Source organism: Lynx rufus, unplaced genomic scaffold (assembly GCF_022079265.1).
Source record: "Lynx rufus isolate CCGP_SWC_20201006 ecotype Redwood Valley unplaced genomic scaffold, mLynRuf1.p SCAF_11, whole genome shotgun sequence".
NCBI lineage: Eukaryota > Metazoa > Chordata > Mammalia > Carnivora > Felidae > Lynx > Lynx rufus.
Genome location: NW_025814825.1, coordinates 29,679,632 through 29,751,188, shown reverse-complemented (window position 1 = coordinate 29,751,188; position 71,557 = coordinate 29,679,632). Strand labels below are relative to the sequence as shown.

The window sequence follows — 71,557 nt, the reverse complement described above, 5'->3', positions numbered from 1 at the left end:
GAAGGCACATCCAAGCTCCTTAAGAGGCAAGGTCATCCGGGTCCTTTACAAGTTTGAGATTCCTTGATTCTATTGGTCTGTTGTTGTGAGTCCAAGAGCGAGGTGAGCCTGCCTGGGGACGTAGATGCGAACAGTAGTTTCCTTCAGGCTAGTAAAATCACAAAACACAGAGGCTTAATTTCTAAAAGTTCCCTCAGAGGTAGCATTGCCTTCATGAAAATGGTAAAGGATACATGAATAAACAGACAGTACTAGTTTTGTCAGAAGGGATTCCGTAGTTTGTTTGCATGTCTAGCCTCTAGGGTTTGACATAATTAAGGAGCTTGCCTTTTCCTTGAGTGTGCACACACATGTGCACATGCACAACATACATGTGTACACACACAACACTCTGGGTACTGTGCTAAGCTACCTCTGGCCCCGCATTAGCCACATTCTTTCCTACAGCACCATACCCTCCTCTCTCTGGGCTGATTGTCTTTTATGATTAATGAACATTTTAAATACCTGCAAATTCTGCCGACCGGCTTTGAAAAGCACTAAACAATCTCCCAGCTGTCGTCAGGACGGGCTTTGGAGTCCGCGATGAGAAAGTACCCAGGGGCATCTGTGGGGGAGGGGCCGGGTGCTGGACACAGGCTACTGGGGTCCAAGCCGTCCAACTTCCTAGCTGTGGGACCCGAAGCAGGTGCCTTATCCTCTCTGAACCGCAGTTTCTCCATTTGTAGCCGGAAATACCATAGCATCTGCTTCTGAGAGTTGATGTGGGGATTAAATAGTTAGCCCAGAACACTGTTTAGAATAGCACCTTTGGTGTCATAAGGCAGGAACTCCAGATTCCTTCTGTGGGCTCAGACACCCAGGATCTGCAAACTGTCGGGAGGTTTGGAGCTTTGTGCCCACAGCAGCCACACACCAGATTGAGTCTGGGGACTCTAGTGGTCTGAGCCTTTAGTTTCTGGGCCCCTGGGTGCTGGTTCCTTTTTCAATTTCTCGAGTGAAAGTAACCTGTTGGGCCTGTGAACCTTGCTCTTGGACCCTGGCTTGTCTGGCTCAGCATTGACTCCAAATCTGCCCAGTTCAGGGGTCTGTCTCATTCCCACCCTTGTTCGGGAGCTGTTTCCACCATACAGATCCTTCCAGAATTGCATTGTTACCATCTCCCAGACTAAGAGCGCCAACCCTGTTCAGAAGCTCCTGCAGCCCCAAGATGAGAAGCAGGAAGTCAGAGGAATGGTTCAAAGACTAAGCAAAGTACACCATTTGAACTCCACTGGACAGAGTTTCAGAAACAGTGGCCCCTGGAGAATGGCAAATTCTCATTGGGCCGAACGCAGGGAAATGATCCCGCCCGCCCCACAGGCATCCTGCATGTGGTCCATTTGAATGTGTTGAGATGCACAGTAACCTTGACAAAGATGCGGGAGCGTAATGGCCCAGGGGGATGTGCTCTGACTAGCGTTGCCACCCGCGGTCACTGGTGATGACTGCCCTTTGATTGCTGCCCTGGAAGTCCTGAGGGAGTCTTCCTGACCTCCACTCCCCAGGCTCTCCCATGGTGGAAAAAGCCCCCAGATCCCCTATATTAAATCTCTCTGCTTCCCTACATAACTCTGAGCAAAGCCCCTCAGTGACAGCTCTCAGGGTCCAAGGCACCGCCAGCTGGAAAGACCATCCACACTCCTTCCCACATACCCTCTGCAGGAGAATTCTTGCTCACACCAGGTCTCTCCCTGATGCCAAGCCCTTTCTACCTGCAGGCTGGGAGCTCATTTCTCCAGGAAGTCTTTCTTGACCCAAGGACCCAGTTAGGTCTCCCTTCTTCATGCTTGCTACACCGTATGCATCGAACATCCTGCTCGATGTCAAGCTCCGTGAACAAGCAATTATGTCTGTTTTGCACCCCATTGTACCAGCACAGGGCCTATATACATAGACTTTGTATTCATGAATAAAATAGATGAAAAATGTCGAAAGGCTTTGAGATCATGATGCCTGGGATAGGGAAAGAGAATATATGCAGCTCAAATCCCTGAAGTCTGATAAGGAATGCATATTGGCACAGACTCTGAGCTGGGTGGGCTCCACGAGGTACAAAGGTGAGCCCACTAGGAGACCACATCCAGGAGGTGTGAACATGTATAAGCGTCTGGTGGTCTCTATGCAGCTGCATTCTGTTAAGGTTTCTGGTGACTTCTGCCTCCCTTTGTCCCTCTAGGAGCCATATTTGTGCCTGGAGGAAAAGCAGTGCCAGGAAGGAGACCATTCCCAGATGTCAGGAAAGCCACCTCTGCACTCCGTGGATGGCTTATTTTAGTTCCCGAACTTTCTTTTTCTTTCTTTTTTTTTTTAATGTTTATTTATTTCTGAGACAGAGAGAGACAGAGCATGAGTGGGGGAGGGGCAGAGAGAGAGGGAGACACAGAATCTGAAGCAGGCTCCAGGCTCTGAGCTGTCAGCACGGAGCCCGACAAGGGGCTCGAACTCACGGACTGTGAGATCATGACCTGAGCCGAAGTCGGTCACTCAACCGACTGAGCCATCCAGGCGCCCCTAGTTCCAGAACTTTCAACAAGAGGAACCAGTTGGTATCAGTTCCTTGAACAGCGTACTTAAAGGATGAGTTTACCTCGTTTAACCATATTTATATATTTCATTAAGGTCTAGGAAAGAAATTTTTTTTTTTTTTTTTTTTTTTTTTTTTTTTTTTTTTTTTTTTACTCAACAGAGTAACAGTCCTACCTGTTGTCACCATGAGTGGGGAGAGGGCGAGCTGGAACACCACTGGACGGCCAAGCCCTGTTGAAGCTGTGACCAGGTTTTAGCTTGTGAAAGTTCTGCAAACGTGCTTTTAAAACCCTACACGATTTTGTATAGACTGCACTGGAGAGCGGCAGAGTCCAGCTTTTCCACACCATGTGTCATCTGCGGCTGGCTTACTACCGCTGCCCCTCGGCCCCCCTGGCCCAGGGCTCCTCACCCTCTGCCCCCAGGGTACGTCTGGGGCTACATCTCACCCACCTTCCGAGAAGCAGAGCTGTGGGCAACAAAGCTTAAAGCGGAGAAATCACCAGGAGTATACACACAAAAGCAAGAGACAGGAGAGGAGCCAAGAACAAGGATCAAGTGGAAGAAGGCATAGGGAGGAAAAAAAAAAAAAAAAAGTCACCAGGTCTATCAGAACAATACTGGACCTCTGCCGCCCTCTAGCAGACGCTGGCCGCACCACCTCCTCTGCCGTGGGAGCCCAGGAACAGACAGCAGGCTCAGAAGCTGGGTTCCACCTCAGACACCGCCACTTTCTAGCAGGTGACGTGGGGAAGTTATTGAAAACAGCTGGGCAGTTATCTCATTTGTAAGGAGGGGTAATACTAGTCTTCACCTCCTGTAAGACTGTTAGGAGGTTTAAATGGCCAAGATGGGGAAACAGGGACCAGATTTAACCTCCCCCAGCAAGAACCCCTGGGAGGTGGGGGGCAGGTCTGACCAAATAGCTGAAATAACAGCTTTCAACACACAGCAGATCAGACACGAAGTACGGGGATCCCTGAGAGAGAGGAAACAAATGATCTCTCTCATTGCGCATCTCACTGACCAGTTTCCACGGCCCAGGGAGGGGACCCGGGCATGGCTTGCCGACTCCATGAGTTGAGGAGACAAAGCTGAGAGTCTGAAGAAACCAAGGTAGATACTGAGGAACTGGAGCAAGAGAAAGCTGCAAAGAGACACAACCCTAGAGCACTCCAGTGCTCGCTCGGGCAGCACAGATACTCACACTGGAACGACACAGAGAAGTAACATTAGCATGGCCCCTGCACAACGAAACGTGCAAATTTGTGAAACTCCAGAGAACTCCAGAGAAAGGGTCCCCTTTAAGTATGTAGCAGAGTACCGATCGGCACACGCATGTGCAGAAACTACCCGAGCCCAGGAGAGGACCACCTGACTCACTGCAGGGCAGGGTACCCAGCACTCACACAGGACGAATAGTGTCTCTCCCCTCAAGGCAGACCGAAAACTTCACAAACCACGAGGCATTTACCTGGAGTCTTGCTTGAGGACTAGGGAATGATTACCCCCAGAGTAAACACAGTTTCAGCCCCCCTAAGAAACTTAAAGGCATGACCCGAAAGGGTCAAACTCTTTCTAAGTAACTTAACGGTATCCCAGGACTAAGCTCCAAAAAACATGCAGTAAAACAAAAATATCCAGCACACAACATAAAAAGTAACAATGTGCAGCATTCCATAAAAAAATAAAATAAAATAAAATGGCCACACACGCAAAGGGGCAGGGAACATAACCCATAATGAGAAGAAAACTCCATCAATGGACTGAGTACCAAAACAGGGCACATCAAAACTGGTGGGAGAGGAATCAAGCAACACGTTGAGGGGAATTCACAGCAGCAAACCAGGTTTGGAAGCAAGAAAACTTTCAAATCCCTGTTTATCAGCTTCCATCTTTAAAAAAAAAAAATAGAAAAGAAGACCAAGTTATACTGAATGTAAGCGGGAGAAAGGAAATAATAAAGCTCAGGGCATACATAATGGAACAGAAAATAGAAGAACAAGAGAGAAAAATCAGTGACATTAAAAGCTAGAAGGTTTTTTTTTTTTTTTAACATTTTATTTATTTTTGAGACAGAGAGAGACAGAGCATGAACAGGGGAGGGGTAGAGAGAGATGGAGACACAGAATCGGAAGCAGGCTCCAGGCTCTGAGCCATCAGCCCAGAGCCCGACGCGGGGCTCAAACTCACGGACTGCAAGATCGTGACCTGAGCCAAAGTCGGACGCTCAACCGACTGAGCCACCCAGGCGCCCCAGGTTTTTTTTTTTTTAAGAAGACCAATAAAATTGATAAACCCCTAGTCAGATTGATCACAAAATAAGAGAAAAGATTCAAACTACTAATGTCAGGAATGGTAGTTGTGATATAATTATAGGTTCTACAGCTGTTATAAAGAAATAAAGGAGAATATTGTGAAAAACTTGAGGCCAACATATTCAAGAAATAAAATGAAACAGACAAATTCCCAGAGAGCCGTTATCAATGCTCGCTAAACAGTAACAGATAACCAGACAGTGCCCTGTATCTATTTTTAAAAGTCAATGTATACCTTAAAAATCTTCTCACAAAGAAAAGTTCCAGGTTTCATTACCTAACATTAAGGAAGAACTAATACCAATTCTACATAACTCTTCCAGAAAATTGTATAGGAGGAAGTATTTCTCAAGCCATTCTAGGAGGCAAGTATTGCCCTGATACCAAAACCAGACAGACTTTATAAGAAAACTACCGACCAATATCCTTAAGAAAATGAATACCAAAAAAAAAAAAAAGCTAAATTTTAGCAAATTAAATCCAATGATATAAAAAGATAATACATCATGACCAAGTGAGATATATTCCCAGAATGCAAGGTCAATTTATGATTTGAAAATCAATCAGTGTTATTCACCGTATTTATCAATTAAAAAAGAAAAACCATATAGGCATCTCAACAAACCCAGTAAAAACATTTTCAAAAACTCCAACCTTCAGGGCACCTGCGTGACTCAGTCTTTAAGTGTCTGACTTCAGCTCAGGTCATGATCTTATGGTTCGTGGGTTTGAGCCCCATGTCAGGCTCTGTGCTGACAGCTCAGAGCCTGGAGCCTGCTTCAGATTCTGTGTCACTCTCTCTCTGCCCCTCCCCTGCTCATGCTCTCTCTGGAATCCAACCCCTTCTCACGATACTGCTGCTAGCCTGGCCCCAACATCTGATCTCCTAGCTTCCACCCTACCCTTCAATGAACTGTCTCCAGAGCAAACAGAATATCCATTCCATGTCAAATCTCACATCTCTCTTTTCTTTGCTCACAGCATTGGCCAGAACCCCAAACACCACATCAAACAAACAGTGATAGCAGGCATCCTGATCTGGTTCCTTAAATTGGAAGAATAGGAGTCTAATGTTTCTCCATTAAATATTAGGTTTCTGGGGGATTTTTGAATATAACTTTGGCCAAGTTAAGAAAAATTTCTCCCATTCCTAGTTTGATATTTTTTAACCATAAAAGTTGAACTTTGTAAAATACTTTCCTACGTTAATTTAAATTGTTCTGTGATTTTTTTCTCTAGAAAGTTAATACAGTTAACATTTTTTTACCAAAAGTTTTATGATAACTTCAGATGATGGGCTACCTTTGTAGGTTACACCCTATGTGAGCATGATATATTTTTTAACATGTTATTTCATTCACTTAGCTAAGATTTGAGATTTTCCTTCTACAGTAATAAGTGAAATTGGAGTACTGTTTTCTTTACCTTTATTGTTCTTATCTGAATTTTGAATTAAACATTACATTAGACTCACAAAACAAGCCAGAAACCTTTCTCTTTTTCTATTGATGGAATCACTTATAAAAATTAGGGATTAACGATTCCTTGAACGTATTCTAAAACTCACCTAAAACTCATCTGGACTTGGGGCTTTGAAGATAGGAAATCTTTAAATACCACTTTAATTTTCCTTAATAACTATTGGTTTAGGTAACTTTTATAATTTCTTCATGAACTAATTTTGGCCCTTATTCTTCTTAAACTTCATTCTTTGCATTTGTTTTTTTTTTTTAAGTTATTAGCACAATTACGCATAATTTAATGTTCAGGCTATGCTGAGTTCACTTACCAACCTGTAATTATATGTACAGGCCAGTCTTCTTCCCAGTTGGAAAGAGAGAATTGGGGCCCCTGGGTAGCTCAGTCGGTTAAGCATCTGACTTCTGCTCAGGTCATGATGTCGCGGTTAATGGTTTCGAGCCCCGCGTCAGGCTCTGTGCTGACAGCTCAGATCCTGGAGCCTGCTTTCGATTCTGTGTCTCCCTCTCTCTCTCTGCCCCTCGTCTGCTGACGCTCTCTCTCTCTCTCTCTCTCTCAAAAATAAATAAACATTTAAAAAATTAAGTATAAAAAAAACAGAGATCATTTTCTTTGATAATGTTCATACGTATCTCTAGAACTGTGCACAACGGATCATGTCTCCAGGAGATTGTGCGCCCCATGTCCTCCTCGGAGAGTCTGGGCTGTTTTAATAGCCATTTCAAGAAGCTCTGTCCTGCCTGGGTTCTTTCTACAATAAAATATAGATGGATCCTTCACACTCTTCTTCCTTGCCTTGCAGTTTCGTGCCACCAGGGACTGCTACTGTGTCTTCCACATTCTTAAGATTTATCTCTTCCCATTCAGTGCCCAGTGCATTGCCCAAATAACCATGTCGATGGACTGATTACAATTGGAAGTGTTCTCTCTGCTGCATTACAATAAATCCAGGATTAACCAGAGAATCATTACCTAGAACTTCCAGTTGTTGGAAATATCTCTCTAGTATACCTTCACTTTTAGAAGTAACCAGCTAAGGAGTGCCTGGGTGGCTCAGCCAGCTAAGCCTCTCACTTTGGCTCAGATCATGCGTTCATGAGTTCGAGCTCGGTATCATTGGGCTCTGTGCTGACAGCTCAGAGCCTAGAGCCTTCTTTGGATTCTGTGTCTCCTTCTTTCTCTGCCCCTCCCCTGCACGCTCGCTCTCTCTCTCAAAAACTGAATAAATATTTTTTAAAAACTTTTTAAGTGACCAGCTAAAATAATAACTACCACTCATTCAATGCCTACTATAAACCTGACATAAATCAGCACTTTGGGTATGCTAGAAGCTTTATTAAAGCCGCAGAAGGAAAAAGTAACTTTCTTTCACTTATTGGGAAAACATGCCTTACTTGTGTTAAGTGACTTGCCTGAAGTCATTTAGTGAGTAAATAACAATGGGGATTCAAATTGAGATCCATCTGGTTTTAAACTGCTAACTGAAAGCTGGAATTTTTCTCAATAAAGAAGCTTCCAAGGAATGACCCAAATCAAATGGTTTCTGCCAAATCAGGTATACCTACAAAATTTTAAGCTCCTGGCTAATATTTTAATTCCTGGATAGCTATTAAGTTTCATGCTTGTACTAACTCCTGCCTACTGGAAGTAACTGCAGTCTTATACTGAGGAAGACTGTGCAACTGAGTTTGCGCTAAGAGACGAAGATTGCAAAGAATGAATCTAATGTTTGTATTAGTCAAGATTGTCCAGAGAAATAGAGCCAGTGGGATGGATAGATTAAGAGAGAAGAGGAGAAAGAAAGAGAAAGAGAGAGGCAGGCGGGGGGTGGCTGGTTGGCAGACAGGAAATTCTAGCAGGAGTTGATGTTGGGGTCTTGAGTGCAAGGCAATTTAAAGGCAGAATTTCTTCCTCCCCAGTGGACCTCAGTCTTTTCTCTTAAGCCCTTCAACTGATTGGATGAGGACCACCCATATTATGAAGGGTACTCTCTTTACCCAAAGTCTACTGATTTAAATCTAAAAACTACCTTCACAACAACATCTAAACATGTGTTTGACCAATCAACTCAGTACCATGGCCTAGGATAGTTGACACATAAAATTAACCATCACACAGTCACAGACCAGGAAGAGCATATTCTGGACAATAATGGATCTCAAATTTTAGCATGTATGGGAATCCCCTGGAAGGCTTATGAAAACACAGGTGTGGAGCCCCAGCCTCTGACTTTCCGATTCAGTAGAGGGGGGCTGTCTTATAATAAGTGCCTTGATGCTGATGATGCTGGCCCAGGGACCACACTGCGAACTCCTGCTGCATAGTGGCTACTTTGCTCTAAGTGATGACATTGAACCATCATGAACCATCATCACAGAAATGTATGCTTCTGATCTGTATTGTATAACAACAATTTCGAGTTTTTCCAACACTGAAAGTTTTCAACAAGAAGGACTTCCTTAACCCCCAGAAAAATGTCCATCCAGCCCTGAGCCCCCTCATACGATTATATAAAGAAAGTTAGGTGACTACTCATGTACCAGTAATCAGTTAATTCATAATTTAATTAACTTAAATTTAATTTATTGCGAAGCAATAGAGACACAACCCTGCGGGTCAGCCTGGACGTGGCTGACGTGCGTTGGAAGGGTACCACGAGTCAGGACACCTGGGTTGGGCAAGATCACGAGGCTCACAGTTCGTACCACTGCTCAAAGCCAGAACTCCCAGTTCCTAGTGCTTCCCTCCCTCAGGCCTCGGTTTTCACATCCATGAAATGAGTGGGTTGGCTCAGGTCTCTCCAGACCTAATTAGTCTTCCACCCAGGTCTTAACACATCTTGATTCAGTTCAATATAGACACTCAGAGAGTTCGTGGTGGCCAAGGGGGATGGGCTGCTCTGTAAGGTAGGTAGGAGGTTCCTGTGAGTGGAGGAATCCAAGAGGGAGGATACTTGGTGGGAACTTCATAGAGAGAATTCAGAGGGCAGACTGGACACGTCTGTCTCCTCTCACACTGTAAAGTTCTACGAATCCCTGAATTCCAGCCCAAATTCCTGGGATGGAGCTTAAAAGGAAGAAACAAACCTTAAAGAAATACAGGAAGGTGCCATTGTTGCTAGAATCATGACGGATGCCCATTATAAAAATATTCACGGTACTCATGCATCTTATGTGCAGAAATCCAAAATCATGTTGTTAAAGCGGTTTCGGGGTTTCAGAAAATAAATAAGTAAATAAATAAGTGTCGGGTCTCTACACCTCCAGGAAAACTGTTCTGACTTGGATTAATCTGGAACTGAATGTCACATTTAATCCTGCCAAGGCTTGGCAGGGCCTCGGGCAGGGAATGGTTTGCATTCCATCCGGAAAAGCGGCTTGGGTGCTGAGGAACCAGTCGTCTGGGCAGGGCCCCATCAGGGTGGCCAGACCACAGTGTTCCTCTGGGCAGACTCATGCAGCACAAGTAAACTGAGGGTCACCCAGTCTGAATCCCGAAGGCAGTTCCCCACCCCCACTCTCAACCTGGCCCCGCTCATCCCTCTGCCAGTGTTACTGCTGGAAACACCACCGTGCAGTAAAAAAGCTACATTTATTCCCGCTGGAAGCTGTGATTCCCACCGAACCACACACAATGCTAAGACTCAGCGCCTGCGTTCTAAGACTCAATGGACACAGCCTCAAACTTGGAGCCAGAAGACCTCCAGAACACCAGGCTCCACCCTTCAAGGGCCCTGTGATTTAGACAAGTCAAATCATCCCTCTGAACTTTGGTTTCCTCGTAGGTAACCAGGGGTTATTAAGACGTTTGACCAGGGGCACCTAGGTGCCTCAGTTGGTTAAGCATGTGACTTTGGCTCATAATCTCATGGTTCAAGGTTTCGAACCCCACGACAGGCTCTATGCTGAGCTCAGAGCCTGGAGCCTGCTTCAGATTCTGTGTCTCCCTCTCTGTCTGCCCCTCCCCCACTTGTGCGCGCGCTGTGTCTCTCTCAAAAATAAATAAACATTAAAAAATAAAAAATAAAATAAAAAAAGATGTCTGACCAATCAACTCAATACCATGGCTTAAAGTTGACACATAATGCTGGATCTTCCCACCTACACGAGAAAAAGATAAAGTCTGACATCAGAGCCTGTGCTGTGGTCATGTCTGCATGGCGACATGGTCCCATATGGACATCAATGTACGTTTATCTTTACACATAGATATACACACGCATACATTTCAGTTAAGTAGATACAGCCCCATCTTGCTAGAGAGAGTGATTTTTGTCTCGTATAAGCTCCACTCTCCCAGTATGCAGGAACTATCGGTAAATGTCAATCAATGCATAGAATGGCACTGAGAAGAATGGTGGGCTTCTCCTGTGTTCCTGGAGTGTGAGATGAGGGGCTCCTGGATGGCTCAGTCGGTGAAACAGTGGACTTCGGCTCAGGTCATGATCTCACGCTTTGTGAGCTCCAACCCTGCTTCGGGCTCTGTGCTGACAGCTCAGAGCCTGGAGCCTGCTTCAGATTCTGCATCTCCCTCTCTTTCTGTCCTTTCCCTGCTCTCACTCTGTCTCTCTCTCTCTCTCAAAAGTAAATAAAGATTAAAGAAAAAAATTTAGACTGTGAGATGAAACCAAAAGCCATCATCAGATTAGCTGTTATCTTCACAATGAGGTGGATGAGTTGGGGGAGGGACAGGGACCAGTGTTGCAGAAAACCAGACCTTTTATCCAGCTTTGCAGACAAGACCTGATCCCACCCCGGTCCTCCGGGTCTGGGCCTCGATGACTGGACTCTGGCCACACCTGCCTCCCCACTCCCCAGGGAATGAAGATCCTCTCATTACTTGGCCCTATTTTCCATCCCCAAACACACGTACTGATGATGTTCCCACATTCCAGCCCCACGCCAACCCAATTTGTCTAGAAATTGCCCTTTGGTTTCTTCGTATGACTTGAGGAAGAGCAACAGCAGGAACCAGTGTTCACAAAGACAGTATATCATTACAGTAAGGGGAGGGAGGGAAAGATTTAGGGTGCGAGGGGTTGGAATCCAGCAACACCACTATGGGATGTGAGCACTTAGAATGCAGAGGAACTCACGGTCCTGAGGACGGGCCAGGTAGGGGAGGACAGAAGCAGTGGCTGACCCACCAGGGCCCTGGCCTGGAAATGGAACCTAAAACTGCACCTGTGGGAAAGGTGGCCCAGCCTTCCCTCCAGGATGGTGCCTGAAAAACATCCATTGTTTGGGGCCAGTCCTTGTCACTCCCTTAAAGTACGGGGATTGTGAAACCAAAGCAGCAGAATCAATTGGGCAGATCTTCGTGCACACATTGGGCTGAACCGTGTACAAAATGTGGGTGAGTATAAAATACAAACAACCCCCACTGTGTCTAGGGAGATGCTGCCCCACCGTGGGCCGCTGGAACAAGCAATACTGTGAGGTCATGGCAAACCCCAGCTCCCCATGGGGACAGCGTGCTGTTTCCTGCTGCTCCCCTCCGTGTCCTGTAACTACCCCCCACGTTGGGGCACAGTGTTCCAGGGCCCAGTCCCAGCTCTTTGCACTGCAGCTCACAGCCATCTGTCAAGTGCAAAGTCTTCCGCTCCAAACTGCCACCCCCAGGGAGCCTATGACTATGAGGTCCACTGCTCCTCACTCTCGTCCCCGGAGCTGCAGTACTCCTGCATGGCCGAGGGGCCCACAGGACAAGGGTCTCTGGCCAGCAGTGGGAGTGACAGTGCCGTGTGTCACAGGCATATAGAAAGTTGGCACTTCCCAGGATCCCCGCAAAAGGAAGGAAAAGCTAGCAACCATCTCATTAACCACGGCAAGAGGCAAATCAGAGGCATTGGCCATAACGGCCAATGAAACAAAGTATCATTTGTGAGAGACCATGTTCTATCTGACTAGAGCAAAGCAACTGCATCATTTTCAAGTGTTTATGCGCAGGGCTGGGCCAAGATCTAGAAAATATCTAAATGAAAACAAACCCGTGAACTTGGCAGTTTCCGTTGATCTGATGGCTCATTTGCCTTTGATCCACTGACTCCTATTCAGGGAGATGAACAGAGAATTCCAAGTAACAAGGTCTCTTGTCCTTCAGCGTGGTTATAGGATTTCCAGATGGCATATTGGAAGGTATGACAAATGGAAGCAGGCCTGGAAATGAGATAAAACAAGGGGGCTTGAAGGCCAAAATTAGATGCCGCACAGCACGGTTTGACTTAATAGCAGTGGCGAAAACAAAACAACCCCTTGTGACCGAGCTGGGTTGAGAAAACAGCCAGGTCACAGGACCCATTCCTGCAGGCCCTGGAGCAATGCACAGCTGGGAATGTACTAGAAACCTGGGAGGGGCAGCCCAGTGACATTGAAAGGCCAGCTCGGAGGAGGCGGGGAGGCCCCCCCTCCCCATACCCCGGTCCCCTCGGTGCCCCGTGCTGCCCAGCCAGCGGCAGAGATGGGATGTCCGAAGCGGAGCACCCCTGGGCCTGGCGGAAAGGTCGCCTGGACGCAGCAGCACCACTGTCCGCTGCAAATGTCCCCTTGCCCCAGAAACCCAAGCCCTCAGCCTTTCCCAGGGGCTCCCTGAGCCTCAGGTCCTGGATCCGTAAGCAGAGAGGCCACAGGCAGTGTGGAGGAGGGCACACGTGCCTTTCAAGCAGAGAGCTCTGTGCTCAGATCCAAGGGCCCCACTTTCCAGCTGTGACATTGATGAAGGCTCCCAATTCCTCCGAGTCTGACGTCCTCATCTGTGGGGGGAGACAGTGACATCCGCCTTACAGAGGACCCAGAACAACCTAGCGCTCAATAGGCTTGCTTACTTTGTGTCCTCTCCTATCTAGTTGCCTTCAAATCTCCTCTCCTGTCTCAGGAGAGGACAGGTCTGGGGCTCATTCCCTCTGGCTTCCCTTGTGCCCAGCATGGCTGAGATGAGTGTCCTGAGAAAATTTCTTCCTGCCCACACCGAGGCCTCAAATCCCCCACACAAAGCTCCAGAGGCCATTCCCTGCAGCTCAAGAATATTCCTCCGGAGCCACCTCCTACTCTCTGTTTCAAACCCCTGACGTCAGTCTGGGTTTCCTACATTCTAGACCCATGTCAAATCTCATGTGGCCTCCTTCCTCCCCCCGACCCATCTTTCTTTCTTTATTTCTTTTTTAAATATAATTTATTGTCAAATTGGCTAATACACAGTGTGTAAAGTGTGCTCTTGGTTTCCGGAGTAGATTCCCGTGGTTCATCGCTTACATACGACACCCAGCGTTCATCCCAACAAGTGCCCTCCTCAATGCCCATCACCCATTTTCCTCTCTCCCCCATCCCCCTACCCACCCTCAGTTTGTTTATTGAAGAGTCTCTTATGGTTTGTCTCCCTCCCTCTCTGTAACTATTTTTTCCCCTTCCCTTCCCCCATGGTCTTCTGGGATATGTGGATCCTTCTTTCCTCCTTGTGCATTTAAGCTGAGGGCCCTTAAACACAGAGTGCCATCACACCAATTTATTGAGTGTGGCCTACCTTGAGCAACCCAGCACAGACCACTTCTTCCTCTTCTCAACCTTCTTTTCTCCTTTCCCAGTCTCCACCCCCTTCTCTTTCTCCCTCTTCCTTCCTGCTTCCCTATCTCCCCTTGCCTTGCTTCTCCATTGATGACTGCCTTCCTGGCCTTCCAAGCTTTGATTTCATTTCACTCCCAAAGACACTGCCTCTTGTCTCACTCCGTTTCTCCCAAATCCTTCACTCAGGGCCCTGGGAAGTCATGCCCTCAGCTGGGCTCTGCTCCCTTACCTCCCAAACACTATCACACAGTTGACAACTGTAGTGAACATTCAGTTTACAAAAGTAAAGTGCGGGGAGGTGGGTTTATTCTCTCCAATGAGACTCTCAACACCTGTCTGTTCCAGGCCTGGCTTGCCAGCCCTCTCCTCAATCCAGTGGGCAAACTCGCATCCCTCCAACGCATTTTCTTCTAAGCTACTAGCACAGGGCCCTGTTGCTTCCAACCAAAGAACTCTCACTGTGTGAGCGAGAGAGGACGAGGTGCCCAGGACACCAGCTGCAGGGGAACCTTGTCTGAGTCTATTCCAATTGTAGCAGTGAGAATGATTAGCGCCCAAGCTGAGGCAGGAGCAGTGTGTGTGCAGAGAAGGGGGTAGATTAAAGAGCTATTAAGAAGACGAAGACACTGGAATCAGATGTGGAGGATGAGCTCACCTCCAGGCTCCTGGTCAGGGTTTTGGATAGAAGGTAGTGCCCTTGCAAAGGGAGAAGGTAAGGGGTGGGGCGGGGGGGTGACATGACCTGCTTCAGACACAGAAGGACTGATCTATCTATAGAGGACCCAAGCAAGAGACCCCCAAGAGGCAATGGATTGTATGGTTCTGAAAATCATCCCAAGAACAGATTATTTGCCAAGGATGTTTAGGAGATGTTCCTGCCTGGGGTCCCAGTGCCAAGCAGGTACCTAGTGGGGAACTTTGGTGCTAAGGTTGGACAAGGAGCCAGAGTGAGATGGCAGAAATCCTGGAGGAGAAGGGTGAGGGCCCAGCCCCAAGTCAGGCTCTCCACCGCTCTGTGGCCTCAAAGGCAAGCCGCTTACTGCTTCCGAGCATCAGTCTGCCCATCTGTAGAGTGGGGAGAAAACAGCCCCCCTGCACTCCCAGCAAGGGGAATGATGAGTGTGGGAGGGCCTCTGGGCTACAGGAATAGAAATGGTCCTGTAGGCAAGTCAGGTCATGGACAAGGACCAACAACTTTAGATCAGGGCTGGGGCTGCAGGGAGGACGAGGAGGAAGCTGAGGGCCCTTAAACACAGAGTGCCATCACACCAATTTATTGAGTGTGGCCTAACTTGAGCAACCCAGCACAGACCACTTCTTCCTCTTCTCAACCAAATGTGAAAGCTCATCAAATTCTTGCCCTGGCCTCCAAGTCCTGGTGGATACACTGTTTTTCTCTCTAGATTTTTAGACTTGAATCCAAGCTGAGGAAAGTCTGGTTAAAGACAGGTTTTCTCTGATTCCTGAGACTGGGGACCAGAAGGGCAACAGACAGTAGCAAAGTTTCACTGACAGCCGGGGATGTTCCCTTCTGAGACTGGCTGCCTGGGGCTGAAAGACTTCTCTGTGCTGGGGGACCGCGCAGTCCCCGGGCCCACGTGTGGCACAAGACACTCTGTGGAAGACACGGAACAACACCCGTTCTTCAGCCACTGGAAGCTGTGGACACTGCAGGTGAATGAAAGGCATGACTGAATGCTGTCACCCTGGAACAGTAGTGTTCCACGTATGGCCTCTGCTTTTCAGAGCTACAGTAAAGACCGAAGGAAATGGAGGCACGTAATTGAGGACCAGCCTGAGTATCCCCCACAGGGACGAGGGGGAGCAGTCCTTGGGTGATTGGGGCCCAGCCTTAGAAAGAGCAGCTGATGTGTTCTAGAATACTGAGTCTGGAAAGGCCCCAAATCGTGTCATCGCTTAGACAATGATTAGTGAGAGGGCCCAAACCAGGGGGAGGGCAGCATTTACTACACTGGGCTGCTGCATAGTTGGAGCCTGTTCACATGGCAGAGGCCCACTCACTTGACCGTTGACCTTAGAGAACTCACTTCACCTCCCAGGCTCAGTGTCCTCTCCTTAAGCCTTGGTATCCATAAAGCATTAACAGAGCGCTGACACATGATAAGTGCTCAAAAGACTGCAGCTTTCATTTTCTTTGTTTTCTAACGTTTATTTATTTTTGAGAGAGAGAGACAGACAGAGCACCAGTGGGGGAGGAGCAGAGAGAGAGGGAGACACCGAATCTGAAGCAGGCTCCAGGCACTGAGTTGTCAGCACAGAGCCTGACACGGGGCTCGAACCCACGTACCATGAGATCATGACCCGAGCTCAAGTCAGACGCCCAGCTGACTGAGCCACCCAGGTGCCCCAATGGCTTTCATTTCCTTAAGACATTACTCTTCTCTCCTTTGTCCTTCTCTCTAGCAGCAAAAGCCCAGGGAGAGCGGGCTCTTCCCCCACCGGTGACAAGCTAGACTTTCGTTAGTACTTTACCTCTCCAGGTCTAGCTTCTTGTCTGCCAATGAGTGGTGAAAACAGATGATGGATAGGGCCACTTGCTGCAAAAAATGTACAGAACTGTGAGTCCAACATTGTGTGGTTCTCTGGACTACATGCTCATGTACCTGGGGAGTCTCCACCTACCAGGAGTTCCCCTCGTACTTCTGTGGGCAGGGAACAGGAAGGGTTGCATTAGCAGCTTGGGGTCATTACCTACATATCCTGGTGATAAAGTCGGCTTCGGAATCTAAACTGCAACAGACTCCAGGCTCCACAACTCAGTCTGAGAGACAAAGTTCTAGACGCTCTGGGAAAACATCATTTGTGAAAAAAAAAAAAAAAAACAAAAAACTAGCAAATAGTCCAAATAACATTAGTGGATATTTTTAATGAGACAAAAGTTATGAGTGTCTCTCCTTTCCTGTTATTAGTACTTTAAAATATGCAAAATATTAAAAAAAAGCTTGCAAAAACATCCCTAAGTACCACCCCATTGCTACTTAGTCTTGCTCATTGATGACATTTCCATTTCCATTAGAATATTCTTACAAGACTTCTTCACATCATCTTCCTCAACTCCTGCTGCCTGCTTCTCCTCCTTGGCTCTGTGACACATTCTGGAATTCGGCCCTTTTAAGAATCAGCCCTGAGAAGCCTGATAAATAGTATCTGGCAAATCCATGGAGATGTCCGCTTTCATCGCGAGAATGGTTTTAAAACAAGCATGAGTGCCTTTCACACGGCTCCAGGAGGGCTCTCTCATCACTCTTCAGTCTTAACATTGGCAGGTCCCACCCTTTAAAGGGCATCTTAGCATTACGTGCCCACAGAAAACAGAGGAACAGTCAGAGAAGTAGCTAAGGGTCAGCCTGTGGGGTCCTTACTCACGTAACGTACGTTTCAACACCACGTCTCAGATCCTCCACCCTTAGCTGGGGATCCAACAATTTAATTGAGTTCTGACACGAACTACCCAGAGCTAGGGCAGACCCCACAAGTTGAGAGATCGGTCCCACAACATTGTCCTTGCCTCAGATGCCAGTGGCAAACGGAGTCCCCAGGCCACCTGCACTTCTGCCCTGCCATCTATAAATTCAGGGTTTCCACAACGCCTCTTCAGCCTTGGTAATTTGCTAGAATGATTCACAAAACTCAGGAAGACTCTAGTTAGAGTTACGGTTTTATTATAAAGGATACAAAGCAACAGCAAAGGAAAGAGACGCACAGGGCAAGATATGTAGATGAGGTGCACGGAGCTCGCCTGCCTTCTTCAGATGTACCACCTTCCCTGCACTTGATGTGTTCACAGACACAGAAGCTCTGTTGGCCTCATTGTTCCAGAGTTTTTAATCCAAGTTGTTTTTTTTTTTTTTTCTTTCATGTAGGCATGATTTGATTACATCGTGGCCATTGGTGATTAAAATCAGTCTGCAGCTCCTCTCTCCTCTCTGGGGTGGGGCTGAAAATTCTAATCCTCCAATTCGCCTGGTTGGTTCCTCTGGCAACCAGCCCCCATCCTGAGGCTTTCTAGAGAACTGCCAAGATTCACCTCATTTAGCTAAACTCAGGTAAGTTCAAAAGCAGGGACTCATTGTGAATAATAAAAGACACTCCTACCACTCAGGAAACAACTCCAAGGATTTTAGGAGTTCCTTGCCAGGAACCAGGGACAAAGATCAAGAATCTAGTTTTTATTGTACCACACAGCTGTGGCTGGGCTTGAATGTCACCTGGCTGACAGGGCAAAGCATCAGGTTCCTGAGTGGTAAATATCCCAAGACAACCTCAAACCTTTCTAACAAGTAGGCCATGTGCATCCAGAAGGACTGTGTGAAAGGAGCCGAACCAGTGCAACAAACAAGTTGAAACTCTCCACAATGAAATGCTACCTCACAACGACTAGTGTTGCTAGAATCAGAACCATCCGGAGCTTGCCTGCACATGGATTGACACACCCACTAAAGAGACGCGTTTGTTAGTTTCTATAAAGTTAACACACATCTATGCTATGATTCAGCAATTCCACTCGTTGGCATTTACCACAAGGAATAAAAACCTGTGTCTACAAAGAGAACTGAACTTGAATGGTCATTATAGCTTTTTTCATAATAGTTGAAAAAACCTAGAAACAGCAGGTGAATGGATAAATGAAAAGTGGTATAACAGAAAGGAATGAACTACTGATAGAAAAGCCCAAATGGATGAATCTTAAAATGTTAAGAAGCTAAGCGTGTCTGGGTGGCTCAGTCAGTTAAGCATCCAACTCTTGATTTCAGTTCAGGTCATGATCTCAGAGATCAAGCCCTGTGTGAGGCTCTGCGCTGACAGCATGGAGCCTGCTTGGAATTCTCGCTCTCTCCTCTCCCCCTTCCCCGCTCATTCTCTCTCTCTCTCTCTTTCAAAGTAAACATTTTTTAAAAATTAAGAATCTAGACATGAAAGGGTACGTACTTCATGATCTGATTTATATTAAATCTAGAATACTGAAAACTAATCTAGAGAAACCAAGGTAAGGACATAGCCATTGGCAGTTGATTGGAAAGGAGTATGAGCTCTCCCTCAATGGAGATTGAAAGCGTTCTATATATTTTTTTGAGTGGTAGTTACACAGGTATACATGATTATCAAAATTCTCCATACTGAAAGCTTAAATTCTTCCATTTTACTACTAGTTTGTACCTCAGTTAAAAAAATAAAAAAGTTTAAAACCCTCTCAGTGAAGATCATGGTCTGAAGAACTGTATGGAGGTCTGTCTCTACATGGGAAGAAAGGACCCCGGGCCATACAGGAAAACTCCTGTCTAACCCTACAATCCCAACCCTGAATTCCAGAATTGCATTAGTTGCTGGAGACTTGCTAAGGAAAAGTTCCAGTGTCTACGTGGACCTTGCCTTTCCCTGAATCCTCCGGAGGCACTGTCTATGAAATGTGTTCTCCGAGTCATAATCCTTGCCTGCTTCCCCCAGCCTGAGCCCCCAAACCAGAAACTCCTGGGACACAATGGGGTGTGTCACCCACCTCTGTGTCCCTCATGCCTGGTGGCGGATAGCAGACCATAGGTGCTCTATAAATACTGAATTGCACTAAGTCGCTAAATACCACAGTTGGCTATGGATGACTCCGAAAACTCAATCTTAGATGCCAATATACCTAGTTTGTCAACATGCATTGACTATAGTAACCATGTAAGTATACAAGTTCTTGGTGGGAGCCAGATAGCTTTCTCCTCATGCCACACACCAAAGAGACAGCAAATACAAACCACTCACTCAGAAATTGTGTTCTAAGGGGAGCAGACAAATGGGGAAGTCTCTCTCTCTCTCTCTCTCTCTCTCTCTCTCTGTCTTTCTCTTTGCCAGAAATTCCGTAATGTTGCCATGCTGATGAGAACAAGTACATATGTATTTCATGAAGTGACTTATTAAGGCAAAACGAAGTCCTTCTCTTTCATCCATCTCACTTTCTTTTGCACTGAAGTGCAAGGAGGAGACAGAAGCGGGATTTATAACTCCCCTTTAAACCCCTTCACCCCAAGATAGACCCCCCCCCAGATAAGTCCCTTAGGTGGGTCAGTTTGAAGTTACCAGCATCACCGTGGAAACATCTCCACTGCTGGGAAATAATGATAATTGCCAGTATAGAGTGAACGGGATTTGAAAAACAAGGCAGAATTACATAGAGCCCTAAGAGGAGGGATAAAGAGATGATTTGGGTTAAAAAGTGGTCATACATGCACTTGGGTTATGGGGATGTACAGAAGCAACCACTTGCAAATCTAATATTGAAGTTTGACCTCAGCAGTTGGGATTACATAGTAATGACACTCACATGACATCTTTCTACAGGGTATACACACACCGTATTTGGATTATCCAAGTTTAATCCCTCAACTACATGAGAGAGACCCTAAGAGGGACACAGGAACAGCCAATGACGGGGCATGTTTCACAGCAGTGGGAACAAGATCAGTGTGACTGCAGGTCATTTGCAAGAAATAGCTTCTGATCCTAGCAAAGGACTCCTCCAATCTCAGCCCCAGAGGGAAGGAAGGAGAAGCGGGGCTGAGCTTGTGGACCTGAGGAAGTATCTTGTGGATGTATTACATTTATTACAAGAGAACATACCTCGAGAGAAAGACCTTCTTGCAAAAGACAAATGACTAAAGCCATTTTATTAGCATATTAAATAGAAATGAGGTTGATTTTGTAAAGGCCAAGGCTACAAATCAATTCATGTAAGGTCCTTTAACAAATGTTCATAGAGTACCTACTATAAATCCGCATTGTGTTAGCCACCGGACCAAGGGGACTAAGGTGTATTCAACACGATTCCTGCCTCCCAGGAGCTCAGAGAACAAGCAGTTGGGGGAGGGGGGGGCACACACAGACACAGAAACAACTCAGCCTGCCCAGCTCTGTGCTTGGTACCTTGCAAGTACTCACAACTCCTAGTGGCCATGGTGATGATGACGACAATGACATTACAGTGTGATGAAGGCAGCCATTGAGGTACAGATGAGGTTTTCTGGCCACACAGAAAAGGAATGGCCAAGTCTGCCAGGATGGTCAGGGAATGGGTGCTCAAGCTGGTGAGCAGAGGAAGAGACTAGATGCAGGGGACCAGAAGAATGTCTGAGCCAACTGCAAAGGGCCTATGACGACTCCTGGGAGCCCAGAGTCCCTTATAGAGAACTGAAGGGATGACCCAAGAACCCAGAATCCTGGCCCAAGAATCAAGCCAGTTCACATTAGAGCTTTGCACTAGCACCATTGCTATGAGCAGGCCTCAGGGAAAACTACATTAGGGTTTTTTTTGCCCTTCCTTGAAAGGGGCTCCTTCCCATTTCAAATCCACATCTTTGAGATGAATATCAGAGACGAAGACTGGCCGACAACGAGGGAAAAATTCTTCTACAGCGATCTGTGCAATGCCAATCATAAATCTCACCAATGCCTGGGACTTCACGTAGTGAAAAGCCACAGAAGGACTTCAAATGGCATTTGATCAGACTCCAGGGGCTTTCCAACACCATCTGCACTTTGTTTTCCATAAATGAAAAGGATGCATGGATTACAGACTGAATATTGAGTATGTGATGCTTTGTATCTCAATTCCACAGATAGCTTTCTCCATCCTGACATTTCAGGATGATCTGTCCTTCAGGGTTTCAGACTCTGAAGTATGCCTCTAGCACTTACTTCTGTCTGCATCCAAGTTACAGTACAGCTTTCCCAACTGTGCACAAGCCCCAGAGGAGGACAAGACCAACCAGGGAGAGCTCACTCAGCAGAAGCCAGGAAAAATCCAAGTGCAAGCTGATGAGGTTCAACCCCCAAGCCAATGGCCCTTGGTACAGCCCCAGTCAAGACAGACCGGCTGGGTCACAGGCAGGTGTGTTCTAAAGTTGACTTGTGTTGTCTAGTGAGAGCTAATGGTTAAATCTCCAGGTATTTAAAGGGCTAGTTGTTAAAGCCACCATTTAAAATAAAATTATACTCAAGTAAATATATAATGAAGCGCAACAAATATTCAAAACTGAGTATTAGCACCCCCTGGAGCTGCACAGACAAAATACTGGATAACAGTGTCCTACGGTGCCCCTTCCCAGCTCTAGCATCATGTTGGCAGCTTGAAGCCACCATGGTGGGAGTATTTGCACCACAGAAATGGGCAACTGCTACAAATAAGGGTCCTCCCCCCTCCCCAGATGACTGTTGTTGAGCATTTACTAGCCGGCACATTATTACCCCCCAGCCTGGTGAAGGACCACATACTTGCCCTGCGGAAACTGTTGAGATTTTACACTGGGGACTGACACGGTTCCTTCTGTGTCTCCGAACGACCGACCCCCCTGGCTGTGGGGTGGCATCTGGAATGGCAAGAGGAGGTGTCAGAGGGGCCAGATCAGCTAGCAGCTGATGGCCCGCAGCAGAGGATAAGCAGGCAGGCCCCCGGGGTTGGCACAGCCCCAGCGAGATAAGAAGGAGGCACGTGAAAGCGATCCCTGGGAAATGGGAACCACAGGGCTGAAGGAGGGCTAAAAGCAAAACTTGGCTCTGGGGTGTTAAGCCTGAGTGCCCGATAGGTGCTGATATCCTCAGCCAAGTTAGAAGTCTCAGAATGAGGTTTCGACTGAGGACCAGAATTGAGAAAAAATGAGTCCCTTTGAGCTATTTGAAAGCAGAAGTAATGGGTGTCGCCCTATGACCCTGAGCTCAGGTGTTGCCTAAGCAGAGATTGGAGGAAAGATGTCCGTGTCCTTGGCTAAAGATTATCCCCACCCTGCTCAGCAAGTTTTCACCTCGTTTTACAATCTCGGGATGTCAGAGCTGGAAGGATATTTGTGACCCTCAGACCCTGTCACCTCATCATACGGATGAGATCATCACAGCCAGGGGCTTAGGGGAGGTACACAGGCCCCAAGCCCATCACCCTCAGGTTTCCCCAGAACCGTGACATGCCCCCCCACCAGGGGTGGGACCAGGGTCTGTGAGCGGCTCACCTGCCATTCAGCGGGGGGAGGGGGGTACCTGATTTGCAATCAACCTTGACGGTACCGGTACCGGCATGCTGTGCTCAAGACGGGGTGGGAAGCCAAGTCTCTCTGGATGGCCGCCCCAGAGCTCCTGGGGAGGGAAGAGGGCTGCTGCAGGGGGGCTGAGGGCACCCCACAGAGGGAGGTGAAGGCCGCCCCAGCTGTGAGTGTTCCCCGGGGTGGATCCGGTAGGGCAGGCCAGGAGACTAGCAAGAATTCCAGCCAAGAAAATGACCCCAAGGGGGGAAGCCCCGCAGCCATCAAGAGAGTGCTGGTGTTCAGAGTACAGCTCTGTGGAGGCCATTTACGCAGGAGAGGCTTCAGGTTTATGGGGTCCCCACTCGCCCATCCAGGCGGGCTGAGATGATGCGAAGAACAGGGAGCCAGAGTGACAGGGTAAGGCGCATGCTCCCTGCCAGCCCGGGAACCAGCCTCAGGCAACTAGTATCATTTGCTTCTCCATTCACTATCAATGTCTGTCGTGTGCCAAGCACTGCCCCATACTGGGGTGAGCGGGCCCCATGTAGTCCCCGCCCTGAGAAATGCATATCCCCGTGGAGGGGAGACGGACAGTAAGCGGGCACGCCAATGAGAACACGTGTGCACATGTCACGTAGAAACGAAAGGAGAATAAGAGACCCTGAGCAAATTCCCTGTGCACTGTGCCTCTGTTTACCCATCTACAAAATGGGACTGATGTGGCCACTAACCTCCCCCATCAGGTGAAGCGCAAATGGGACCTGCGGACGTCCCCCAGAGGGCCGGGCGAAGGAGCCGAATGCAACCACAGGGGGCTTTCGCCCTCTTTTTTGAGTTTTTATTTATTTATTTATTTAATAGAGAGAGAACACATGCGAGCATGAGTGGGAAAGGGCAGAGAGAGAGGGAGAGAGAGAGAGAATCCCAAGCAGGCTCCAAGCTCTCAGCGCAGAGCCTGGCACGGGGCTCGGTCCCTGGGGCTCGATCCCATGAACCCTGAGATCATGACCTGAGCCAAAATCAAGTCAGACACTTAACTGACTAAGCCACCCAGGCACCCTTAACCTTTTTTTTTTTTTTTTTTTTTTACTCTGGGAAATTATGCACGAATTCACCATGTTAGCCATTTTTAAGGGGCTAAATGTTATGCAACCCTAACCACCATCCACCTCCAGGACTTTTTCATCATCCCAAACAGAAACCCTGTGCGCATTAAACCTCAGCTCCCTATTCTCCCGCCCCCGGATTCTGCTAACCCCTGTTTTAACTTTCTGTCTATGAATTTGCCTCTTCTAGGTACCTCACATAAATGGAATCACACACTATTTGTCTTGCATCACACTTATTTCACTTAGCTTCGCCCAGAGGTGGAATTGCCGAATCATCACATGATAATTCGATGGTTAGCTTTTTGAGGGGCTGCCAGACTGTTCTCCAAAGTGCACCATTTTACCATTCCTACCGGCGATGCGCAGGGGTTCTCGTTTCTGCACATCCTCACCGACACCCATTATTTTCCACTTTTCGAGTAATAGCCAGCCTAACGGATGTGATCTTTGGCTCTCTTTTATGTACTAACAGATAGTGTTAGATTGCATCCTGCCTGTATGCCCATTACACGCCTACATCGCTATCTACGCTATTTATTTACAGTACATGTTTTTATATAGGGTTGGATATACCAGCCTGTGTCTTCTGTGCCCTATGGACAATTTAAGGCATTGTCAAAGGTAATCTCAACAAATTTATAAGTGTCTCTGTTTCTTTCCATAGCACGAGTGGTTACGGGGACTGGCACCCTGTCTAGAAAGCTTGGTGATGTGTCCCTGTCAGACCTAGGGAATCTAAAAGTCAGTTCCAGTACTTTCCTCTCCCCTTCCACTCCGCCACCGTTGTACACGCCACAGACTCGTGCCAGGGAGGATGGCAAGTCCAAGGGCAACTCATGCAGGCTTCACATTCATGTTTATGGGCCACTGCTCAGTTTCAAAATGACCGGAACCAATGTGAATGAGTAAACAGGGGTAAATAATACAAGGTCTATAAACTGCCCCTAGCCAGACTGACCTTGCTGCCCACATCTGATCTGCCACATACCTTAACCTCCAACAATAAATAACACGTGCCTGGAGCAGAAGATACAGCAGTAGTTTAAGGTTTTGTGGGTTTTTATTTTATTTTATTTTATTTTATTTTATTTTATTATTTATGAGAGAGAGAGAGAGAGAGAGAGAGAGAGAGAGAATAAGCAGGGAAAGGGCAGAGACAGAGGCAGGACAGAGGATCCAAAGCGGGCTCTGTGCTGACAGCAGACAGCCCGATGCGGGGCTTGAACCCACAAACTATGAGATCCTGGCCTGAGCAGAAGTCCATCCAGGCGCCCCAGTAGTTTGTATCTCAAAATCCAAACAAGCACCAAACTGCAGCCAGTACTATGAATATAAATCCTACCTCGTTCATATGCTGACTCTCCGTGGTCTGAAAAAGAACAATGAGCAAGAAGATGCCTTCCTGACTAAGAGTTCCACACGGTCAGGTCCTGAACTTGAGCACTTTTAGGGACTTCAGCAAGGGCTAGGCAGAGATTGGAGGAAAGAGGTCTGTGTCCTTGGCTGGAGATCATCCCTCCCTGCTCAGCAAGTTTTCACCTTGTTTTACAATCTCAGGGTGTCAGAGCTGGGAGGATGTTTGTGACCCTCAGACCTCGTCACATTATCATACAGATGAGATCATCACGGCCAGGATTTATGCGAGATAAGCAGGCCCCAAGCTTGTCCTCCCAGCCAGTTCTTGGGCCTGACTTGCCCTCCAAGGTCTATTAAGAACTTTACTGCCATTCTGGCCTAGGCTGAGAAGGAATCGGGGACCCTGTGGAGAGAACATAGGGGAGGGACGTAGCAAATATCTCCTGAGTCTGAGCATGAGTTGGACTTTTCATCAAATAACAGCAGCTATGTCTTGCTCTGTGCAGTCCCCGAGTGGGGTAGGCCACTCCACCAGGTCTGGCTAATAAACACCCTACAACTAAGTCACTTAAAACACAACCACTTATTATCTTACAATTCTGCGTGTTGGTGGTTGAGCTGGGCTCAGCTACACGGTTTTCTCTTCTGTTGCTGGGTCAGCCTCGGGGGCTGGCTGGTCTGGGATGGCCTCGGCTGGGACAGCTCATCTCAGCTCCTGTCCTCCAGCAGACTGGCCTGGGTGTGTTCCAACAGCAACTGGGTGAGTTAGGAAAGAGGGGACGTGGAAGCATGCGAGACACTGAGGCCCAGAGCTGGCCCACCTTCTTTCCCACTGCATTCCGTTGGCCAAAGCGAGACCCAGGCCAGCCCCGATTTGGGGGGCCCAGAAGGAGCTGCAAAGGCACATTGCAAAGAGCACGGGTACAGGAAGGAGAGCAGGATTCCGCCACCACCCCCATGATGTGATACAGGTGATTCAGAACCACTTGCCTTGGAGAAACCTGCGGGTTTGAACAGAGAGAACTTCAGGGGTGATTAGTATAGAACGAATACCAGAGGGCCTCTTCTGAGGGTTTGGGCCATTTAAACCCCTGACACTCGTGCTCAGTCCTATGGACAATGAGGTCTTCCAACTGCACAGAATGCATCATCCCCCGGCTTAGTGGTTAGAAGCAGACGCAGGTTATCTGCTTGGGAGCAGTGTGACAGTTTTTATACTTGAGTGTTACGGACGAACATCTGTACTCACCAAAAAAAACTGAAGTGACAAAGGCCCAGAGAGACTTAGTAACTTGCTTAAGGTCACACAGCTAGTAAGTAGCTGGACCCTGAACAGCCCCCTAGCCTTGCTTTAATCAACCATACCACATGATACCCTGGGTGCCCGTGGCTGGAGGAAAATGGTCCACCGATTGGGGAAGTCATAGAATGAACCCTGGGGACTGACAGCTCCAGAGGAAAGCTTTGGGAGACTCCCAGATGCCCGTCAGGAAGAAAGGGGCACTGGGAACTGGGCTTCCAGACACTGCAGCTTCCCCTCTTTCCCCAGACGGGGACCTGGAAGGTATGTGTGGCCTCTGTGTTGTCGTACCTGCAGTCCCGGAGGATTAGCCAACTTTTCTGTTCTTTCGTCTTATTGGTCTGTGCATTATATAGAATTGCCAGTTCTATATAATGCACAGAGCAGAAAGGCAGTGAAGGGCAAATGAGGGAAATCATTTTGCAGTCCATCAAAATATAAGTACCGGATCTTCATTTAAGAAAAAAAAAAGAGGGGCACCTGGGTGGCTCAGTCAGTTGAGCATCCGGCTTCAGCTCAGGTCATGATCCCAGGGTCTGTGGGTTCGAGCCCCACATCAGGCTCTGTGCTGACAGCTCAGAGCCTGAAGCCTGCTTCGTGTTCAGGGTCCCCCTCTCTCTCTGCCCCTCCCCTGCTTGTGCTCTGTTTCTCTCTCAAAAATAAATAAACATTAAAAAATATTTTTAAAAAAGAGCTTGGACTAAAACCAATCTCAGATTATATGGGTCACCTTGGGGTACATCCCAGGTCTCACATGTGGGACCCAGGCCTTTCTTCTGCTACACGTTTCCTTGCTGAACACAAGTAAGAGCCAGTCTAATACGGGACAAAGAGACCTTCACTGAACACTGCCATGTGCCAAGGCTGGACCCAGTGCTTCATGCTTGAAATTAAACGGTGAGGACCCCACCTCACCCCCGCCCTGCAGATGGGGTAGGGAGCTAAGCTGGACCCCACGTGACCAGCAAGAGATAGCACTGCTCCCATTAGACCAGGGGTTTCATTCTGGCTGCACCCTCCTGGAACCACCTGGAGAGTTCTAACACAAACAATGCCCAAGCCGGCCTCCCCAGAGACTGGTTTATGGCACTGAGTCTCCTGCTTTTTGTTTGTTTGTTTCCCAGTTGATTTTAATGTGCAGTCAGGATCTAGAGCCCCTGTGTTCGACATGCTCTCAACATCACCTGCACATGGAAAGTCACATCTGTGAAAAAGGTATGGAGCCTGGGTCCCACCTGCAGACATTCTGATTAAATTGGTCTGAGGTGTGACCTGGGTGTCAGGATTTTTTTAAACCTGATTCCTATGAGCAGTCAAGTTAAGACCCACTGTCTTAGGTGAACTTAGGGAAAGAGTGAGTCTGGATTTCTCCGAAAGGTCAAAAGACCCCATCACCTGGGTGCTTAACCCCCCAGGGAGCCATCCACCCCATTGTCTGGGGTCAGAGTCTCTGGTTTCCTCCCCCTCCTGGAATACCCCACACACAGAGCAGCCTGCAGCGACACCACAGGGCTCAGGCCCGCCTGTGGCCTGCACCGGAGACCGGAGCATCTCTGAGGCTCTTCCCCCGCAGTCCTGACTTCCTGCTTCACTGTTGGAGCCATGAGCCCAGCTGTTTTCCCCGAAGACCCAGCCGGAGGCTTTTCAGTTCTTCCTGGTCGATTTTCTGGGTCATGTTACCTTTGCAAGGGCATTGGCAGCCTGACATCTGAGGAAATCGAGTTCCCATTTCTCCAAGGAGGCCCCTGAGTGGCTGGGGAGCCCTGGCAGCCTAAGAAGAAGCCGAGCAGAGAGGGCAGAGAGGAAGGTTCAGCCTCAGATCACCCCGGAGGACCAGCTCAGCGACCACAATGAGGGCAGGGAAAGATGACTGCTCCGGAACAGCGTTCTAAACCCCAGATTGCTGGACCACCCCGCCAAGAGTGCCTGCTTTGGTAGGACTGGGTGGGACCGCTGCTTGCGCGTCTCTAACGAATTCCCAGCTGACACTAATGCTGCCCATCCAGAGAGCATCCTTTGCAAACCACGATCCAAAGGCTGCTGGTTTCTACCTTTCCCACAGTTGCAGCTTTTCCTCCCACAGGATTCTCTGCAAGGCTAAATCTGATACCCCAACTTCTTGTGCTTAGGCTCCCTGCCCCAATCTTCTGTAGAAAACAGGATTTGCAGAGGGAAGATGGCCAGTGCAGCAGGCAGAATGGCCCCCGATAATGTCCATATCCTAATCCCTGGGACCTGTGAGTGATGAGCTACATGGAAAAGGGAAGTAAGGCTATAGGTGGAATTAGGCTGCTAAGGAGCTGACCCTAAGATACTATCAGTTACCCAGGTGGGCCCAGTGCACAGTGCACAGCAGAGCCCCTTCCCCATCTGGGAAAGAGATGAGATGAAGGAAAACGTTTGAAGGTGAGACATGGGATGCAGCCACATTTGATGGCTTTGAAGGTGGAGAAAGGTGGCCACAAACTAAGGAATGTAAGTGCCCTCTAGCAGCTGACAGCCAGCAAGGAGACGGGACCCTCAGTCCTACAGCCACAAGGAACTGAACTCTGCCAATAACCTGAATGAGCAAGGAAATGGGTCCTCCCACGGAGGCTCCAGAAAGAGGCAACACCTTGATTTTAGCCCAGATACCAGATTTAGCCCCATTGCAGACCAGAGCTCTGTGGTTCTACATCCCTGTGTGCTGCCCTTGCCTCTGTCCTATATCTGTGCCCTGGTGTAATCCCCACCATCCCAGAGTTTCCAGAATCCCCTTCCAAGACAGTGTTTGGATCAGGTAAAACAGGTGGGAATTATACAGGCAGAAACTGTAGGTGGAAGGAACAGAGAGGTGAGGCATCACAGGAAAACAGGAAAAGTGAGACCTGTTTATTTTTTTTTAAGGTTTATTCATTTTTCAGAGACAGAGCATGAGTGGGGGAGGGGAAGAGAGATGGGGAGACACAGAATCTGAACCAGGCTCCAGGCTCTGAGCTGTCAGCACAGAGCCAGATGCGGGGCCCGAACTCACGGACAGCAAGATCACGACCTGAGCTGAAGTCGGATGCTGAACCAACTGAGCCACCCAGGCGCCCTGAGACCAGTTTAAAACCTGAGAACATACACATGAGGAGCTGACCAAGGTGGCAGTCAGAGTGGGAGACTTCATCCCAAGAGGGAGATTCTGCAGGCGTCCCCACTGCCCTAACACAGCCTCTCCCCGGAAACATCCTGTGATGGGAACTCACCAACCTCACCTCAGCTCAGCTCATCATTAGCTCACACAGTGGGAGAATTACTACACATGGTGAATATCATCGCTGAGATGGGGAAGGCCCCTGCCCCACTCACCCTCCTTCCCAGCTGGGGAGAGAGTCCCCTATAACCAAGCTGGGATCTCCATGTCCCTTGGCCTTTACACGGGCCACAGTCATGACTGATGTGGGCCCAGGCTTCCAGCAGGTCTTAGGGATCGGCTTCGGTGCCTGTGGATGGCATGGGCTGGCATGATGGTCCTGGGACACTGTGTCTTCTCCATCACTGAGGCCTCCACATCTGTGGCTTGGAGTGTTTCTAAACCATTTCCGCTAAGAAACCCCTGTGTTGTTTCTTGCCTGTGCCACTAAATTCGTGCAGCTTTTAAGGTTTTTAACTGTATACAGCTTTTCTCTTCTGCAGTACCAAATAGTAGGCCTTCCTTATATAAGCATTTTTGTTGGCGGGTGCATTATTCCAAGATACTTTAAAGTTAAAAAAATCAGTTATTTAGCAACATGCATGTTATCATGTTGTGGCAAGAAAATATGGGGTTTTTTTGTCTACGCATAATAGTATAGCTAAAAGAACACATTCTCATATATTAACATCCAGAGAAGGGGTACTTTCTTAACTTTTAACCCTGCTTCCTTTTTCAAAATGCATTTTATTTTTTTTCCAACTAATACAAAAGTAGCCAAGCTTAGTATTTCAAGAGACAATAAGAGGCTTAAAGCAGCAAATCAACAAAAACAACAGTTACAAAAAGTTGTCCCCTATTTCTCTAATCCCTCTCCCCAGATCCACTCTCCAAAGATAAGCATTGCCATTTCTTCTAGCAAATTCTTCTGATATTCACTGTGCTATTTTTTGGTAATATATTCGTGTTGCAATTTTTCATTGATCAGCTGTAGGCATTAACCTTTGACCTCCCCATCACGGTCTCTCCTTTCATCTTCCTAAAATTTAATCATTCTGGAGACTTCTTTTCTTCAGTTCTCAGAAGTTTTCTTGTGTTGCATCTTCCATACTTCGTGCCCCCCACCCCCGTCAGCCTTTCTGGAAGTCCTGGAGATCAATAGACATACCCTTAGACTTTCTCCTCTACTTCCTTTTCTTTGTCTTTTTGTTGTACTGGATTTTAGCTTCTAACTGGTCTATTATTTTATTTTGTTTGGGTTTTGTTTATTTTTCATTTTGAGATTCTTTTGCTCTGGGGTTGCTATCGTGTGTTCAAAATACAGTGTATTCTGTCCTTGTTTCATAGATGTGATACCTTCTCATATGTCTCTCAAGATAGTAATTATAGGGTTTATTGTTTTTAAGCTTTCTATGTGTCCTCCATTGTCTGTACCTTCTCTCTGGGTCTTTCTTTTCTGTTTGTCTGGGACTCTTTCTGTGATGTTGGAGCCTTTCCTCAAATATGACCTAATACCTATGACAAAGTACTAAAAAACTGGTTGGAAATGTGGAGACTGATATGGAGACTTTGAGGACTTGGGGTTTTCACCAGAAGGCCATGAGACTTTTTGGTCTCCTAAAGTTAATTTTCAGGTATTCTGTGGGGCTATTCACACTTTCCAGGAAAGCTGTTCTCTAGGGTCCCAGGTCTGCCTCTGCTGTTCTAGAGTCAAGTCAGGGAAAGAGCTGGAGAGCCGACAGTTCAGCACAAGTCTTACTTTAACCCCTGTCTTCTGTCCTGTGCCTCGCCTAGCCTCCCAGAGCCTGACACATTGCCATTCAGTTCATCTGGACAATAAACTTCTGGTCTCCATTGGATGGAGGAACAGGAGATGAGCAGGGCAGAGAGAAGGGATCGGGGGGGGGGGGGGCCCAGATGGCATGGGGGAGGTAAAGGACCTGAGAGTCCAACTGCTCAGTTTCCAGACTTTCAACTATTCGCCCATTTTTAGCTCCAAGCCTGACCCCGGCTCCCTGGTCCGTGGTGTCCCTGAGTGCTGAGCCCCTCAGGGATTTGCAGGGCGAAACACTCACTGCTCACAGGAAATACCCACTGCCGGCCAGTAGCTCGAACCGTCCCATGTTCTGCAAAATCAGTTGCCACTTCTCCATCCACCTCCACTTGAATTCCGCTGTTTGCTCTTATCTTGTGTCCATAGAGTAATCGTTTTTAAATTGTCACACTCCATTTGAGTGGGGAGGAGCCAAACGCTTATCATTAAAAAAAAAAAAAAAAAGCCACATTCATCTGGAAGCCCCTGTGTTTTCAAAACTAAACCTTGGTGTTGTTGGTTTTTGGTTTTTGACTTCTTTTTTTTTTTTTAGTTGTATCAGAAAAAAAAAAATTAGCAATTGGGTGATGTGAGTGAATGAAGAGACTCAAATGAATAAAACATGGTTTCAGCACTTAGAGAAGTTATGAATGACCTTGCTTGACTTCTGAACAAAGTTCACCAACAGGACTCTCGTTTTTCCTGACAGAGCCTTAGACATCTTTTGAGAATTAATTTAAACCAAAAAATCAAAATTTTCAGAGACACTATCATGAAAAGCACGGACATGGAAGGGGAAATTGTAGCTTCCCCTCCTAACTTCACCCCTGCCCTCACATTTCATGGCGGGTGTGGTTTTTTGGGGAGAGCAGAGCCAGGGCCTTCACGAAGGAGCCTGTGTTCTTTCTCCTGAGCTCCCCTTGGGGTTCTGATTGATGTGGAAACCCCTTCCTCCCAGCAACAACAGAGGGGAACCTTGTCTGAGGCAACTTGGCGCCTTTGACTAAAATATTATTTCCTCCACATGTTGGAGTTCACTCCTGGGAGCGTTGGGGATTTAACCTCCTAAATGCTACAAACCTGGACAGGTATTTAGTCTCACTGTGCCCCCTGGGAGGACTGATGTCAGAGACCAATTTCCCAAACTCTGTGGTCATCAAGAAGGCCAAGCCCGTGAAATGTTTAAAACCTCTTGTGGCCTCGCACTGTAAATCTGTGTCTCGACAGACAGTCCCAGGAGACCTGGCTGCGACGGCAGGGCCGTCTGACCACGTCCGACGAAGCTTGCTCAGCAGAGCAGGTGGTCCCCGTGTGTCAGGCCCCCATCAGGCATGGCCATCCCTCACTCTGTCAGTCTACCCTTTCAGGACAGCTTAATTGAAATGGAGTCCAGGGTTATAAAGCCCACAACCTCAGTGACTTGGAAAGATCTGAAGGGACCACCTGTTTCACTATAAGCGTGGAAAAACCAATCCCCAAGAAGCATGACCTGTCCTAGTTCACACTGACCGTTAGAGGCAAGTTGGAATTCACCCCCGGGTAACCTGGCCTGAAGACCACCGCACCATCTCCTCTCCAGAACCAGTGTGTTAAAATGGCAGCTGCCAAGCATGGCAGACCCGTGCCGCTCAGTAGCCCCCCCCCCACCCCATTCCAGAGCAGGTCTCTCTTCCTGCCCTGCACAGACCAAAACATCGTGGACCCTGGGCAGCTCTGCCTCCCTGTGAACTCAGACTCACAGAGAAATTGTTAACACAACCCCATACAGTAGCACAGGCCTCGTGCAGATCGTTGGTAGCCCCTGCACTGTGAGGAAGCAGACACAGATGGCACCAAACTTAGAGAAAGAGGGAGAGGTGAAGGGCAAACGTGAGTTTGCCTGAAAATGCATCCACTGCACCCTTTACACTGTCGAGTACGTGGCTTTGCCTACTTCCTCTGCTTTGGCTAAATTGATCCTAAAGAACTAAAATATAAACAAAGGGTCCCCTTGGACAAGACGTCCTCATTCATTCAAGTATCTACTATCCCCGAGTCCATAAACCTCACCAGCCAGTGGAAGAGGCCAATGTTAACTCGGCAATCGCTAATACAATGCGACCGGTTGCTGGGGGGCTGCAGGTCTGAGGATCTCTGTTGTCTTCTGCAGATACTGAGATGAGGGCCTGAAGAGGTCAAAGGTTTAGATCCGCTCCAGGGATTTGTCTCCAGGCCCAGGCACTTCCTTTGAGTTATGCCCATGAGCTTCCTACTATTTTGTGCAAGCTTCCTCATCCCCCAACAGATGAAGATTAGCACACCCCCACATTTCATCCTTTCCTGACTTCTCATGCTCCCCAGAGTCATCCTGGGCATCTAGAAGTTTCGTGCTGCTTTTAATGGCACACAATTTATGGCCATCCCATATGGCAGAGTATATCTGTAAAGCATCCATATGTAGCAACGCACAGAAGCTCTAGACAAGGCCAGAGGCAGCTGCAACCCAGCCTCGGGGGGCACTCATTCCCATGAACCATCGTGGGAAGACAGTGGAGAGCTTCAGCAAATCCACCATCACCTCCTCCAATCTGAGAGCAGTTTCCTTTAGAAGCCCTCCTGGATGAACTGCCCTAGGGTTACCGGAATGGTCTCCTCTCACTGGGCAGCTTTATGATAAAAGGCACCTGTAAAACCAGAGGGCACAGCAGAGGGAGCCAAGCAGAGACCACTGGGCTCATTGTCTCCTCATTTCTGTTTTGTGTGATCTTGAGTAAATGCACTTAATCTAACATGACTGCTTCCTCATCTATAAAATGTGAATAAAAGAATAGGGTTGTATATACAGCACGTAGCACAGCACCTGGAATGCAGTTAATGTTGAACAAACACTAGTTATTATAATTGTCACTGACGTTATCACTAGTTTTCACAGCCCTGGAGGCAGGACATTTATTACCAAGCAGCTTGAATTATTGTAAGCTGATTGAGTCTGACTGCCTTCCTATGGTTACAACACACAGGGACTCTGGTTAGTGTGCCGTGAAATGAAACAATATAGTAAACAAAGCTCTGAGTGAGCCCTGTCATCCCAAAGAACAGCTTTTCCCTCTATTTCCCTGAGGTCAGGGCCAGGCCGTGCCCCTAATTGGGAGTGTCGTTGGTTCACTGGGTGGAATCCCATTGTTACAAAAGCTACAAAAGGTTGACCACAGTGCAGAAAGTTTTCTTGGTTCACTCCTAATAGTAGATCCCGTTTCCCGGCATCTGCTGTAGACAGGTACTTTTGACACAATACTTCTATCCCAGTGAGACACCTTGTAGACTCATTTGATAGATAAGAAAGTTAGGACTGAGAGAGGATAAAGAATGTCTCAGGCCACACAGCTGTTAACTGCGGAACTGAACTGGGCACCCCTCCTCTCCCTCTCTGCCCTGGCCCGGCTGTGGACAGATGCACAGAAGAGGAACCAGGCAAGGTAGGAAATTCTGGCTCTCTTCCTTTGCATTCTAGGTGCATCCCTGGCACTTCTCAGGGCAATTGTCTGGATTCCTTTAAGAATGACAGTCATCTGGAATCACAGACTCAGGGGTCCAAATCGTCTGATCAGAGCTTGAGAATTGCCCTCAGTGTCAGCAATGTAAACGTGCGCGCACACACACACACACACACACACATACACACATGGTATTCTTGGGGGCTCCAGGGAGCTCATGACCTCCCACACCAGCCCATCCTATGAGTGGGGAACAACTGAGAGAACACCTTCCCCTACTGTGAACTGAAAGTCTCTCCCCATAACGCCCACCCATTAGGGCAAGTTTAAATTCTTCCCAACGCAGCCGGAGTGGAAAGTGTGCTTTCTCTGTGCCGTACCCATACCACACCGTTGTCAGGAGCAGTGGGGCCCCTCGCTCTCTGGTCCCTATACTGCTGTAGTCTGAGGCTCCCTTCGTGCTGCGCAGGGTACTTTTCTGCACTCTTTATACAGGTCCCTCACAGCCGTGCTCAGTCCTAGGTCCTTCCCTCCACCCTTTCACAAGCCTCTTGGAAGCCCCCTGCTCTCTCAGGGAAGTGCCCCCTTCTTCTTGCTCTGAGCCCATGAAGGACTACAAAGTCAGACCTGAAGGTCTGGGAGCTTCCCCCACCTTCACAGTTAGCTTCTATTTCAGGGCCTCTGGCCCTCGGTTCCTGGAAATCTTTTCTCTGAATTCTGAGATGTCTGAGGACCTTGTCTGCCAGCCAGATTTCTCCTTTCCCCACGGAGCTCCACAAATCGGCTTAGTGACAGCAAGGCCAGAAACTCTGCCAGAGTCCTCTTTGCAGTTTCCTCAAGCCAGCACACAAGGGGTCTCGTCCACTGCATGCTTTCACAACGGGCCATACCCTCTTTCCTCCACCAACCCGACCTGCACTGGGCTCTTGAGCTGACAGTGTGAAGCCTGCTTGGGATTCTCTCTTTCTCCCCGTCTCTCTGCACCCCCCAACTTGTGCGCACACACCCTCTCAAACTAAATAAATAAACGTTTTTTAAAATGTAAATAAATAAATAAATAAATAAGGAACAGGTAAGTTTAGCAGCTCCCTAAGGACATCCAGTGCCCAGTGTTGTTGCCATAGCACTGGACAGACTCACGTGCTTGTTTCGCCCTTTGCCTTGACCCCCCTCATCACCAAGGAGCTGCCCGTCCTGATACAGGTGCACTCACGGAGGGGGAGCCCAGCCCATCCTCAGGCCCCTTGTTAAAAGCGAGGGACACTTTCCCAGAAGTACATCAGCACATACCCCTTCCAGTCTGTTTGGCCAGAATCGGGTCACACGCTCGCTCCTAAAACAAAGGCACCAGGAAGGGAAGGCTATAATCGGGCCTGCGGAGTTCAACAGACCGTGGCAAGCAAGGCCTGGAAGGAATCTATGTCTTCTGAGCAGGCAGATGTCGGACACCCAACAAAACCAGCTGCTGTTAGCAAGGAGGAAGCAAAGCGAGCTGCAGGGCTGGCCAGAGCTTCCCGAGGAGCTGAGAGCACAGGCCCCCATGGGACACAGAGCCACAGGACTGCAGACCCCCCCGGCCACCCGCAACAACATCTGTGCGGTTCATTGTGTGCTACAGACACCCAGGTACCAGCATGTGGGAGAGGGGATGTGGAGCGCCAAGACCTGTGAAAAACTGGGAACTTTGTGGGGCGCCTGGGTGGCTCAGTCAGTTGAGCGTCCGACTTCGGCTCAGGTAATGATCTCACAGTTCATGGGTTCGAGCTCCTTTGTCGGGCTCTGTGCTGACAGCTCAGAGCCCGGAGCCTGCTTCCGATTCTGTGTCTCCCTCTCTCTCTGCCCCTCCCCCACTCACACTCTGTCTCTCTCTCTCCTTCAAAAATAAATAAACATTAAAAAAAATTAAAAAAAAGAAAAACTGGGAACTTTGGAGTTGATAAACACAGCTGACCCAAGAAGTAAATATGTCAAACCATACATTTTCAATCTTTTTAAAATTGTTTTCTTTCTTTCTGAGAGAAAGAAAGAGAGCACATGTGCATGCATGAGCTGGCAGGCGGCAGGGGAGGGGAGGTGCTGGGGGGGAGGAGAGCGGGGGGGGGGGGGTGGAGGGTACAGAGGATCTGAAGCAAGCCCTGCTTCATAGCAGACAGCAGAGAGCTCCATAGGAGCTTGAACTCACAAACCATGAGATCGTGACCTGAGCTGAAGTCCGACGCTCAGCTCACTGAGCTACCCAGGCGTCCCCAAACCATACATTTTTAAACTTGATCTCAAAGGTCACATGAACAACAGCGATTCTTAAACTGATTCAAATGGGGGAGATTAAAAAAAAACTTGGTAATCTTTATGGAATGTTATGAAATCTTGACCAAATTAATCAATCATATTAGAATAACTTTGTTATTTTTATTTTTTTTCATCATAATAAGTCTTTAATCCTCATCCCCTATATCCCCCATGCCCCCACCCACCTCCGCTCTGGTAACCATCAATTTGTTCTCTATGATTAAGAGTCTGTTTTTTGGTTTGTGTCTCTCTCTTTTTTCTTTGCATGTTTGTTTTGTTTTTTAAATTCCACGTTTGAGTGAGATCATATGGTACTTGTCTTTCTCTGACTATTTCACTTAACATGATACTCTCTGGCTTCGACCATGTCATTGCAAATGGCGAGATTTCATTCTTTTTGTGGCTGAATAATGTTCCAATGTGTACATACACCACATCTTATTATCCGCTCATCAATTGATGGACACTTGGGCTGCATCAGCAATTTGGCTATTGTAAGTAATGCTGCAATAAACATAGGGATGCATGTATCCCTCTGATTTTGTGTTTTTGTATTTTGGAGTAAAATAACCAGTAGTGTGACTCTTGAATGATAGGGTAATTCTACTTTTACTTTTTTTTGAGCAACCTTCATTCTGTTTTCCAGAGTGGCTGCCCCAGTTTGCTTTCCCACCAAGAGTGCAAGAGGGTTCCTGTTTCTCCACACCCTCATCAACACTTGTTTCTTGTGTTTTTTATTTTAACCATTCTGACAGGTGTGATGTGATATCTCCTTGTAGCTTTGATTTTAATTTCCCTGATGGTAAGCGATGATGATGAACATCTTTTCAGGTGTCTTCTGCCCATTTTTTAAATGGATTATTTGTTTTGGGGTGTTGAGTTGTATCAGTTCTTTACGTATTTTGGATACTAACCCTGTATCAGACATATCATTTGCAAATGTCTTCTCCCATCCTGTAGGTTGCCTTTTAGTTCTGTTGATTGTTTTCTTCACTGGAAACTTACAATAAATTTACTAGAGGGGCACCTGGGTGGCTCAGTCGGTTAGGCCTCTGACTTTGGCTCAGGTCTGATCTCACCATTCATGAGTTCGAGCCCCGCATTAGGCACTGTGCTGATAGCTTGGAGCCTGGAGCCTGCTTTGGATTCTGTGTCTCCCTCTCTCTCTGACCCTCTCCCTCTCACACTCCTTCTCTCTCTCTCTCTCTCTCTCTCTCTCTCTCTCAAAAATAAATAAACATTAAAAAATTTTTTTAAAAATTTACTAGAGAAAAATATGTATTCGTTATATGAAGGCGTATGATCCTCACCAAAGCAATAAGCAAAACAGACTATGCCTGAGCTTTTCGTTATTATTAGAATTTAGTTTGGGGATTTTTTTTTTCCTAATTTGGTTGTTCGGCTGTTTATTCCACTTGAGCAAAGGGATAAAAGATTTCAGAAAAATGCCTGGGAGGAATGCTAAAAGTTTTCATCAATGAGTAAATTGTGAATTAGTAAAAGCCCACGATTGTCAGCTTTTAGAGGCTGGGCTTCCTGGAGCAGCTCTCAGAACATACCCTGAGAATCACCGATCCAGCCAAACCCTCTCATTTATCGTCTGCAAAAGTCACTAAGGCTCACAAACATCTTTGGGTTTCCCCAAGGTCATCCAGTTAATTATTGACACAGAAAGTCCCCTCCCAAAGAATCATAGTGTTTCCCACATCACACGTCAGGGATGCCTGTCGGGGATAAAGGAGGGTCCATGTGTGCTATGGGCCTGAGCTAAGAATAACTGGTCGGAGTCCAAATCTAGCGTGGCTGCAAAGCTTTCTAATCCACCTATATGCAGAAGAATAGAAGCTTGGAGCTCATTTCATGAGTTGTTTCTGCTAGTGATTTAAAGACACAGCTTTCTCTTCCACACGAAACGGTCACCTCTAGACAATGACTTCCCCGGACCCCGTGGGCCTGAGGTCCAGGTGTGACTTTCTCAGAGCTGACCAGTAAGGAAGGGCCTGGGCTGGCTCCTCGGCTCTCCCCTCCCACCCAGAAATGGTTAATTGCCAGCTCCAGGCTGCCTCCAGCCCAGCCCTAATTGGCCCGATCTCAAGCGGCCGTGCTGGAGCCGCAGCAACTCTGGGCCAGGCCGGAGCTGCGCGGAGCGGCAGGGGCACTCTTCCAAGGTAATGATTAAGCTGAGCGTCTGGCAAGGGCACAGGCAGCAGAGCCGGGAAGGTGAGCCCTGTTCACACCTCGGCCAGGCTGTGGTGGCCAGGACTGGTTTGGAAGGCAGGGCCCCGGGGCACGGGGGCCCAGAGCCGACAGCCACAGCCTCCCCCTGCACACGGGCATCCAGGAGCATCTCAGGCCGGAGCTTCTGCTGCCTGCCCTACTAGGACCCTGCCCTCGACCCTGGCACCATGAAGCTACAGATGTTCTGGACTGGGCTGGAATACACCTGCCGGCTCCTGGGCATCACCACTGCTGCAGGTAAGACCCCGCCTCCCTGCTACAGTCCCCTGCGCCCTGGACACAGCAGACATGGCTGCTCAAGGGGTGGGCGCCAGCAGGCTGGGGACAGATGGACGCATCGGGCCACATCTGCTCTCACTTTTCTTCCCAATGCCTCCAGAAACACTGTTTCGCAGGGCAGCGGCAGGTGCAGTGGGGTGAGCCTGAGTGAGGGAGCCTGATGCCAAATCTCCACTTGGTAACCCACCACCCATGTGACCCTGGGAGCCCTCAGTGTCCTCATCTGGGAACTGAGTAGGGAGGGTCTGCTTTACCTCCTGGAGGGCTATTGTGAGGTGGAGGTGGGGTCTGAAGGTGAAGGTATAAAAAACCAGGCCAATGTGAGAACCAGACGCCTCCCCGTATAGTTATGAAGATGATCAACAGAGCTCAAACCACAGCCCTATTTCACAGAGAGAGAATTCCCAGCACTTGGGGCAGGCTGAGCTCTAGGACTAAACATGGAGATCCCCGGCTTCCCTTGGCCCACTCCCACCTCATTAACAGAAAGTCCTGTAGAAACCCAAGCCCCCTCCCTGTGGCCTGACTACAAGAACACAGTGTGGGTCTGGAGAAGAAATGGTTCCCTACCCTGGGCTCCTCTCCCTTATCCGGCCTGATCACAGGCTGCTTGACTTTCTGGAAGCACAGACAGAGCAGAACCAGAGCACCCACGATCCTGAGTTTTGCCTGCTCACTTCCCCAGTGCAGACCCCAACCTTTAGTCCCATAGGCCCCACATGGCCAGAGTCTGTGTGGGGGAAGTGAGAAGGCAGCGTTCTGAGCTCTTAGCTCGGGTCCCACTGACCCTTAGGAAAAAGAAGAGACACACATTGATCACCAGGTCCTTCCTTGCCACTGGACAAAATCCAGGATGGGTCTTGGCAAATAGGAAATGTCCCCCAGCTCAGACTCCAACAGTGCTGGTTCCAGCCCCCCACCCTGTCATCTGCTGATGTGTGACCTTGGGAGAGCCACCCAGACCCCCTCGGATAGCACTTTCTGATCTGGACCTCCTGGCCAGGTATTTTGAAAGATCAAGGATGCATAAGCTGAGCCGAGTTAAGTGGAACTGAGAGCATAAACCTCTTGGGAGAAACCTCTATGACATGGTTCAGAGCTTGTTGGGGAGGCTGGCCAGTGGGCTCTTCTAGCATCCAGGTCCTCAGCACAGGAAGTCAGCTGTTGGGGAAGCTCTAATGCCACCCTTCTTATTGCAAGATGGAACACCTGAGCCCAAATAGGGGCAGTGACCTTGCCCAAGGTCACACTGCAGATCACAGGGACAGCAAGTCTGGAGCTCAGGTGCCTCAACTTTTGTAAAGGCCAGGACTCTGGCCAAAAAAAACCCCTGCTTCTCAGAGTAGGAAACCCCACCCAGCAGACACCAGGAAGGGTCTGGAATTGCTCTGCTGAGGGTCCTGAGTAAATGGGCTGGCAGGGTAGCCATCTCCCACCTCCAACAGAACCACCTTGTTACCTACATATAAGGGAATGAATGCCGACGCCCACAACTTCACATCCCGGGGAGAGAAAGGTAAACCTATAGAGTGTTTCTGTGTCTGGGGTTCGAGTCCTGATCTACCCCTGTTGATCTTGAGCCCACCCTGCCCTCCTCCAGGCCTTGGTTTTCAGATAACTATAATGTATCCTTTTTAGCTATCAGATATCTTGGTGATATTCTGCCCAGAGCTGCCTCCTGTCAGGAAGCCGTTTTAAGACATATCTATTTTTCTAATAGCCTAGCAAAAGACAGTTTAAAAGTCTGATTTATCTCAGTCAGTGGAAGGGTCTGCAGCCACACACACACACACACACACACACACACACACCTCCTCTTAAGCACACTCTTATCTCTGTGCAGAGGGCTGCTGTTAACGCTGAAGATGGGTCTTCCTCTTGGTTTTGATAAGATCCAGGCTAAAAATAGGCCACAAGTTGCCTTTTAATGGCCAGGCTTTCCAATAATCTTGTTGGAGCTTTTTAGAGTGCTGGGAGCACGTGGGAAGCTAGAGAGAGGGGCTTTGGTGCTTTTGGGCAAATCTCAAGTTTCTTCCAACGTCACTAAACTCCTGGCCCGTTTCCAGTGTGTAAGATTTGCAAATTCTTTATTCCCTTAAGCCTCTTGTTGTTGAAATCTCCGTTGAGAAATCTGGGCCTCATTTACAGGGGCATTGCTACCAGAGAGGAAATAAGACTTGAGACAGAGGCTGTCACTTTACAAAAACCCCAGGAGACCTAACGCAGCCCCTGGTCCTTTGGTCAGAAGGAACGTGGCATCTCCAGAAATGAGGAGAAGCATGTGGCCCAAGGTTGCCCAGTGTCACCTGCAGGTGACACCTGCCAATCCACCTGCCAATCCCCTCTGCAGATGGGATCTGGGACTATTAGAGGTTCTAAGGGTACCAGACCAGGAGACTCCACCACGACGGCAAAGCCCAGTGGCTAAGGCCTGGTTAGCTGAGCTCATCTCTTCTTCTCCTCCCAGGCCCTTTGGATGAAGCTTCTTCAGGATGTCCAGTAGTCCCACGGGCCATTGCTGCCCCACCCCCATGCCCAGCCCCACAACACCAGTGGGCACAGACAGAGCATTGCCACTGCTGAACAGGGGCAGACAGGCCACGAGCAGACAGCACCCAGCTGGAAGTGTTTCTAAAATTAGAAAATTCTCTCCCATGAGATTTTTTATGACTTTGAACCAGTCATAAAGTTTCCAAGTCATCACAGAGCTGCCCCCCCCCCAAAACGTTTGTCTTACTCTTGGCCGGCTTCACTCATTTGCATTACCTCCTTGGCATGGAAGGAAATATGTGTATGAGTGTGCGTATGTGTGTGTGTGTGCACGCACATGTGATGTCTGGTGCCTCTGCTGCTGAGATGTGGCTCTTGGAGTCACTCAAAGAAGCAGACACAACTGGGGAACTGCACACAGACTGTGAGCGCTCCTCACCTCCCCTCGCAGATGCCCACTTGTCCAACCCTCAAAGCGGGTTCTCATTGTGTCCACATAAAGGCAGGGACGTGCCATCCTGAGTTAGAGACTCGGGCCCCAGGGGCTGTTCAACCCTGGGCTTTATTCTCACTACAAACCCACCATCAGAAAAGGGAACCTGGGAAGTGGGTTGTAACTGAGATGGGAGCCCAGAGGTACAGGGAGCCCCTTCTCTGTCCCGCAGGACTGGTCCCCATCCCTGTTCTTGGAAAGCAGGATTGGCTTCCCTTTGAACTTCGGCAGTCCTCTTAGTCCCTGAGAGAGAATCTCCATGCGCTTCCTCACCACTCCTCAGCCCCAGCCCCGAGTCTTTGGGGAAGAGAATGGAAAGAGCCCACTGTGTTGGCCCTTTGGTGAGACCCCTGCAACTTTCCTCAGAGCAATGGCGGCTCGGGGTTGAGCCTTCTCACTGCCAGTGCTTGAGGGCTTTCATCGTTCTTCCAGCCCCGCTCGGGTGTGAGAGCCGATAATGAACATTATTATTTGAGTATTTACTGCGAGCCAAGCTCTGCGCTGCCTGTTTCAAAGGTAGTGTTGCATTTCGTCCTCATAATGACTCTTTGAACCATCATCATACTCCTCCCCATCCCCACTGTATGTGGGGGGAAACTGAGGTTTGGTGGAGTGAAACACCTCATTCAGAGTCTCACCAACAGGAAGCAAAGAGGCAAGATTCTGATTGATGATGGTCTATTCCTGAGACCCGACTCTTCCACCTAACTCCGGCTAAAGAACACGTCTTTATATGTCTTGGCTACCCCAAGATGTGGGAGGTAAAACACACAGAGGGTCCCAAAGAGGCCGGACCGAAGCCACGCCATACACAGGCTCAGGCATGTGGGGTCACAGCTAGTTGGGCACAGCTACACTGAAGCCTGATAAGCATGACCAAACACTTCCTGAATCTAAAGACACTGACATTTCATCACTTCCTGTCTCTGAACATGCATATTTTGCCTGGCACTACCAAATCCACTCCTGGACCTCCTCTGAGGACAGACAAATCTGCTCACCTTTCCGGAGGGAACTGTCACAGCAGGACCTCCCATTTATGGGTCCAGAGATGCACAACTGATAACAAGAGTAGAGTCATGATCTTGCTAAAGCCCCACCAGTGTCTATGAGGGCCAAGTGCTGACCTTAGTCCTAGTTTACAAATGAGAAAACCGAAGCTCAGAATGTTCGGGTAGCTTGGCAGAAGTCGCACAGCCAGTAGACAGCGGGTATGGTATTGGGGGTCCAGTCTGCCCACTCGCAGGGATGCAGTGGAACATCCAGGGACCGTCAGTACACTGCTCCAAAGAGAGGGGTGCCACACAGCCAACTGGGAAATGGGCTGGCACTGAGACAGGGCCGTTTTGAATGAGCCCTGCTTGTCAGGCTAATGTGCTCTTTCTCACAAATCAACTATTTTAGATCAACCTGGAATCACTTAAGGGTTTGTTTTGTTCCAGGTTTTTGACCTATTAACCTCTTCTGTCCTCTAAAGGACAGAGCCACATTCCCCAAAGCCCCATTCCTTGCCAATATTCGGTTCAAACTGGAGACTTGGCTTATTAATATAGCCTAAGACAAAAGAAGCATTTAAACCCAGATGTTCTCATTATTTTTTAAAGAGTACAGCAAATGCATAGTTTGACCTTAGCCCTGACAAAGCCTTCAAAACAAAAAACAACAACAACAACAACAACAACTAATGCTTCTGAGGCAACCATCTTGGGCCCTCCATGCTAATTTCCATCCTTCTTAAATGTGTATCCCCGTGACCATTTCCTGCCATCTAAGGAAGCTTTGTGCACTTCAACATGTCCACAAGTGAATTTATTACCCAAGCAAGACCACATTGTTTTCAGATCCTCCAAATGGATGTTGACTGTTTTTCTTTTCTGATCTGATTGTTCCAATGAGTAAATGAGATATCCCTACTTCTGTTCCGCTCCCTTAGCACTGAAAGATCATATGACTTGGGTCAAACGTTTTTTTTTACCTCTTTGTGCCTGTGTCCTCCTTAGATTTAGAATCAAGGAATCTGTAACGCCATTTAGGATTCATTTATTCAGCGAACATGTGCTGAGTTCCCATTTTGTGTCGCGTAGACACATAGATTAGGATGGTCTGACCCTTACCCTCGAGAAGCACATGGTCTGACCAGGGAGACAAGCCAATAAATACACATCCCAGCACCAAGTGCTGCAGTGTAGAGTTGGAGGGGTGAATTTGTGTTCTTCTCTACTACTTACTAGGTGTGTGACTTTAGGCGTGTTACCTAACCACTTTACACATCAGTTTTTTCACCTATGAAATGGGAATAATGACTGTATTTACCCTCTAGGGCTGTGAACATTCAACAAAACAATGACTGAAGCATGAAAATGCCTGGCACATATATTCTCAATCAGGGCTGGTTAATTTTTAAAGGGATGTGTTGAACACAGGGATGATAGAGCATAAGTGATGGGCTCTTCCTGAAGGATGGAAAAAGAAGAAAGACCAGAGGAAAGGGATAAGGCAATCTATGACCCTTGAAGCTGCAAAGGGAGGAGGAAGAGTCCTTAGAATGTGAAGAGTCTTTTACTGAATAACATTTTCCTTCACAGTCTGAGGTTGGGTCATTAGGATCAGCCCACAGAAAAACTGATCATTTCTAAACCACACGTAGTGATCAAATCAGAAGAAAGATGGTAGCCTCGTTTTGTTTTTTACCAGCTGGCAATTCTCTTAAAATTGTCCTTAGTTCGGAACAACCATCTGAAGAGGGCTATTATCAAAAGAGATTGTCGTTAGATATAAGTGGCAGGTGCTGAGGAGGGAGAGCCTTCTGCGGATTTCCCCCCAAGACTTCCTAGATCACCAGAGGCCAGGTGAAGTCAGATGAAGAAACATGGCTTGTGTGGCATGGATAGAGTATCTGGAAGGGTGGCCATTGTTTTCCGGCACCAGGAAACTGCCATATGGAAGGGTGAGCAAATGTCTTCTTTTTGAATGCAAGAATAAGAAGCAAATACCTTGGGCAAATACCTTGACCTGAAATCAAGACCTAAAAGAAATTCCCCCTGTAGGTCCTTACAAGAATGCTATTCTGTGCTAGAGGTGATATCCTCAATAGTATCAGTGATCCCTGCAGAGCCATCAACAATGTCATCCCCCAAAAGTGGCATATCAGCCTAGATGGCTTCACAAGTGAATTCTACAACATTGAAAAAATAATATCATCTATTCTACACAACCTTTCCAGAAGTCTGAAAAGGAAGGAATACTTTTCAACTCTTCCATAAACTAGCATTGCTCTAATACCAAAACCAGACAAAAACATCATGAGGAAACTACAAATAGCCCTCAAAACATAGATGTAAAAGTCCAAACAGTGGTTTAGCAAATCAAAAAATATATATGTCAAGAGGATAGTATATCATACACAAGTGGAGTTTATCCCAGGAATAGTAAGATTGCGTTAACATTTGAAAATCAGTTAATATAATCGACCATATTAACAAACTGAAAAAGAAAAGCTTATATTATACAAAGCATTTGACAGAATTTAACATTCTTTCATGAGGAACCCTATCATCAAACTGGGTATAGAAGAAAACTGTCTCAGCCTAAAAAGAGCATCCACCAAAAACCTTACAGCTACTTACAAGTAAAAGATCAAATGACCTTCTCCTAAGATTAGTAACAAGACAAGAATGTCCACACTCACCACCTGAGCCAACATTGTACTAAAGATTATAACCAGTATAATAAGGCAAGAAAAAGAAATAAAGTATATACAGGTTGGCAAGGAAGAAGAAAACTTGTTATTCACAGATGACATGATCATCTATGCAAAATCTGATGGAATCTATCAGAAAAGCTACTAGAACTAATAAAAGGTTTAGTAAGGTTGCATAAGACAAAATCAATATACAATAACCAACCATATTTCTCTATACCAGCAACAAAAAAATAGAAAATGAAAATTTTTATTTTTTTATTTTTTTTGTTGTTTTTTTTAATGAAAAATTTTAAATACAATTTACATAACGTCAAAAATATGAAGTACTTCGGAATAAATCTGACCCAAAAATAAACTAAAAAAAAAAATGCTAGAGGTAGCAAAGAAGACCTAAATAAATAAAGAAATCTATCCTGCTCATGGGTCAGAAAACAACATTACTCAGATGTCAATTCTTCCCAAAATTGTCATACAGTTTAAAAGCAAATTCAGTCAAAATCCCAACAGTTTTTTCCAAAACCTGAAAGCTGCTTCTAAAATTCACATGCAAATACAAAGGTCCTAATATAGCCCAACAATGTTGTAATCAAAGAACAAAGTTAGAACATTAACACTACCTGGGGTGCCTGGGTGGCTCAGTTGGTTGAGCGTCTGACTTTGGCTCAGGTCATGATCTCTTGGTCCGTGAGTTTGAGCCCCGCGTCGGGCTCTGTGCTGACAGCTCAGAGCCTGGAACCTGTTTTAGATTCTGTGTCTCCCTCTCTCTGACCCTCCCCCATTCATGCTCTGTCTCTCTCTGTCTGAAAAATAAATAAACGTTAGAACATTAACACTACCTGATTTTAAGACTTATTGTAAGTCTGCAGAAGTCAAGACAATCCACTATTGACATAAAGAAAGACAAATAGGTTAATGGAACAGAATAGTGTCCAGAAACGGACCCATACATTTATAAACAACAGAGTTTTGACAAAAGTACAGAGGCAATTTAGTGTAGAAAGTGTAACTTTTTCAACAAATGGTACTGAACAATTGAAAATCCATTTACCAAAAAATGAATGTCTATCTATAGCTTGTACCATACACAAAAAAAGACTAAAGTGGATTATAGACTTAAATGTGAAACCTAACACTACAAAACTTTTATTTTTTTAATGTTTATTTATTTTTGAGAGTGTGTGTGTGTGTGTGTGTGAGTGGGGGAGAGGCAGAGAGAGGGAGAGAGAGAGAATCCCAAGCAGGCTCCGCATTGTCAGCACAGAACCAGATGCAAGGCTGGAACCTGGCAACGGCGAGACCATGACCTGAGCCAGAGTCAGAGCTTAACTAACTGAGTCACCCGGGAACGCCTAAAACTAAAAAACTTTTATACTACGGGATAAACTCTAGGTAATGAGTTAAGCCAACGTTTCTTATTTATAATATCAAAAGTTCAATCCGTAAAAGAACAAACTGATAAATCGCATGCCATCAAAATTAAAAACTTCACTTTTCAAAATATAATGTTAAGAGAATGAAAAATCAAGTTGACAAAAATACATGATGGCCAATAAGCCCATGCAAAGATGTTCCACATCATCAGTCATTAAGGAAATGCAAATCAAAACTACAATAAGATACTACTACGTAGTATTAGAATGGCTTTCTACCAAGTACTGAGTGTTGGCAAGGATGTGGAACTGTAATACAGTACTCATGGGATGTAAAATGGTACACTCACTTTGGGAACGATTTGGCAATTTCTTTAAAAAGTAAACATATAACTACCATATGATCCACCATTCCATTCCTAGCTATTGATACCCAAGAGAAAAAAAAAAGCAATGTCCACAAAAAGATTGTACATGGATGTTCATAGCATCTTTGTTTTTTTTTATTTATTTATTTATTTATTTATTTATTTATTTTTTAACGTTTATTTATTTTTGAGACAAAGAGAGACACAGCATGAAGGGGGGAGGGGCAGAGAGAGAAGGAGACACAGAATCGGAAGCAGGCTCCAGGCTCTGAGCCATCAGCCCAGAGCCTGACGCGGGGCTCGAACCCACGGACCGCAAGATCGTGACCTGAGCTGAAGTCGGACGCTTAACCGACTGTGCCACCCAGGCACCCCATAGCATCTTTATTTGTAACAGCCAGAAGCTAGAGACAACCCAAATGCCCGTCAACAGATGAGTTATAAACCAGCCCAAGTATATCCATACTGCTTAGCAATAGAAAGGCGTAGGGGCACCTGGGCTCAGTCAGTTAAGTGTCTGACTCTTGATTTTGGCTCAGGTCATGATCTCATGGTTTGTTGGATTGAGTCCTATATCAGGCTCTGAGCTGACAACACAGAGCCTGCTTGGGATCCTCTCTCTCCCTCTCTCTCTACCCCTCCCCCCACTCACATGCACTCTCTCTCTCTCTCTCTCTCTCTCTCTCAAAATAAATAAACTTAAAAAAAATAAACAATAGAAAGGCATAAGTCCTGATATGTGCTACCACATGGATAAATCTCAAAGTAATTATACCGAATGAAAGTAGACAGCCAAAATAGAGTATATATTGTATGAGTCCATTTTTATAAACTTCTAAAAAATGCACACTAATCTCCAATGACAGAAAGCAGGTCAGTGGTTGTCTGGGGGTGGATGGAAGGGTGGGAGTGTAGTATTACAAGGATACAAGGGCCACTCTGGTTTCTGCGTGCCTCATGCTCCAGCAGGTTGGCTCAGGTAGCTGTGCATGATGATGGTAGAGGCAGGAGAGAGCAGACCAAGTTCACAAACTCATTTCACATCATTGCTTGCATGATTCCTGATAACATCCTCTTGCACGAAGCAAGTCACATTTCTGAGCTCAGATTTGAGGGCTTGGGGAATCAACCTTCGCTTTAATGCGGGGGACTGCAAAGTCACAAAACAAGGGGTGTGGACACAGAGAGGGGCATTACTTACTGCAATCTACCCCAGGACTTCTACAAGGCCAGATGAAGTAGACCTCCTGGATGGTCAACTTTGGTCTATAGCTCATGTTAAAAGAATCTAGTCTAGAAAATTGAACAGGTGCAAAATCTTGCCTTTGGGAAATTCTTCCCTAACAAGCTTGTGAGAGGTATTAAGGGTACTCACTGCCACACTATACTCTAAAATCTCTTCTAATTGAATATTTAGAATTTTCTACTATAAAATCTTGGCCTTTTCTCCCAGTGTCTCTGAACCCTGGCCCATATGTGTCAGCTGAACGTCTCTCAACATACAGGTAAACCTCCCTGCCAAGCTCAGACTCTGCCAAAGCTTCTCCTGGGTTAAGAAGTCTACAGCTACTACCTCATTATCTCAGTGGATCCTTAGCAACTGGCTCCAACATCTTCATGTTCTTAGAAATGGTGCAAGTGTAGCTGTTACCTCTACAACGAGCTGTGACCTTTTCAGAACCTAAACCATCCCCAGCCATTGTCATCAGCTGGTACATCCTTACCCGAGATGTCCTTGTGTATCCTACGACCAGTAGGAGATACACCATAATTGAGGAAGAAGAGGAGAGACAACCATGGCGTGGTGAGTTATGAGGCTGCCCTCAGCAGCAGTGAATATGACATTCTCATCTTGCTCCCCACGCAGCCAGAGCCAATATCACTGCCAGGTAATGTGACCTCTAGTGACCTCTGTTGCCATCAGGGCACCGCACTGAATGTAAGACAGATATCAAGACTCCACCCAGTGATGGAGTCGGAACAGACAACCCCCAGCCAACCATGAGGTCAGTACTGAGACAAAAGCAGCACGAGGCCAGAGGCCCCCAGGATAGCCCCTCAGCAGTCAGCACCACGGACAGGCCACGTCCTCATGAGCACACTGGTCCTAAGCCCTTGGCATCCCTAGCAAGTCACACAGAGGACGTGACACAAGAGATGTTGAAATGGATGGGGATTTGGACTACTGATATCCCAATCAGGCCTGCAGAAGGGACCTCAGGCAGAAAAATCAATGAACAACATCAGTGTGCAGAGAAGAGCTCTTTAGCCACAATAACACTGTGTATTAATGGAAGGAAAGGATGAGAATAAACCCTCTCCTCCCCCTTGAGAGTACTTGCCTCTCTCGGGCAGGAACAACCTGCCTCTCCTGATAATTCTATGAGCCATCGTCTACATTTGCACAGCACTCTGTAATGTACTAAGATTGAGCATTCAGAGCCATTTGTGTATGCTTTTATTACCCTCATTTTCCGGAAGAGGAAGCAGACGAGAGGGTTATGGTTTGCTTGAGAAGCCGGGGCTCCGCTTTCCTGATCAGGCCTCACGTTCTCTCTGCCACAGCCGAGTACCCGCACAGCTCCCATCCGCCCCTGCTCTGAGACCAGCACATCAAGACACCTAGAAGGATGCCCAGAAAGCGGTGCACCACAGAGTCTCGGGCCAGAACCTCTGATCCCTGCTAACTGAACTAGAACAAGCCACTCAGGAAGGCAACTCAGAAGAGAGCCCTGGCCTCTGGGAGAAGAAAATACCGTGCCTCGGCCCAGACAGGAAGGACAGAGGCTAGAGGGCAGGGGACAAGGTGAGGAGGCCAGGCCTGTCCACAAATGCTTGTGGAGGAAGAACTGGCTCTAATGGGCACCAAGTAGGATGCCTCCCCCAGGGGACGGTGCAGGAGGGGGGAGACAGAAAGGTGGGGCAGACTGTACGGGGGGTGGGGGGCTCCTAATGTGGCGCTGTGGGTCTGGGAAGAGAGGTAACAGGGCCCTGAGGGACAGATAACAGGGAGTGTTGGAAGGAGTCAATGGGTCACTTGATGGTGGTATAAAAGTAGTTACATGGCAGTTCTGCCCAGCACCACCCTCCCACCTGCAGCACGACAACAGCAACGACAATGACAACAACACATCTAGGGATCAAGGCTGTTCTTAGGGGCAAGTTTTTCTTACAGAGAATTTATCGTAATGAAGCCCTGATTCTGGGGACATGTATGGTGTTTGTTTCCATGGTCGAACTGTCCGCTCCTCTGTCTCCACGCCCAGCTCTGGGAAAAGGCCTCAGGGCCATTTGTCGGAGTGAATTGCTGACACAGATTGTCCATTTCACACTGAACTAGAGCCCCGTGAAGCCAGCGTTGCAGAGACACCAGCCAGGCTGCCTTGTCAGGAGGAAAGGGGACCAGGAGTACAGGCCAGATTCCAGGAGTAGCTAGAGGCTCCCTAACCCTGGGCCATGTGCGTCTCTGGATGCCAGGGCTGGAGACACCCGTTGCCATGGTCACAAAAGGGCCAATGCCGCCTCCGCATCACCGTGGGAGTGAGCACCTCTTTATATTTAGGTCTTAAATTTAGAGCGAGCGCCTCTTTAAATTTTGTGCTCACCTCACATCGGTCCTGGCTTCGCTGGATGCCGAAACTTCTCTGTGTCTTATAGACAGCCCTGCCTAAATTTGGAAACCTGTTCCTAGGTCCGATTCCACCAAGCAAGGACTATACCCATTCTCATCCACGGGGCTGACAAGAGGCCTCGGAGAGAGCAGGTGGCCCACGCCCGCGCGGTCCTGGGAAGACAAACGCACAGGAGACAAGATGGCCAAACCACTTCTCACACACCCGTCCCATTTTTCACCTAACACCCCTCCTTCCAATCGAAGGCCACACATCATGCTCATTTCTTGGCTTCTGAAATACCCCAGTTCTGGAAACTAGTCCCCTGGAAAAACATTTGGGAAGCTCCAGACCCTCAGTCAAAACGGCCTTGGAGTCCTGTATCTGCATCACATGGCACTGTGGGGCCTCCCAAAGACAGTGCGTTCCCAGCACAGTTCAGTGAGAACAGCAGGCAGGGAGCTGCCATGGCAATGGCTGATGTGGCTGTCTGGGGCGAGTGCTAGATACGAGTCACAGCGTTCTCCCGCAGTAGACGGGCCTCAGTGTTTGCTTTCCTCACTTTTTCCACTGGGAACCTTTGTAAAATGAATCTGCAGAAGGGAACCGCTTTGGATGAGGCAGAGCCTCACCAATCCTGCATGAAATCCTAAGCTATTATACCAGCGAATAGGATCCTAGAGACCCCATCCCCACTCCTAATGAGCTGCCTCTCCCGGCCCGTGCCCAAAGTTGAGCAGGGGGAGAGTTGCTACAGGACCTGGGAGCCCACAAGTTGGCTTTCTGACAACCAAGCTGAGGACCGGTGAGAAGGGCCAGAGGCCCAAGGGGCTTTGGGCACACGCTCAACATTGAGAGTCAGAATATAGACCAGACCAGACACAGGGACTTCTGGGCCAAAAACCTCAGGTAGTTAAGAAGATAGGATAAGCTGCTTTTCCAGTTCTGTGGCTACCTAATAAAACCACTCCAAAACTTAGTCGCTTGAGGCTACAACAATTTTATTACGCTCAAAATGTTGTGGCTCGGGAATTCAGGCAGAGACAGTGGAGACGGCTCATCTTTGCCGCATGACGATGGGGTGGCTGGAATGACTCCTCAAGGGCTGAATGTCTGGAGCTTTGGTTCTGACTGTTGGGTTGGCTCGTCCATTTTTCTCCACTTGGTACCTGCTGGGGCTGGGACGTCCACGGAACTTCCTCACGGAAACTTGCCTGGTGGAGAGGGCTGAACCAGCTGGGGCTCGCTGTGTATCTGTCCGTCTCTCTCTTTCTCTGGCGTTCCCTCTACATGGCTTCCTCGCACACAATCGTCCCGGGAGCATCAGACTTCTTACGTGGTGGGTGGGTGGCCCCAGAACAGGCATTTTAAGAGGCCTGGGTGGAAGCTCTTTGTGAATTAGCAGTGTAAGTCCTTGAACTGTCTACATCATTCTACTGAACTGAGTCACTAAGGCCAGACCATATTCAAAGGGAGGGGAGTTAGACTCCACCTCTTGATGGGAGGCGTTGCAAAGAATTTGTGGGCAGCTTCCATTAACACATCCTACTGTAACAAAGAAACCCCAAATCACGTTGCTAAAGTTAGGGGTATCTCTCTCACCTAACTGTGTAGAGTACATGGGCGTCCACTCTCCTTTTCTGCCATAGAGCCCAGCAATTAGTTTATCAGGTGTCTGGGAGTGTGGCTGCCCCAGGGATCCGTGGGAACATCTTCACAAGACCATCCCTGGCTCACTTACCTTAGTCATGGCAACTAGTGTGACCTTCAGAGGCCCGGGAGACCTTTGGGGAGATAAGTGCTAGGGAGAAGAGCAAGTTCTCGTAGAAACAAGTCCAGTCCCCAGGGTACGTGTCTGCACCCAGGCCGCAGGGACAAGGGTTTTCCCAGCACCACGAGGCACCGCTTTCTCAATGGACTTGGCTCCCTTGGAGGAACAGGAGGAAGTTGCAAAGTACAAGAGGACTTGAGGGTGTGGGCCCAGGAAGCCACACTGTCACTGCCCTAGTGTGGAACCCGTGACCTTACCTGGTCCCAGGAACTGCACAGAGAAGCCCAGAGACGAGGCCCTGGCCCTTTTCAGCCACGGCGGTTCCAGGTTCTTATTCATGCTGCTCCACGCTTCTGGCATCACCTTGCCTTCCTTCCCTGCAGAACCGTCCTCGGCTTCCAGACAGAATGGAGCCAGCACTCGTCCTGTTCCCGGGGTGCCGTGGCCTCTTCCCACCCTCCCCCGCTCTTCATTTCCTGGGTCCGCGACAGTCTGCCCAAGCCCCAGGGTATATTTCCTTTGCACCGCTGTGCTTTACCCAGGCCTGGCACAGAGGATGTGCCATAAATGAGGGTGCAGGCTGACCGCTGGGGACTTTGGACCCTGGCCTATTAGGACAACTCTTGGGTCTCTGGGGGGCCCTGCCCTGGGCAAGGAGATTCAGCCACGGCTACTTCTGACATTCAGAAGACGACTCTGCTCAGACTGATGGCCCCTTTCCAGAGGCCTGGGGTGAAGGCCAGATGGGTTACTACCACACTGAGCCAGAGTTTAGACATTCGGCAGATCATCGAGGCAGTGAGGCAGGAGTTTGCTGACTCGTTCTGTGGCAGACATTAGAGAAATCCATTCACAGCTGGGTTTGGGGGACACAGTGGTCCACTGCCCATGGCAACGAGGGTGTCATCCATGTAACACCCCCATCACCCCATGTGAGGGCCCCCAGGAAATGTCCTCCCCACCAGCACCATTGTCACCAGAGTCCTTCCTCTGCTGGGGGTTCTTGGGGCCCCTGGGAATCAGTCCTGATTCTGGCTGCCCTCTGCCCTTTACAACAGCATGCCCCGGGCAAGGTGCCGCTCCTCCAGGATGCGTGCTGGGATTTTTCCATAAGTTACATGAGGGACGTTGTGCAGACTAAACAAGATGCACGTAGGGACCTACTGGAATGTGCCGGCACGTGCCGGGACCTCCCTGAGAGGCAGTTGGGTGGTCACGTCCAGGGAGGCTCCAAACCCAGACGCCTTCTGGTCCCACCCTTCCGCCTTCCACTACCCAGATGAAAACCAGGATGAAATGGCAAGGCACGCCCTTCTCTGTGCCTGGTCTGAGCCCCCAGACAGAACCAGCCCTCCCCTCCTGGGGTCCTGTGCCTACTGGCACCCTAGTATTAAACAGGGGAGCAAGGGCACCTGGGCACGCCAGCAGGAGCCAAAACCAGAGCTCGTGGCTACCAGTGTGCTAGGAGATGGGGAGGCCAGGAACAGCCAGACCACGGTCCTGTCTCTCGGTCACCACCTCACGTCTGCTGCTTGATCTCGGCCAATCACCAAAGCCTCTTGCCCTGTCTGCCCGAGGTCGGGATGCTTTCTGAAATGCCAATCTGAACATGTTGCTCAACTTCTCCAAAACACTCAAGGCCCTCCTTGCCCATCCTGTGGGGGCTGATATTTAAAGACCCACCCGCCAGCCTCAGTCCACATGGACTGCCCAAGGCCCCCTCTGAGAAAAGAGAGCTCTCTCTTTTCTCTGCTGTTCCATTGATTTGTTTTTTTTAATCGCAGACCAGTGCTGCCTCTACAGCATTCCTAGAATGCCCCTCTGACTATTGACCTTCTGTTTCCATCAAAAGGCATCAAAATACCTCTCCATAGGCCTAACAAACCAGGGCAAAGGGCTGTTTCCAGGACCCTTTCCTGCCACCTGCTGGCCACTGGCCACAAAGCATGCGAATCTACAAATGTGAACGAAGCCACCCGCCGAAAGTTAACAAGCGACTGAGCAACTGTGGTGTGCCTGGCATCAGTTAGCTTACTGAATCCTTATAACCATTCTGTGCAAGAGGGATGACGAGGAAACCGAGGCTCAAAGAGATTGCGTGCCTCAGCTATTAACTGGCGGATGTGAGGTTGAAATGCAGGAATGACCTTGGTTGGTAGGTTGGTTTTGCTTACACTCTCTGTGCCTCAGTTTCCTTTCTGTAAAAGGACGGTAACACTAGTACCTTCACAGAGCACTGTTGTGATGACTTGGAAAGTTAACAAACGCTAAGTGCTGAGGACAGGGCAAGATACATACATTGAGTGAAAACTGAATAGACAGATGGGCATTTGCCTGCAGTATATACCACATCACACACACACACACACACACACACACACACATCGACAGTGGAAACCAGGAAACCGTCCATCACCTGGAGCCAGAGTCTCAAGTTTGGTCTGCAGATCGTTTACCTTCTGACATGTGTCCTTGGGAGAACTACCCAAGATGACAGACTGGGTAGGAAGTATATACCTCCCTGTGTCTCGGGCTGCTGTTGAGGAGCCAGGACGAGCTTGACCACCGTGCAGAAAGCATTAAGCTCTCCGTAGGTTACGCCGGCCCGCTGGATGTGTGTGGCCGACCAGCATCCCTGGCCCCTCACGGGGTACAAGCCAGTGAACATCTAGAACCTGGAGAGGGCACGGGGCCCTCCACAGCTCCAGACCAAGTCCAGGGGAACACCGGAGCCTTCCATCACTACGAATCCTCAGGCACCGCCCCTCTCTTCCTGGACGGAAGCACTCTGTGCCCTGCTCCCCAAAGCACTTCCACATCCAGTCCCCCCAAGGGGGAGCGAGAGGTGCCCGTGGCCTAAGTGAGGGGCTCTGCACTGCTCTTCAGCAGACAAAAGTCTCAGGACATGGGGATGAAAGTTTACAATGTCTCTGCCAGGGAGGAGAGGACTCATCAAGGGAAGCAGCCTCCCAACCAGCAGAGGTGAAGGGCCACACATGGACAGGCTACCAAACACAACAGCCTAGCCCTGCCATCTGTGATTTTCTGGGAGGGAGACAAGGTGAAGCCACAATTCGGCCAATAGCAGAGGGGGTCATCCGAGCCCAGAGAAGAAATAGAGGGTGCAGTGTAATCAATTAGGACCAGAAAGAACTCTGGTTACTGGGCCATGCGGCCCTGGAGGAAGTTTTCAGGACACCTCCGTGCTGTCTGTGGAATGTTTCCATAAGCGAGCGGATGGGGTCTGAGCCACGGCTCATTGAGTGAAGCGGTAAGAGCAAGGGAATCCCCGTGAGGAGACAGCCCGGAGCCAGCAAGTCTAGAAAGGAGAGTCCGAGAAGAAATTCACGCTGGACAAATGGAAGGTCAGGTGCTTGAGCACAAACACCAACCGCCAAGTAAGAGCAGGAGGACGGACGAGGCTAATCAGCTTCCTGTGTCCGAGCAAACCCTCAGGGGCTTAACCAGCACTGGGGCCAAAGCAAGGAGCCAGGACTGTGTGATACAGGAGGCATGAAACCAGCGAGTGGAAACGAGGTCACAGAAATAGCTACAACAGTGAGCTAGGCAAGGGGACAGGGGTTGGGGAGGTCCCACGGCCAAGCACGGACCCAAACACATGGCATACACGGGTATGGCTTGCAGGACAGTGAGGGCACTTAAGGCCATGCCACATGGAAGACAGCTGTGGAGCAGAGGGGCTGGTGGCCCGTCAGTGTGAACTGTCTCTGGGGACACTAAGGGACGACCCATGTGTGCAGAAGACAGGCATCTGTGCCCCGGAGGCACTGCTGGGGTTCTGCCTGAAACCCCTCTGGCTTCCAGAGACCATTCCAGAAGGCTCCCTGCTCTCCTGCATCTTCCCAGCCACTAATCCCTGTGCCATGTGGAGAAGAGCCCACCCTGGCTCCCGTTCCCCAGGGAGAAGCCTCACTCCACAGCCAAGGAACCTTCCACAGGGCCACGCTCTGGCTAGAGCACGTGGGCCCACTCTCCCCTCTCTTCTTCCCCTCTTAGTGTTGATCGGCGTGGGCACTGAGACCTTCCTCCAGGGACGGTTCAAAAGCCTGGCTTTCTATTTGCTGTGAGTATGCGTGCATGTGCTTTCCCTGCCCACATGTTCTGCTCGGTACATCCCAAGTCTGTCTCTTCAGACTAACACAGAGCAGCCCCCACCCCTTTCCCATGCTAACTCCGTCACATCCCACAGGTAGAAGAAGTAGAGAGGGCTTCTAGGATATTCTCTGCTTTGGGCAGGGCTTTGGTCGGACTATCCCATAAATCAAACAATTCTCCTTCCATTCATCTACCTACACACCCATCCTCCCATCCATCCATCCACCCATCCGTCCAACAACCCATCCATCTATCCATCCATTCAGCCAGCGAGCCAGCCAGCCGCCCTCTACCCACCCATCTATGTTTCCAATCATTTCTTTATTCAGCAACCACTAACTGAGCTCTTGTTTTAAAGAGAGAGGAATCAACTCAAGAGACTATATATGTGAGCCCTTCTACATGCCATGCACACACACACAAAAGGTTTTATTTACATCCTGTTCTTTAACACTGACCGCATCATGGAAGTGCACACTGTCCTAGTTTCTCAGGTTAAAAGGTTCAGAGGGAGTAAGCAGCTCAGCCACGTCACCAAACTTAAGAGCAACAGGGCGCACACTCAGGCCTGGGCCCATGTAGCTCCTCCCCAGCATCCTTCCCAGCCAGCTGCCTCTGCAAATGCCTCCCGGCAGGAAGGAGATCTCTGTGCAGTGGTGACCCAGGGAGGGAGGAAAGCCTTGGGTCCCTGCCGGCTCTGACCAATCAGCTTCTCGGCATCCCCACCCTGAGGGACACAGGGAGCCTGCGCTTGGCCTGCGGGGTGGCCAGGCTGCCTCTGCAGCTCCTCCCTCTCCTCCCCATCTACATCCACCCTCATCACTGCCCAGGGCAGGTCTTCAACCTGCTAGACGGGTCACACCCACCATCTCCCCCATCTTCCACCCTTCCAACCCACGTCCACACCACCACGCAATTAGCCACCTATAAACACAGGGCTCTTCCAGAACCTTCAGCAGCTGCCAGGGTCTCCCGGCCATACTCTCTGCCATTTCCTGGCTTCCATTTTAGTTCTTGTCACTCAGCTTCCACCCCCGGAGCTTCTGACTCTTTCTCAAACTCACCTGCACCACCTCACCTCCTAGCCCGTTGTTCATCCCAGTGAGCACCCAAGGTGATTTTCCACCCACCTCGACATTCCCAAAGCCTGATATTCCTTCCTGGCGTTCTGCCCTGGGAAGCTTGCCCGGAGCCTGAAGCCCCCACTGCCTGAAAGTGACTTCTCTTCGCTCTGAACACCCTCCATGTCCCACTGAGCCTGTCCCCGCCGCTCTGCGCTGTCTCTCCGGAATCCAGAAGCGGGCCCGGCCTTCCCCCTCTCCGCACGGTTGTGCAGCTCACCCACACGGTCACTTCAAATAAGAGGTAGGGTTTTCATCCTGCTGTAACAGGTCAGGTCCGTAGCTGCTTAATGCAAACTGCTTTCTGCCCAGAACCCTGCCCCTTCCTGACCGCTCTGTCCCTTTCCTGAGAGGACGCTGTGCCCATCTGGTCACTCTGCGGCCCGTCCTCGAAGACATTATTTCCAGCCTCCGGTCCCCCGGCCCCTCGCGGTGAACTGGCTTAGGTTCTGCACCCTGCACTGCTCTATAACCCCACGGGACGGGCAGCCACCACCCTCCTGAGCACACAGCCACCCACACCTCAAGGGACATCTAAACGCCAGCCTCCCTCTTCCTTCTTCCTCTGCCGTCCTCCTTTGCACTCACTCAGGCTCCCCTGCAGATCTCAGACTCCTGCCTCTGCATTCCCTCAGAGCGGTCTTCGGTCCTCGATGGCAGCGCATCGAGGCAGTGGCAGTGCATCGATGGCAGTGGCTGTAGGACGGCCACTCCCTCCTCTGTGTCCCCGGGACCCTCGCACTCTCCAGGAGGAACTGAGCTGCTGTTGGCTTTCGCTTGTCCTTCACTTCTCTCTGCCCTGGCTTCCTCTCCCATCTTCCTCCTCCCTGCGAGGCCCTTCACTGTCTTCCTCACACGCACCCACAAACAGCAGCCACACCATTAGCTGAAGGGTCTGCGTGGCTTGTGTGGCACCCTGGGCAGAGGCCTTGGTTTGTAGGATGTTGCTGCCACTGCAGGGCTCTGGCCTTGGATTCATTGCCCCACTTGAGTAAGCAGACTTCCCTGGCCTCAAGAGGCACAGCCTCTATAGTACCAGACAGGACGTCTGGTGAGTCACTTTATTGCCCAAGCCTCAGTTTCCTCTTTGCTCCCCCCTCCCCCATCCCAGGCAATGACTCTTGTTTTACAAAGCATGCACCTTGGTGTGCTTGTTAGGAACACAGGCTCTGGAGTCTGAGTGCTGGGTTCAAATTTTGCCACTGCTACTGATCTGCTGTGTGACCATAGCAAGGATCTTGACCTCTCTGTGCCTCGAGGCCCCTAGCTGTAAGCTGAGGGTAATTACAGTGCCTCAACAGTAATATGGTTACAAGGACTGAATGAATTGATATTTGAAAGCCCTTAGGACATAGCTGGCGCATCGTTGTCATTATATAAATGTTAGTTACCCAATTTAAAAGCTAAGGAGTAAGAGGGAGATACTGGGAGACATAAAGAGAATAGGAGAGAATGGGGATTAATGACTAAATGGTCACAGAGAGAGAAAGAAAAAAGATAATAACTAACATGTATATAATGAGCATTATGTGCCACATTTGAAAGGCTTTGCAAATATCAATTCATTCAGTTGTTATAAGCAATGTTATTGAAGCAGTGTAATTACCCTCAGTTTACAGATGAGGATACTGACACACAGAAAGGTCAAGCCTCTTGCCTATAGGCACACAGCTGGTCAGTAGCAGGGGCAACGCCCAGGAACCTGAGGAAACCACGGCCCCCAGCCGCAGTGGGCCTGGGCTACATGGAAGAATTAGAGAGGGAACTGCCAAAGGGCGTTCACAGAGGCTCAGGTCACACAGGAAAACCGGGAGAAGCAAGAGGTCACCAGACAGACAAAAGGAGGAAAGGGGAGTCTTTCCATGAGGGACCAGCCTATGCAAAGGCCCTGTGGCACTAGTAGCGTCCCGTGTGGTCAGAGGACTATAGAAGTTCATGTAAGACTTTAAAGGCATGCTAAGAAATTTCCATGTTGTGGGCCAGTAGGACTCTCCAACAAAACATTCAAGTTCCATTCCCAAAGATCCTAATATGTAAAGTCTGAGGCTCACCCAGGAATCTATGATTTTACATATTTCCCAGAAGATTCTGACTGGAAGGCCCCTGGACCATACTTGGAGCACAGGGAACTTTTGAAGCATTCTGGATTGGGAGGAATACTGTCACATTCAGGTGTCAGAAGGAGCCCTGGGGGCAGCCCAGTAGTGGCAGAGTGGAGAGGCAGGAAGGGGAGAGGGGAAGCAGGGAATCAGGGAGGCAGAGAAGGGGAGACTAGTGCAGGGGTTGAGGGGGCAGTGCCCAAACTCAGGTCAGACAGGTGAGGCCAGAGAGAATGGGAGTGACTCTAAACCGTGGAAGGAGTACAACCAGCCCCTCCTGGAGACGGTTTGGACAGTGGGAAAAGAGGAAGAAGGGAAGGAGTCTGGAACAGATCCAGCCTTCAGGTTTCTACAGCCAAGCAGTGAATGTCCCCCTAGTGACAGTAAGTAGAAGTATGTGCCTGCCAGTGTCCACACAGGGGCCTGGATCAAGGCGGCCTCCCCTGCTGGCCCATACTCCCTCACCCATGTCTGGGCCCTGGCCCCCACCCCTCCACTGAGGCCCAGGTCCTGGCATGAAGGCAGCTCCTGGCAGATGTTGGCTTAGTGGCAGCATCAGATCGGGAGACCCCTGGTCAGTCTGCTGGCTGTGCCTGGCCAGGGGCCCCGGATGCTGTGAGAAAAAAGGCTATGGGAGAGCGAAGGGCGGACCAGATGGCACCAGACCTCCCTTACCTGTCTCCTCCACAGGTTTATAGGAGCTGTCATCTCTGTGTGTGAAGGGGCCTACTTTGTGGCTCAGCTGCTGACCATCTGCTTCCAGTAAGTTCCCTCCAGAGCAGCCCCTCCACCACCTCCCAGCCCCAGACGCTCCCAGATACCCCCACCTGTGAGGCCACAGCCCAGGTGACGTTCTGCTTCTGCAGTCGCTGCGGATGGCTTCCCTCCCCACAGTGCGGCCAGCCCCCGCCTAGACATGGGATCAGGCCCGCAGGGCTCAGTGGTCTCCTTTCCCCGCTCCCAACCAGGGGAGCAGAGTGAAGCATTCACTGAGGGCCTGTTCCCACCCAGAACTCCCGGCGGAGTCTGTCCCCACCACCAAGAACAGGTCATACCTGCACCTGCCATCCAAGGCACCCACAGAGGGGTGAGGACCCTGCAGAAGGCCGGACAGGTTTGGAGTAAGCAGAACTAGATTTGAGAACTGGTTCTTTTTCCTGCTGGGACCCAGGGACAAGTCAGGGGCTGCAAGGATCTTGGGAAGCCTCAGTTTGTAGAAGCTGTCATCAATGTGGCCAAGGGCTGTCCCTGGACCACAGCTCTCAGAACCTAAACACTTGGGTTTCTAGGTAGTCAGGGAAAGAGCCAGGCCTCAAATCCAGCCGTCCTGGTACCTTGCAAGGCTATCAGCTGCCTCCCAAGGTCACCAGCCCTGAGGCCACGGGCTTCCTCCTTTCTGATGCATGTTACTGCCAAGGGATCTTTTGCAACTTCTCTGGAAGGAGGAGGGGCAGGGAAGAGGGGGCAGGGAAGAGCCCTGAAGCTGAAGGGGCATTTCTCCCTGCTCTGGACTCCTTTCTCCCAGCCCGGGTTTGGTCGCAAAAGAATGTCCACCAGAGGGCACCAATGAGCCATGGCCATGGCCGTGGTGCTCTGGACCGGCACAGCATCCTCCAGGCCCCTCCACTGCCCCCAAACTTGCCTGGCCAGAATTCAGCTGTGCAGAGCCCTGCTCCAGACCAATTCAGAGGATGAAGGAGATAGACCTAAAGGCAAGACCTTTCCTCCTTTGAAACCTGGAAGCAACACCCCTGAGGAAAACTGCTCAGCATCAGGCCTCTGCCAGGCCCATGTGTGGTCCTTGTGTGACAGTTTTTAAAAAAGCCCCTCCGGGCTGATGCCATCTTATGCCTAGGTGACATTCCGTGAGCAAGGTATAACTGGATTCCAGCCTGTTCATACAGGTGGCCAGGCAGCTTGTGCAGTGCACAGTCAACACAACTGTCCCAGCAGGCTATCTCCCCTACTGTGTGCCTTCTCCACTCCACGGGGGACCTCCCAATGGGGCCCTGGTTTCCTTCCCAGTCTTGGCTGAGTCCTGATATCATTTGGCTCCTTTCCCCCTTGACCTAAAGGCAGGGCTAGACAGCACTTCAGAAAAATTGTGGACCCTCTGGAGGGACTCAGACAAGACCCCTAACTGTGGAACCCATGGTGAGAACACCAGCCCCTGGGGAGTGTTCAGCCAGAGGTCACTAAAGAGAACATGGACACAGAAAGACCCAGTCCCAGCCTCCAACAGCTTCACTTGTTGCTGGGGCTTGTCTGGGTTGTTTGCTGTCTCCTACTAATCCTGGACTCCCTCCCGCCAGGTGTCGGCCAGCGTCCCTGGCCTACAAAGCGAGGGAGAAAGCCCGCTGGTTGGGCTGCTTCCAGAAGTTCCTGGCATACATGCTGTTGTCTGTGGCCTGCTTTCTCCACCCGGTCCTGGTCTGGCACGTGACTATCCCAGGTAGGACCTCCAGGGGTTAGTGGAGGCCAGCAACCCCCACCACAGACGGGCTCTGAGCAGGAAGGGCTGAATCCCCTTCTCACAGGCCTCACGGACCCCATTGACTTCTCCGGCCTAGATGGTCATTTCTCTGTACAAACCCATCCCTGTCTCCCCAGTGCCTACCCACTCAGGGGCAAACTCCTCAGCCTGGTTTGGAAGGTATGCCATGATGGGACCCAGGGCAGACCCTCAAAGCCTCCTCATCTTCTCCCACTCCAACTTCACAGAGCCTGCTAGTCAGCCTGGTGTCTGATCGTAGAAGCCAGGACTCCGTGCTCCCGCCCCTCGGTGTTGTCCGTGACCTCTTTGGCTAATACCCTCCTCTCCCCTCCTCCCTAGCTGTGAAAACTCTGTCCCTTCTCGTGACCCACCTAAAATGCCAGGAAGCCAGCTGCCCGGGGAAACAAAGCCGAAAGGCAGAGCTTCCTCTTTCTCCCTGTGGTTTCTTTTCATGCACCTGTCATAGCATCTCAAGGCCACTCTGCACAGCCCTCAGTGGACTCCGGAGAAGGATTCAGCATTGCCGAGGCCAGAGCGAGCCACAGCCTCCCGCTCCTTGGAGACGCCCGGAGGCTTCCTCTGGCCAGAGCAGCAATCTCTGCCTGAGACAGAGGGACCTCTGGCCTGGAAGCTGGGGGTGGGGGGCCCCCAGGAGTAGGGCCCGTGCTAGGCCAGCCCCACCCCATAGGATTTGCTCTTTCTTCTGTGTTCACTGGGGAGGCTGAGGAAGGAGCATGTCCCCGCTGCTGGGAGCGGAAGGAAGCCCAGATCAGTCGCTGGAGCCCAGCATTCAGAAGAGAGTGCAGACCCGTTGAAGGTCCAGCCCGACACGCTGTCTTAGCAGGGAGGCCAAGCACGGTGATGAGAGGCCAGGCGGGCTGCACCAGGGTCGGCTGTCACTAGGCGGGGGACCTCAGGCATGGGGCCCCCTGGGTAACGAGGAGGGTGAGGACCCCAGCATAGCGCTGGCCCTGCTGACGTCCCTCAGCCGGGCATCAGGCCTGCCCCCTGAATGTGAAGTGGGTGCGTGAGGACAAGTCACATGTGCAGGCTGGAGCGCAGGAGGGCCTGAGGGTGCCGCGATGGCCTTTTGGGACAGCGGGCTTGGACAGCCTCTGGCCCTTCTCCAGCACTCACCCAGCATGCTGACCTCCCACATCCCTTCCAGGCTCCATGCTCATCATCACTGGCCTGGCCTACTTCCTGCTGAGCAAGCGGAAGAAGAGCAAGGCCAAGCCCGAGGCGCCCGCTCCCCCAGAGCAGTACACGGACCCCTCCGGCAGTGCCGTGAGCACCACTGGCTCTGGGGACACCGAGCAAACGTACACCTTCCACGGGGCCTTCAAGGAGGGGACCGGCTCCCTCTTCATCCACATGAAGAGCATCCTGAAGGGGACCAAGAGGCCCGGTGCCCTCCAGTGCCCGGACACCCTGACCGAGCTGACCCTGGAGCCAGCCGACTCGCTGGTCAAGAAGAAGCAGGTGCACTTCGAAGACAGTATGGTCAGAATCATCCCGTCTCTCACCGAAGACCTGGACGCGGGGGACAGCGAGCCAGAGGAGACCACCTCTGACACCACCCCCATCATCCCTCCCCCGCAGGCCCCTACCTTCCTGTCCTCTCTCACAGACGCCAGCCTGTTCTGAGCCGCAGGCTCCAGCCTAGGGGACACTCAGCAAGGGGTCTGCATAGATCGATGGCCCTGCCTGGAGTTTCCTGACATCTGAGGGCCCCCCTCCCAGGGAGCTTGGGGTCTTCACAGGTTAGTGCTTCAAGGGGTGACCAGACATCCCCGTGGTAGCTGGGCTTCTGGGACCATCACGTGGCATGGCAGATCCTGGAGACGCCTCTGGCAAGGCACAGATGAAGCTCGTGCTGCCTCAAGCCAATAGAAGCTCCTCCTTCCTGGCCAGGGGGTGGGGAAGTCCCCGTGCTTTCCCCAAGAGAGACCACCGGCCCCATTTCACACAAGGCTGCTCCAGCCCCAAGAGCCAATGAGCTTCTCTTGCTCCTGACACGGGGCCCAGCAAGGCCTCTTTGTCCATCTCGCGTCAGATGCCGCAATCCAGCTCTGAAGGCCCAAGGATGCGTGGGCTATTTAAGCATCTCAAAGGCAGGTGTGAAGGCAGCCATAGACCCCAAGCCCCAGCCGAGCTGGCTCAGGATGTGCAGGGAAGGCACGGCTGCAGGCCTTCAGGAGGGGGGCAGCTCGAGCAATGGGCCGCATTCTCTGCGTGCTCTGGGGCTGGCCCTGTGCCACCGGAGTTGCACAGCCGCTCGGGGACACAATGCCACACTGTGCTCCCTGCAGGGGAAACCAGGCCGGATGAGTGAGGCTCATTCCAGAAGCATCACTGAGGACTCCCTGCCTCCCCACCACATAAACTTTCCCGAGATTCCAAGGAGATGATGTAAACTGAAAGGTCCTGAAAGCCGACGACAATCTGGCGGTGGAGCCTGCAGCACAGGACACAGTACCTCCGGCAGGCAGGGACCACGGGGGTGGTGCCCTGGAGACACTCAGCACAGAGAGGTGGCCCCGCCACGCGTGGGTGTGGGTGCGGGTGCGTGGTGGCAGAATAGGTGACAAATGCACATTTGTTTAAAATGTAAGGGGGGGAAGAGGAAGGAAAGAGGGGGGAGATAGGAGAGGGGGCGGGCAGGCTAGCCCTCTGCCCCTGGGCTGTGGAAGTGACAGTCCGCTTAGAATGAAGGAAGAAATTCGAATCAGACCTTCCCTAAAGGAATTTCACCGTGGTATTTGTTTCTAAAGAGCGTCCTCTGGTCTGTGGGATTGTGGCAAGGAGGAGCAGACCCGTTACTCTTGGGAAGCAAGCTCGATGAATGGGCAAGCTCAAAAAAATAGCTACACCGTTGACCAGTTTGTGCCACAGCAACTCCTCCAGCACGCGCTCTAGGTTCTGGGTAAGAAACACGTGTTCCTTCCACATCCCCTGGGAGTTACACAGCAAATGTGTGGGAATACAGCCGGTCCGGTCATCGCTTTGGTGCCAGAATCCCATAGGTGTCGCAAACGAGCAGCCCTCTTCCTGCACGAACCCGGGTCTCCTGTAAAACCAAGTGAGAAAAAAACAAAGAAATATGTTCCCATGAACCCTCGATGCCGGAAGCAGCAGAGCTGTTTAGCTGCCACCAAAGAAGAGCTTCGGGGTCCCAGGGTCCACGGGGGAGAGTGAAGAACATTGGTAGACAGGGACGGCCCCCAGCTCCTACCGGGCCAGGTGTCCCAGGCAGGACCCCGGTGCACAGAAGGAGCCCACGTGGAGAGGGGGCAGGGCTCCTGCATCCGTCACACGTGGAGGGGGACATGATGGGCACAGACACCCTCACAGCATAGGCGTGGCGGGCTTCTGGGGAACCCCAAAACTTCTGCTCTGTTCTCAGAACCCAAGCCAGTAGAGTGGAATGGATGCCCAGGTCGCAAGAAGCCAACCCCGAAGTGTGATGTCAGAGTGTCAGATTTCTAATAAACTTCTGTAAACCCAAGGGCTAGAGCATTGCTTGGTATGGTCCCTAGAGGGAGCTGCACGTTGGGGGTTCCAGGTGACACGGTGTGCGTACCATCCTGTGACATCTGGGCTTCCTGGTGCCCGTCCTCAGTTAAGGGAGAGTCTGCAGGGCTCTGGAGCAAGAGGTTTGGACAGTTACGGTCTCACCTCGCTCAGCAAAGTAAAGCTCTCACTCTTACTGCCGCCCAAAACCACAACAAAGCTGGGATGAGGTCGTTAAATAGGCTGCAGCCCGTGCCTCTATCAGTAGACCAGACGAGAAAGTGGCACCTCGTGAGAAGCGGATGAATACCACATGTCGCCATTTGACTCTCGGCCGAGACACTCTCCACCCACGTCCTCATCCCCTGCTATCCCTGTGAAGATGGTATAATGACCCTTATCCCTGACAGGGACAAAGACCAGAGGGACTGACCCTAGCCTGTCCCGTTCCCTTTCTCAGCAGAAAGTGGAGCAGACATTCCGTAGATGTGGAACAGGGCAATTGGAAGTAGAACAGCGTTGGGCTGGGATCATTGGCTCTGCCTCTAACATGCTGATTGACCTTGGCCAGCCTTCCTCAGGTCTCTGGTCTCGGGTTCTCCCCGTAGTGTGTGGGAAGAACAGCTTTCTCTCAGGGTTGGTGCAATGACTCAACTGAGAAAAGTGGGGAAAATGATGTTCAGATTACACACCACCCATCTCCAACGTCCCCATCGCTGTGGGGGCCTCACGCTGTGTGCGAGTGCTCTTCAAGGAGGCCCCAAAGTAAGGAAGCACTGAGGAAACACCACCAGCATATGTCTCAGTGGCAAGGCCACTCCAGAGTCCAATGCTTGAGCCTCGGAAGGGTGTAGCCACCATCCTCCGGCTTCGACAGAGAGCCACAGCGGACCCTCAATCAGGAGGACCCATGCCCTGGGGACCATCCAGGATGTCCTCTCTGACTCCCATCAGTACTAAGGGTTGTTTTCCTTTTTTTTTTTTTTTCCATTTTTTAGTTTTTAAGATGTATTTATTGAGATATAATTCACACACCATAAAATTCACCAACTTAAAGTACACAATTAAATGGTTTTTGGTTTTTGTATAGTCATCATCAGATTCATCACAATCTAAGTTCCCAAAATTTTCATCATCCCCCCCAAAAAAACCTGGTACCCATTAGCAATTACCACCCCAGCCTCACCGAAAGCAACCACTAATCTACTTTCTGTCTTTATAGATACTCCTATTCTGAACATTTCATATAAATGGACTCATATAATATGTGAACTTTTTTACTTGCTTTGTTGACTTAACCTAATGTTTTCAACGTTCCTCCATGTTGTAACATGTATCCTCATGTTACCCCTTTTTTGTAGCTGAATACTATTCCATTATATGGATATGTCACACACACACTGTGTGTCACTGTTCATCTGTTGATGGACATCTGGGTTGTTTACACTTTGTGCCTATCATGAACAATGCTGCTATGAGCATTCATCTACAAGTTTTGAGGTAGATATATATTTTCATTTCTCTTAGACGTATGCCTAGGGGCAGAATTGCTGGGTCAAACAGTCACTCAACGTTTAACTTCTTGTGAAACTGCCAATCTGTTTTCCAAAGGTGCTGCACCATTTTACATTCCAACCGTGTATGAGGGTTCTGGTATCTCCACATCCTCACCAACATTTGTTACTGTTTGTCTTTTTTATTACAATCATCCATTCGTTATGGTTTTGATGTGCATTTCCCTAATGACTCACGGTATTGAGCATCTTTTCATGTGATTATTGACCATTTTTGTATCTTCTCTGAGAAATGTCTATTCAAATGCTTTGCCTTTTTTAAACTGAGTTGTCTTTTACTTGTGAGTTGTAAAGGTTTCTTACCTATTCCAGACACTTGACCCTTATCAGATGCATGATTTGCAAATATTTTCTCCCTTTCTGTGGGTTGCCTTTTCACTCTCTCGGGGGTGTCCATGAAGCACAAAAGATTTAATTTGGGGGGAAGTCCAATTTACCTATTTCTTTTCTTTTGTTGCTTATTCCTTTGTGGTCAAATCTAAGGGGCCATTGCCTAACCAAAGGTCATGAAGATCTATTCCTATATTTTCTTCTAAGAGTTTTGTAGTTTGGGTTCTTAAGTTTAAAAATATCAGCTTGGGAGTAATTTTGAGCATGTTGTGATGTGGAATCTAACTTAATTCTTTTACTTATGGATATCCAGTTGTCCCAGTACCGTTTGTCAAACTAAATTGTTAACGGCACCTTTGTTGAAAATTCATAGACCATATATTTCTGCACTGGTAACTCTATGCCATTGATCTGTGCATCTGCCCTTATATTGCCACAATTTCGACCACTGTAACTTTGTAGTAAGTGTGTTTTGAAACTAGGAAGTGTGAGACCACAATTCTGACCACTGTAACTTTGTAGTAAGTATACTTTGAAACTCAGAAGATTGAACCCCCCAACTTTGTTCTTTTTTAAGATGGTTTGCCGATTCAAAGTCCCTCATGTTTCCATATGAATTTTAGGATCAACTTGTCAACTTTTGCAAAAAAGCCAGCTGGGGTTTTGATAGGGATTTCATGGACTCTGTAGACCAATTTTGAGAGCATTTCTATCTTCGCAATGTTGTCTTTCCACCCAAGAATACATGGTGCCCTCCACATATTTAGATCATCTTCAATTTCTTTCAACGTTACGTGCAAGTTTTGCCTCTCTTTGTTAAAATTATTCCTAAATATTGTATTCTTTTTTTCATGCTTTCGTAAACGGACTGGTTTTCCTTTCTTCTCCAGCTTTATTGAGGTACAATTGACAAAATTATGTATACTTAAGTGTACAAAGTAATGATTTAATATACATATACATTGTAAAATGACTTCCACAGTCAATTAACACATCTATCATCTTTTTCGGAATGTGTCCCTTTCACCCAAGTTATCAACTTTGTTGGTGTAATATTGTTCATAATATTACATGATAGTCCCTTTCATTTCTGTAATTTGAGTCTTCTCCCTGTTTTTCTTGGTCCCTCTAACTATAGGACTGTCAATTTTGTTGATTTTTCATTACGGCTTTTACATTCTCTATTTCATGTATTTGTGCTCTAATCTTTCATTTTCTTTCCTCATGCCTACTTTGCATTTGGTTTGCTCTTCTGGTTTCTTCAGGTAGAAGTTAGGTTGTGGATAGGAGATATTTCTTATTTTTCAATGTAGGCATTCACAGCTATACATCTGTCTCTGGGCACTGCTCTAGCTGCATCCATCCCATATGATTTAATATGTGGAGTTTTGTTTTGATTCATCTGAAGGTATTTTCTAGCTTCCTTTGACTTCTTCTTTGGCCTGCTTGCCATTTAACAATATGTTATTTAATTTACACATATTCTTTTTTTTTTATTTTTTTTATGTTCATTTATTTCTGAGACAGAGCATGAACAGGGGAGGGGCAGAGAGAGAGGGAGACACAGAATCTGAAACAGGCTCCAGGCTCTGAGCTGTCAGCACAGAGACCGATGAGGGGCTCAAACCCACGGACCGCGAGATCATGACCTGAGCCGAAGTCGGTCGCTCAACCGACTGAGCCACCCAGGCGCCCCAGATTTACACATATTCTAATTCAACTCCACCGTGTTTGGAAAACACACTTGGCATGACTTCAATTTTTTTAGTTTTCCTTTGAACGTATTTATAATATCTGCCTTGAAGTCTTTGTCACCAAGTCCTACTTCCGGACCCCCTCAAACACTGTGTCTATTGCCTGTGTATCACATGTTCTTTCATTGTATATCTCAAAGATTTGGGTCACAACTGGACATTTTCAATAATATATGATTACCTTGGATACTCGTTCTCCCCCTCCCCAGCCTGTCATCATTTGTCTACTAACTTGGCTGGACCAATTCTGTGAAGTTGATCCGTTTCTCCCATTTGGCCTCTTATGTCCTGCTCAGATGTTTTTCCTGTGTTTAACCTTTTTTTTTTTAATTTTTTAAACATTTATTTATTATTGAGAGACAGAGAGAGACAGAGCATGAGCAGGGGAGGGGCAGAGAGAGAGCGAGACACAGAATCTGAAGCAGGTTCCAGGCTCTGAGCCAGCAGCACAGAGCCCAACGCAGGGCTTGAACTCACAAACTGCAAGATCATGACCTGAGCCGAAGTCAGACATTTAACTGACTGAGCCACCCAGGCGCCCCTCGTTGTGTTTTATCTTTTAGCCTGTTTCTCTAGAAGCCTCCCCTGAGTGAGCATAAGCCCTTTATCAGTTGAAAGTTATGATTAAGTGCCTTTGACCAGTTAGATACTTACCCTTCACTGCTGTGTGTGTGTGTGTGTGTGTGTGTGTGTGTGTGAAACTTGGAGACTTCTATCACAGTTCTAGAAATTTACATTTTTCCCCACACTTAGCCAGGGACCAGTAGCTTGGATGTCGCCTCCCGTGTCACTCCTGAG

The 71,557-nt window shown here is 49.0% G+C and overlaps 1 protein-coding gene and 1 non-coding gene across 2 annotated transcripts; both read left to right on the top strand.

The window, feature by feature from the left end:
* The first annotated feature begins 3,746 nt into the window (after window positions 1–3,746).
* LOC124507357 (U6 spliceosomal RNA) lies at window positions 3,747–3,856 on the top strand. The gene has a single exon (XR_006961008.1). It is a non-coding gene; the product is annotated as a U6 spliceosomal RNA (small nuclear RNA).
* Window positions 3,857–39,840: 35,984 nt separating this feature from the next.
* Window positions 39,841–65,235, top strand: TMEM72 (transmembrane protein 72). The gene is made up of 5 exons (XM_047072640.1): window positions 39,841–39,910; window positions 57,776–57,842; window positions 61,785–61,856; window positions 63,407–63,546; window positions 64,757–65,235. The coding sequence occupies exons 1-5, from the start codon at window positions 39,841–39,843 to the stop codon at window positions 65,233–65,235; spliced, it is 828 nt and encodes a 275-aa protein (XP_046928596.1).
* The last annotated feature ends 6,322 nt before the right edge of the window (window positions 65,236–71,557 follow it).

Bases quoted from the DNA above. Each gene is read 5' to 3' on its own strand.
- TMEM72 (XM_047072640.1), top strand. From the start codon at position 39,841: ATGAAGCTACAGATGTTCTGGACTGGGCTGGAATACACCTGCCGGCTC. The intron at 61,857-63,406 runs GTAAGTTCCCTC...CCCTCCCGCCAG, and splicing joins CTGCTGACCATCTGCTTCCA to GTGTCGGCCAGCGTCCCTGG. The intron at 63,547-64,756 runs GTAGGACCTCCA...CATCCCTTCCAG, and splicing joins CTGGCACGTGACTATCCCAG to GCTCCATGCTCATCATCACT.